Raw genomic sequence first — 72,089 nt, forward strand, 5'->3', positions numbered from 1 at the left:
GCAGTCTGACCACATATAAAGTAAGAATGGCGAGAAGCTCTAAATGAAGATTTACCTTGATCACTATATTCTACTGTAGTAACGCATTGGCTATGGCCCATGTGTATGGAACCAACTTTTCTCACACATAATTCACCCTTAACTGGAAATACTGACATAGTGGGCAGAATTAGTTCAACTTCGGTTTTGACATTCAAAATCATAAGATTAGGCGTAAAATTACCTAATTTATACACTTCATTTTCTAAATCAGTTCCTGTTCTACTGGGGTGACCCTCCTTATTAGGGTGACAGACTTTGAATAAAACTAGATTCAGATTTCCCCATATCCAATGTTGTTGATAAACTGCTGTGTCTGGGTCTATGGAATTTAATAAACTAAACCATGCTCCACAGGAGCCATTGTGTGTGAACGGATGTGGAAAGAAAGGCAGAACTCCTTTGTTATTCTGATAGGGAGGGAGTCGGCCACACACCCAACAATTGGTGGCATTACTAGTCTGATGGGAATGATGTAACATACTAATGAAGGTGTTGTTGCGCAGCGCAAGTCTATAGGACAACTCATGTGGGGGTAATTCACTAAAAGAATGTTCATCAGTTATATTGAAAGCACGTTTAGAAACAGGATAATACATATGCAACAATATACTTGCAGTAACTATTAAAAAACTCAAGGAAAACAAAATTAATAAAGTCACAATACAGTGGCTACGCAGTAATTTACAATAAGCATGTCGTTTCATTATGATTCTGGACTCTACATCATTCAGACCTAAGGGATACATGTCGGGACAGATTCAACCGTTTCACCTTGGAGAGGACTTAAACAATCAAATCGTCCGACAGTTTGGATCTGGACCTGAGTTTCTGCTTATAGAATTCGGTGCTACTGGCCTCAGCCAAAGGTAGCTTTGAGTCAATGGGGGAAGACACACGGGGAGTACTGTTTGTGTCAGGAGGAAGTCCATGAAATTTCTTGATATGGCTGGAATGCACCCAGCCTTTTCTCCCTTCGATCTTCACAGCTGTTCTGGTCGTCAGCAGGACCAACTTAGGAAGCCTCCACCTTGGCTCCAGTTGGGTTTTCCGATCAAAATTCCTGACGAGAACATAATCGCCGGGAATTACATCATGAGGTTTCACCTCGGTGTTGTCGGGAAAAGCTGCGACCACCTGTGAACGACAAGATTGTAGTGCAGACATCAAGGAAGCCAGGTAATCTGTCAGCATATTACAGTCAACATCAGTTATTTTACGGGGTATAGGCGTCCCCCACATATTCGGTGGTCTACCAAAGATCACCTCATAAGGTGATAGCCCTGTTCGAGAGTGTGCTACCATTCTCATGTAAAATAGCGCAACTGGTAAAGCTACTATCCAGTCCACACCTTTTTCCTGACATATTTTAGACAATCTGATTTTTAAAAGTTGATTATGTCGTTCCACGAGACCTGCTGCCTCGGGGTGTCGGACACAGTGGAATTTCCACTGATATCCCAACAAAAGTGAGACATGTTTCATTAATTCGGATGAGAAAGGCTGGCCGTTATCTGAATATACAACACGTGGTAAACCGTACCGTGGGAAGAATTCTCGAACTAGCTGCTTGGCAGTAGTCGGGGCAGTGTAATCTGATACGGGATACGCCTCTGTCCAACGGGAGAGAGCGCAGACAACTACGAGAACATATTTGAATCCTCGACAACGTTCCATCTGAATATAATCCATCTGGAGGACTTCAAAAGGATGGTCAGGAGGCTGAAATCCACCCTGCTCTACGGGAACACTCTTTCCTGGATTAAACTGACAACATATCATACAGGTACAAACTTTTTGTTTAGCTGCTGCTCGTAAATGTTTGTTGAACCAAATGTGCTGAATGCTGTCTAGCATAGCCTTCTCTCCTAAATGTGCTGGACTGTGAACTGTAGCTATAATGGCTTGAACCATGGAATCAGGGAGAAACCATACAGATTTCTCCTTCGTCATCCATCCTTGATCTGTCTGGATCCCTCCTAGTTCAGTCCACTTCTTTATTTCTTCTGCTGTGGCATGTGTCTGTATGTCAATTACGTCAAGTGCGGGATCCTTAATTGTCATACACTGTGTTGGTGTCTGAACTATTGGCTTTGTCATGTCTAATGTGCGATTCTGAGCAGTCTGTTTAGCTGTTCTGTCAGCTAAATCATTGCCTTGAGAAATGGTATCAGTAACCTTCGTGTGTGCTTTACATTTCATAATCGATATAGCAGTGGGTAGATGTATTGCGTCTAACAAAGCATGAATGAGGGGTCCGTGCTGAATGTGGGCACCATGGGAAGTTAAATAACCTCTCTCTCGCCACAGCACGCCGAAGTCGTGTACAACTCCGAATGCATAACGTGAATCAGTGTATACATTAACTTTCTTATTTGTGGCTTGAATACAGGCTTGCGTTAGAGCAATAAGTTCTGCTGCTTGGGCTGACAAAGTATCTATACAATTTGTCTCAATAACTTTAGTGTCTGTTGTGACTGCATACGCGGCCACTAAATCTCCTGTACTTGTTCTCATGCACGATCCGTCTACATACAACGTCAGGTCTGGATCTAACAATGGAACGTCTGTCAAGTCTTGTCTAGGTTTCGTCTTTATTTCAATGATTTCAACACAATCATGAGCTAGTGGGTCTGTTCCAATTACAGGTAATAGTGTAGCAGGATTCAATGTATTACACCGTCGGATCTCTATGTGTGGTTGAAACAATGTCAGTTCATAACCGGTAAGTCTTGCTATGGTCAAGTGTTGTGTTTGTGTTCGGTTCACAAGAACCTCTACTGCATGTGGTACTTGTACTGTCAATGGATGTCCTAACACTATGGCATCGCTTTGTCTGATTGCTAAAGCTGTCGCTGCCACTGATTTCAGGCATGCAGGCAAAGCCTGAGCTACGGGATCTAATGTACTGGAAAAATAAGCACATGGCTTGCGTGATCCTGCTTGATCCTGAGTGAGTACTGACAAGGCAGTACCTTCGCGTTCTGTAACAAAGAGTGTAAAATGTTTGCTATAACATGGTGTTGCTAAAACAGGTGCTTGACATAAAGCTTCCTTTAGGCTTTCAAAAGCTTGTGTATGTTCCTGAGTCCAAGGGAGAACAGTCGATGTGGCCGCCTCCTGTGTGGTTAACTGAATGAGTGGTTTTGCTAGAAATGCGTACTGAGGGATCCACTGCCTACAATATGAAGTGAGGCCTATGAAAGCCCGCACCTCCTTTTGTGTCTGGGGTATTGACATGTTAGCAATTAACTGGATGCGATCTGGTGTAAGCTGCCTTCCCTCCTTGGACAGCGAGTGACCAAGATAAATAACTCGCTGGACACAGAATTGCAGCTTAGAAGGAGACACCTTGTGCCCCTTGTCGGCTAGAAAATGTAAAACTGTCAGAGAAGCTTTTTCACATTCTGGCTCGCTTCTCGCTGTGATCAGCAGATCATCGACATATTGAAGCAGTGCAGTATTGACTGGCATGTGGATACTGTCAAGTTCTCGTTTCAGTGCTTGGCTGTAGATGCTGGGGCTTTCTGTGAATCCTTGGGGAGCGCGTGAGAATTTAAAACTGCGCCCATTTAAACTGAATCCGAACAAGTATTGGCTTTCCGGATCTATTGGGACGCTGAAAAAGGCATTCTTGAGATCGATTACAGTAAAGAATGTTGCTTCGGAATCAACTGCTGTCAACAATGATGATATATCAGGGACCACAGGGAATTGTGGTACAATACACTTGTTTAGTTCACGCAAATCAATAACCAATCGGTACACTGGTGGGGCAGTAGGATCAGTTCGTTTAAGAATCGGAATTATCGGTGAATTACATACATTGGAGTCTGTTTCTACAACTACTCCCTGGGCAATCAGCTCATCAATGATTTTCAGCAAAGCCACTACAGCATCATGCGGTAACTTGTATTGTCGCATTCGTGGTAGTACCACTCCTGCTTTCAGTGTGACTCGATAGGGTGTAATGTTCATGCAGCCAACATCCGTAGGGCCTTGTGCCCATAGATGTACTGGTAAAGTCTGTAGTCGGGGATCCATGTCTCTAGACACATAGTGACCTTTAAAATCACGCAAAAACAACCTTACTCCTTCCGGAGAACAACATATTATGGCTCCTAGTGCTTTCAGAGTTTTAATTCCTAACAGATTTTCTGGGCATGATTTAGTAAGCAATAAATCTGTAGTTCGTGTCAAAGGTCCTATCGTAAGTGGTAGAGGCTGTGATACTTCATTAACAATAGGTTTTCCCGAAAAACCAAGGGAAACATTTTGAGAGCCTGAGAGGGGTGCCCCTGGAACTTCACTACGTTTTATAGTTGTTCGACTCGCCCCTGTATCGAGTAAGAATTTTCTATCTTGACCTAATAATTCACTATGTACATAAGGTCCTTCTTGATCTACAGGAATCTCGATAAGCGGTAAGTCAACTTCCCTCTCTAGGCTTGTTCATGCGTAACGCTGATACTCAGGATATTCATACTGTGCAGTCTGATACATTTGTCGTGTTGTGGTTTGTGTGGCAGTAGCAGGCAACGGTGGTGCAGCTGGCACAAACTGTATGGGTTGCTGTGAGGCTGGCATGGACTGTTGCTGAACTGGCATGGACTGTCCATGCTGCATAGCTCCTTGTTCATTCTGATCTGGTCTAACTAATCGTGGTCTCTCCTTTGCAATGCCTGTAGCTATATTACGTTTCAGGACTGGACAATCGTGTACATAATGGCCTAGTTGTTTACAGTAATTGCAGGTTCCCTTTACAGGAACTGCAGAATCACCAGAATGTGTCACACCCTTTTTGTGACCATCTGCTGGTACTGTCTGAGAAACTAGCATTTTCATTTTTGTATCCTTCATGCGTCTATGCTCGTGTTCTTGTTCATCCCTAATTCTATTGTGATGATACTGTAACATTTGTAGCATTTGCGACGGAGTGTTACTTTGCCAGGTACTCTCGAATTTCAATATTCTATTCTTCACTGGGGGCAATGCATTTTCCACTAATTTTGTCACAAATAGATGTGGATATGAGTCACTACTTGCTTTTATACCACTATTTATACCAAAACATTTTTCAAATCGAGCATAATAATCGCTTGTGTCTTCATCTTGCTTTTGTTTGCAGGCTGTGATTGCACCCCAATCCTCCTTTTTTGTAGTTAATAAACGTGGCAGTACTTGTACTAGTAAACCTGGTAACAGTTTAACTTTATCCCCGAGCCCTGAACCTGCAGTTCGGCCCCTTTCTTCCTCTGCTAATGCTGTCCAGTCTATCTTTTGGTCACCCACTTCCCACTCTTTTTCTTTCAGTTTTTCATAAATGCCAGCAGGCAAAAGCACCTTTAATATCGTCATAATATCAGGAAAGGTGTACTCTCCCATTAGTAACATGTCTTTAATTTCTCGGTGGAAACCCGCTGGGTCTTTATCATGACTAGGTACTACTTTCTTCATTTCTAATAATTCCATTTTTGATATGGGTGTGTAAACAAATACACGGTGAAACTCATTGTCTTCGCCTTTTATTGGGTGCACTTCTCGTAAGGGATTTTGTCTATCCATATAGTACGGCGCTCTTTCTCTGCGGGGCAGCGAGAGAGAATCCGGACTTACAAAAAGGACATACTGCTTACGTGACACTAATATCTCTTTAATTAGCTTGTTACTAGAACCTCCCCATCTGTTTGTGAGTAGTTCCGTTAATATATCAGGTAAAGGACCAGGGTCAGCATGTTGGCTCTTATATAATATGAGGAGTTGCTGAATCATATAGATTCCAGCTAAACGTTGTTCATCTGTACTGAGATTAAAAAACGTGTGTGCTACGGTCTCATCACCGTATTTTTCAGGACTGTCAATCCAGTGAACAGCTGATCTGGCTAATTCTTGCTCATCCATGGAATCGAGGAGGTGGTAACCCCTTCGTTCTCGTAGTATTTTATCTGCGGCTTGAAACGAATGTTCAGGAGACTTCAGATTTATTACAGGCGTCGGATACGTTCTGCTATTATTTGGACATACAGAGTGTATGGGATCAGAAAAACATCTAGTATTTTCACAGGATCTTCCTCTGCCTACATAGGCTATGGTCTCTGACTGTCTTGCGGAATTCCCTGATTCGGACACTTCATCTTGCTCAAACTCGTCTGTTCCCAATCTCTCTTCATGAATACGCTCTATTTCTTTACGGATTTTTCGGCACATGGCATTTATACAATTTTGCTTATCGTGTCTCCCTTCTGATATATTCTGACTCCATCTTGTAAGAATAAGCATTGCATTCGGGTCTACCCCCGGACGGTCTTGATTTCTGATCACACAGTTTATGAGGAAACGTAACAGTTCCCCCTGTATCTCTACTTTCTGGAATTCCATAGCTCTGTTAATACATCCTGGATCTCGTCCTGTTTGAACAAAATGATATATGTTATCTAGATGCGTAATCATCCCTGGTAACCTCGCTAAATACTCTGCGGCTCGCCTGATACGTAATGATGCCAGGACCATTTCATCCTCTTTACCAACCACCGGGTCATATCTACAATTTACAAGGAGTTCTTTAAGCGTACGTTCACTTACGAATTTAGGTGTACGAGAATGCGCTGACTCTTGAAAAACAAGTTTATTTATTCTGGGTGGTGTAAAGGTACTGCTAGCACCTCCCGTGGCCCCATCTGGGGCGTCGGGTGTGAATGGGTTCGTTGAACGTGACACAGCAACTATGGGCGTCGACACCCCTGTAGAATCGACTGCGGAGACAGATGCGGAAACAGATGTGCTTGCCGACGCTTGCGTCGGGACTTGCTGTTGCACGGGTACAGATACCTGATCCTGACGTTGAACCCCTCCGCCAGACGGTCTATGTGGTGTGGCGTTAGCATATTCGGGAGCTGCATCGTCTAGATATGAGGAAAGAAAAACATCTTCTGCGGTTCTGGGATGCCCTTTTTGATGTACCTTAATTGGAAATAATGGGGGTGGCAAGTCTTTTGGCATCTCTGTAACAGCCTTAGGTAGTCCTTCGGCTAGAAGGGGATACATACCATTCATAAGAGCATTTCTTTGTCTATTTACTTGTTCTGATTTCACTCGGATACCTTCCTCAATTAATAGATTTTCTTGAACTTTATTTGAACTTTCTTTACTCCTCTCTTCTTGTCTACGTGCTTTTTCTGTACGTCTATGAGATTCTTTACGCCATAACTCAACAGCGTCTTTCTGTGACTGTCTGACCTTTCTTTTCCATAACTCTTCCTCTACTTTCATGATGCACTCTGCATCCCAGGTTCCCGCTACGGGCCACCTTTGACTTTCCGGCAATCCCTTGGTATAATCTACCCATAGATCAAGAAACAATATGGCATCTAAGCCATGCTTATGGTACATAAAATGCCCTGGAGTGTCCCTAGGAGGAATAGGAACTGCTTCTTCAAGCACCCCTTTTCTGGTAGTAATCTGTCTTAACTTCGAGAAGAGCGGCATATTGACAACTGATCTGATACTTACTCTTGAACTTACTTAATACGAAAAACACAATAATGAACAGTGAACAATGAACAATCATTCATACCACAATATGCAAGACATTTAAACACTTTAAATATTGAACATTAAATATTTTAACAATGACCGACAATGATGACAGTCTGCCTAACTAATCACCACGCTGAATTCTTGACAGTAACTGAATACTTCGGAATACTTGATATACTGCTAAACAGTACATATACACTGCTAAACAGTGCAGACCGGATTTGTGTACCCAAATCCGTCTTGACCGGCACAACCTATGTGCGCGTCAACACGCCTCCCCGGCGATGGTACTCACCGAGTAGCTCCTTGAAACGGAAGGCCTCAGAGAATGGACAGGACTCGATGACTGCGGACAGCGGACCCTCTGGACATCGGGATTTCGAGAAACCTGGTGGGCCTCTGTATACCTCGGATCTTGCTCTCTCAGCTAGGCTCTGGTCGGGATACTTCGCACTTCTCACCGCCTCGTCTGGGTTGATCGCAGCCTCAGTCGCCCCCGCTTGACCGGAGGGAGCTTACAGGAAATCCTGCTGGTACGCGTTTATGGTCCGTCCAGTTGTGGCAGGAGACCGGGCCTGCAACGCACCGCCGGCGCGTGAGATGAGAAAGTGTCCCTATTCGGGCGCCATTCTGTGGTAAATAAAATCTTCTTTACCGGACTGAATTTCATACGGAATCTTAAAATAAAGTAAAATAGCTCAAAATAACAAGAGGCAGAATCCGTGGTATAAGAGGTTTTCTAAATGGGCTTTATTCCATCAAAAATGGCCGACTCGAGTCGCGGCCTTCAGGTTCCGTCACCACGAGGGTTCAGGAAGTGAAGTACAATACTTTATTGACAGACATGCATTTTTATAATAAGTACATTACAATGAAACGAATGTAGAAGGCGTAACATTTGATAAGAAAAGTGACATAACAGGTACGTAATCGAAACTAGGCGTAATAAGGAATAAAAGAAACATGATTGGTTAGGATTATCAGACATAGGTGGATCTATAAGATAATACTTGGCATGGATGCGCGCGCAGCAGCATGACGTGTGAGTGACGTGCAACTAGGGGGTGAAGGGACTTGACATTTAGCTCTACATGTGGAGACGAGAAGTCTGGGGGGTCAAGTCAACCTAATCCCAAATCATATCTAACATCCTATGTTTAAAGAACTATGTTATCCACAAGGAAGGACTCTCGGACAGAATCTAGTCTATACTGACTGTGTGCGTGCACAAACGTCTAAGTGTCTATATGAGATGCGAGGGGCAGAAAACTTTCCATGGCAACAGGGCTATGAATCATTTGCAGGAGGACGGAAAGGCTGAGTCCTTTGCTTGTGAGCTAAAGGAAATGTTTACCTAAATCACTAGACAGGAATGCATCGGCTGGAGAGCAAAATAGATAATTCGAAGGTGAAATACAGCTTCTTGGCCGGCAGGCGAAAACTGGCCGAGGCAGGCACCGTTAGCTGCACAGGGAGTAGGACAAAGTTCATGGATACAGATGCGAGCTCAAGCTGAAGCTGTCAGAGACAGAGAGCAGGGAAAGGCTTTGAGGACAGAATCGGGCCTACTTGCCTGAACTGTAAAAATGTAGTAACTTAGCCATATAAAGTCGGTGGCCTTTCATACTTAGGAATCGAATATCCAGCCCATCGATGGCGGATCTGACAGAGAACATGTCGACGGTAGACACACATATGTTTGCGTCTTAGAAACTGGAACTGGAGGGAACATACATGTACTTGTAACATGCATATAGAACCGTTGGGGTCCAAGATAGGGGACATAACTGATCAGGAAAATCCACATTTCCACAGACTCCTGGATACAAGCGAGATGGCAGCATTGTTCCTACCAAAACTCAGCACTGCGCTCGACACCGTGTCACATGGCACTCTTTTAGAGAGACCAACCAATGTGGGTCTCCAAGGAACAGCTTTATTCCTTTTTAAAGGATCAAACGTTCCTGGTTTCCCATGCCAGCGCCTCATCCACATAACATGTCCTCACCTCAGGTGTTGCCCAAGGCTCAGCCTTAATCCTGGCACTATTCAACATCTATGTCCGCCTACTTGCTGAACTGGTTGAAAGCAGTGGCCTCACCCTGTTCTCCTATGCGGATGATACACAAATCACCTTCTCTTTGACATTCACTCAGGATTATCTCATAATATCCGCCGTGATTAAACCAAATGTCCACCCCATTCATATTGGCAGGTGGACCATGGATTTAGAGGTATGGATACTCCGTTGCCAGTGTGACAGAGTATCTATACTGCCAATATATAAATCAGGCCCATAGTCTGACGACAGAGAAAGGAACGACTCAAGAGAGATTAACTCAAGGAGAACCTCTGGTGGAAAATTCTGATTAAGACCTGGTTTTGTGACATTGCGGGCACCTCTGAATCCTTGCAGATACTCCTTCTGAGCAGAATTGTCACTACTGTCTCTTTTCTAAGCCGAATTCCCCTCTGGTCATAGAGTAAAGCACTAGCAACCAACGAGCTGGCTGATGAGACTTTCTCTATAAGTGAGGCTCCAACAGCAGCACTCAAGATGGAGACAAAGAACCTAAAATCTAAAGTCTGCAGGTTACCATTTGCGTTTGCACTCTGAATGATACAAGAGTCTAAGGTAATCCATCTCCTATCGGATGCTAGCAACAGCATTTTCCAGACTGCACATTATTGAATATCTTTCTCACACCAATTTCAGAAACTTCTTAGTGGCTGCAAATTGGTTTGCTTTTGCAATCCCACTACAATTTACGGATATCTTTGATTCCATAGATAGGTTTTTTTAAGGATTTGGACCCTTCAGAAGACCTGAAAAGAGCTTCTGGACACTATAGTAATTCCTTAGGTTTTTGGTAATGGGCAGATTTCTCATAAGTAATGTTCATTTTTTCATTTTCTAATGAAATAACTATAGCATCAATTAAGATCTGTCGCTGAGGTGCTCAGACTTTATCCGGTGCAATAATCATGACCTATTCTGTTTTTTTGCACAAGAAATGGAACATAACAGGAGGGTTTTGGTGTTACTGCACTTGTATTTTAGAAATTGTGTTTCTGGTTGGCAGAGTATTCACCCTGTCCAAGCAGGAGCCACAATCTTAGTCAGGGTAAATCACTACACAACCTAAATTATCCTGCACTGAACCTCTGGTAAATTGGCACTGCATAGTCAGGCTTAACTTAAGGGACAATGTGTAAAATATTTGTGAAACACTTGAACAGTAAAACTGTGAAAACACCACAAATAGACACCACAACAGTTTATAAAAATAAAGTATGACTTTATAAATAAAACAAAATGAAAATGATAAAAATACAAGTTGTAGGATTTGAGATATGACTTTTGAAGGAATAAATGTCAAACTAGCGCTTAGAAGCAATTAACGCTAAAAAGGGTTAACTGGTTGTGACAGACCGGGACACAGTCGAGAGTTCAGGCCTACTATGAGGGAGCGCAAGCCAGATACAGGGACCCATTTCGGCCCACTAAAGAAAAGTACCTTTGTCGTGTAGTTCCTACAAATGTATATATGATCTGCACATTTAGACAACATAAACTAAGGGATTGGTGTCCAGACTGAATCCAGACAACCCCAAAGGATATGTTAGTCTGTAGACCTGCTAGCTCACAGTGCCACTATGAGCTCCAGAACATTACAGTGAAGCAAATAGTTTCTCGCACCTATCGAACATGACAACCCTGACCCCTCAGGGATCGTGGAAACAGCACTGTACTTTTCGCTCAGTCACTCGTGCTCACTTTGTCTCAGAGAGATACATAGAATAAGCGGTTGTGACGTTTTCAATAAGAATTTATAGAACCAGCCTCATTCTAGTATAAAATATGTGTGCTGCAACAACCATTAGACAGAAACAGATATATACGATTATAAGCACCAACATAGTAAATAAAGGGTATATTTCTACCATGGTGCTAAAACAGTGAATATATGCAGACATATAGGTACGTGGCAGTAAGCATGTGTCCTCTTATGATGCTAACCCTAGCTAAGTGTACCTAGGTGTACCTAGCATGTATGTAGGTGGAAAGCCAAGAATCCTCCTAGGAAAGAGCCAACCCCATTACCTGATGTGAGAGAACAAAGGACCCCATCTTGGCCTCGAGTTGGATACCCCGCGAGGGATGGCAGACCACTGCGTGCTGGCGTGTCAGCGTGCAGGGACTTCAGCGTCGCGTGTCAGCATGAAAGTTTCGCCTTTGGTTTGCCCAGTGAAGATGTGATGCTTATATACCCAAAAGGTACCCTCAGGGGTTCTACCTAGATGTGTCATGGCACTTGAAAGACACAGCCCATGCAATTTCCGTCTTTGAGGGCCAGAGCTTCAATAGGGTGACTCAAATTTTGGTCACCCTGGATATTGAAGCTCTTTACACTAATATACCCCAAGACGATACAATTGAGGTTGTGTCCACTATTCTGGACAATGAAGACCTAAAAGGAGGCAATAAAAGCTTTATAATGTCCTGTGTCAGAATGGTCCTAAAAAATAATATGTTTTTATTTAAAAATGAGCTGTATTTACAAACAAAAGGTACCAGCATGGGAGCCACATGTGCTCCAAGTCTGGCCTGCCTCTACGTTGGAGAATTTGAACGTCGTAACATTTTTTATGAGGTGGCTCCTTTCTTCGAAAACATCACGTGCTGGCACCGCTTTATAGATGACATTATTTTCATCTGGAACGGTGTCAGCTCGGAATTGACGGAGTTCCTTGAATGGTTGAACTTAGGAGACCCCAATTTAAAATTCACAGCCCATCACAGTAATGATAGTGTAGATTTTTTAGATATTAAAATTAAAGTAGTAAATAGTGAGTTGCAGGTAGAACTGTATACAAAACCAACTGATAAAAATACACTGCTACAATATACCAGCAACCATCCCCACTCCCAAAAGGATAATATTCCCTTTGGGGAATTTTTAAGACTGCGGAGAAACTGCACCAGTATCGCAGACTTCTACTATCATGCAGATAAAATGAAAACAAAATTACAGGCCAGAGGCTACCCAAAAAAATTGATAAAAAATTCATTAAAAAGAGCGAGGTTTTATGACAGAGAAAGTTTACTAAATTTAAAGAAAGAGAAGAAGGAAAATATATCAACAGAGAGAGTTGTTTTTGTAACTCAATTCTCAAACAAGAGTAATCAAATCAAAAATATAATCAATAGGAATTGGAAGATTTTAAATTACGGTACAGAGGTTAAGTTAAATAAACCGCTTTTCTCATACAGACGCAATAAGACTATCAGAAACGCATTAGTTAGAACATATCCAACAGAATTAGAAAAACAGAATACGCTAGGAGGTGAGAGAGCAACTGGTAATCACAAATGTGGATCGTGTGCAGTTTGCACACAATGCCTAGAAGGGAAAAACATCACTTTTGCAGGTAAAAATCTTAGCAGTACTACATTAAACAATTGCCGTAGCAAAAATGTAGTATACCTCCTAACCTGCCCATGTGGGCTTGGTTATGTTGGCGAAATGAGTAGAGAACTCCGCACACGCCTAGCTGAACACAAGTCGGCAATAAGAACCCATAAGGAAAATGCCCCATTAGTTGACCATTTCACCAAGATGAACCACAAATGTGATGAATTCCAGTGGTTCATATTGGAAAAAATTACGATCAACAGAAGAGGAGGAAACTTAGAATGCAGGAGAAAAAAGAGAGAACAATGGTATATATGTTATTTGAATACCATTGACAGAGGTTTAAACTCAAGAGAGGATTGGATGAGGTTTATGCTCCCCAAATAGTATAGTATGCTCTCACCTTATCTGTACAAGATATAAGGTATAGATTGCAGTTGGGACCAGATAAACAACCTGGAATAAATAAACGAAGGTAGTCGGGAGTGTAACGCTACGTTTGAGAAAACAGTCACTATGGATCGACTTTGTGTGTTTCTCCCCACACAAAAGTATTCTAAAATTAAGGACACACTTACAAACAACTCGGATCATAGAGGATACATAAATGTATAGATAATGCCATTTATAATCTTAATAAGAATCCAAGGGACACAAGAAAATGGATTTAAAAGCTACCATTATGGCAAGAAAAGCACTCACAAGAATTAATATCTTTTAATGCATTTCCATCAAAGAAAAATATAAAAAGATTTAAAAAAATAAACATGAAAAATACTGAGTGCCGACCCCAATCTTACAAGTAATTCAATCATGGTAGTCAGTAGAGAGAACATACAGGTAGTACCAATAAAGCTTTCTCTTCCTTTGACCAAAAAAAACGGAGGAGAAAAAGCAAGCAGCAAACAAACCCGATCACGTGACTCTCTAAACCAATCCTGAAGCAGATTTCAGTCTGAAGATCGTTCCACTAATCATGAGCTGAGGTTTAAACCAATAAGAAAGTAGGAGACAACAGATAAATAGGAAATCGGGTAAGAAAAGATCGATTTAGCTCCGATCCAGATTCTGACAGGACGGCTATTATACAGCGAGAAATCAGGTGAGAAACTTGAATTCATATAGACAACGGTTAGAAAAGCTATCAGATACCAGTAGTACTGACTAACTCAGATGGTATCCCCTTTTTTCTATGTCCATTAGACTCGCCTATGTAGGAAGAGGTTTTTAAACAATCGGCAGCGCAAGAACTCGGAAAATTACCACAGAGCGTGCTCCGATGCTTAAACAAACATTACGACTACAAGACAGCGTATATTCAGGTGAGACAATGAGGGCTTGTTAAAACGATAGTAGCAACAAACTACCAGTACGATAAGTACGGAAAAACCTAGACAAAAATTCTTTATCTCATTCTTTCCAGATATACTGACGCAGAAAGAAACATTTTAAAATACCGCGCAGTACAGAAAATTGACAGACAGAAACAAAAGAAAAAAATGATTTCTTTTAAAACAGGAAAACTCGACTTCATCACGAGAAGGTAATTGAGATAGTTAAATGGCAAGGAAAGACATATGCCAATAACGAAGTGAACTAGAAAGATAAATTAGGCTCTATAAACAGTCCTAATTTTCCTCTTTCCCCTCTTCCAACTTAGAAAGGATAAAATATATCATACTAAACCACGAAGAAGTTGAAAGAAGTGGGTAAATAGAACTTCAAAACGAATTAGGGGCCAGGAAAAGATCGCCAATCCCAAAGGTGAGAGGAGATCCACATCCAAAACTTATTGATCAACATAGCAGCGGCTATTGTAGTATATACGTTTATACCAAGGCCAGGAAATAGGATGTTAATATACAGGGAATCCGGCTGCCATATTAAGAACATAGAGGGAAAACTATTAGATACTTTAAACAAAATGTGGGTTAAGAATTATAAAATATATCCTTTCCATAGACCCAACATAGAAAGATGAAGAATAGCTAAGCAAAAGTACAAAGCGGATAATCGCTATACTTAATTAAATACGACCATCAATGTATGGCAAAAATTAGTATAAGCGAGAACAGTAATTGTATCTATTTGTTCTAGGAAAATTCCTGAAGTGTGAGACAAAAGTATGTGGTCTTGATAAAGATGGGATTATCAGTCTGAAACCATCGAAACGCGTCGACGCTGTGGATAGCGCAATCAGAGAACAAATACAGATTACGTATATACAAGATTTGTCAACGTATAATGTACTGTATTTCCAAAAATTTAATCTGATGTGCACTCGTAAAGAGAAGTTTCTGAATCTTACAAATTGTGTTTTTGTCTCAACGTTATGCTGGTCATAATGGTGTTATAAAGATTTTTTTTATATAATTTCATTTTTGTTTATGTGAATGTATTGAAACTGTATTGTATTTTAGGAGGTTTTTAATAATCTTGATGTTTTGTTTAATAAATTTGTATGATTTACAAGGATGAATATACTTGTTTTAAAAAAATAAAGAAAAATTCAATTCCCAAAGATAAACTTTTTTCTGACGTAATACTTAATGCTCTGTTAACTAGCAAAATCAAGGGAACATTTCCTTTTATCTGGGTGAAGTACCCTATTTCCCTTGGTTATTAAGGGGTCCCTCTCAATCTTTCTAACATTAACTGTACAACCTGTTGGTTGGAGAGGCCGTTTGGCTAAGAACTGTTACAATTGCTACACTGTATTAAATAAAATTACAGGTAGCATTTAATACTAAATATGGACAAATTAAAAACATTTGGCTTTTCGGAGGACCAATTTAACAAACTTATAAGCCAAAATCCCCGAAGTAGCAATTCCAAAAATTATAATAACACGAGCCATGAACAACTGGTCAAAATATTAAATTTAAAAAAGAAATTAATCCGAACTGAACTCCATGCAGAGTTCCTAATAGAATACCTAAAGGCAGGAGTTATACCAATAGGACTCCAAGTGAGAAACGAACCTGGCCTTTTTATAGAAAATCCAAAATTCATTGAAACCTGGACACATATTGCCAATCGGTGTAGCCGGGATTGGCTCATATTAATCATAGAAACGGCACAAGAATTAATAGAAATAGAGAAACATGAAATAGAAGGACTGGAGACACAATTAAAGCAAAATACAGCTTTAGAGGAAGCCAAAAAGAGGTTAGAGGAACTTGAAATAGAAACTCAAAGCTATAGGGAATATTTAATAAATAAAAAAACAAAAAAACTTAGAAAAGATATAGAGAGATTCAGCACGGAAGGAGTATATCCATACACCAACAAAGATTATTTTGACAGTAAGAGAGATTCGAAATGGGACAGACCACAGGGACAGAGACCAATTTACTCAAGAGGAGGAACCAAACGGATTACTTTCTCAGAAACAACAGGGTCCAGCAGTGAGGAAGAAGAAGTAGTACCACAGGGCAATAGAGGGGCGCCACAGTTTGAACGGGATAATTTTTTAGGGAGACGTCAAAACCAGGGACGAAGGGGTTACAGGGGATACAACAGACAGGAACCTCAGAGGAACCATCCACCTCAGAGTGGAGGTCAGGATTACCTCACAACGAGAAGCAGGCAATATTGGAGGTAGAGGAACTTCCTATAGTCAACTTATCCCAGAGACTTTTGAGTGAAGATGAGCAGAATGTATTACGAAGAGGCTTCAGTTTCTCACCAAGCACAAAACAAGATATGTTTGAGTTAGAGAGTGATCTCAAGAGTTTCTTTCGAAAAATAAGGTTAAATAAGTTCTTTGAAAATAAAACATTCACACCCCCACCCAATGTATCGGGTCTAAAACCAAAATCAACTTTTGTACCAAATCTAGCACAGATCGATAAAAATGTGGAAATCTTTGAAAAGGTAGTGGAAATGGAAATCAAAAGTATCAACAACATAGGACAGAATAGATATAACAACAATATGCCCATAAACCAAAGAAAAGCCTTGAAAGACCTACAAAACTGCAAGGAAATAACAATAAAACCGGCAGATAAGGGAGGGGGAGTTGTAATTTTTAACTCAACTGATTATGACAAAAAAATGCGAGAACTACTTAATGTCAAAGAACACTACCATCAGATAAAGTTCACACAAATTGAAACTCTAAAAAAAGATGTAGAAATTCTCCTCAAGAGAGGAAAAGAAGAAGGATGGATCTGCGAAAATGAGTTCAAATTTTTAATGAACTCACATCCGGTCATTCCAGCAATTTATGGATTGCCAAAAATCCACAAAAACGTCTCTGACCCACCAATGCGGCCAATAGTAAGTAGTATAGGCTCAGTTCTGGAACCTTTAAGCAAATACGTAGACGTTTTTTTAAGACCTATAGTACAAAAACAGAGGTCTTACTTGAAAGACACAGCCCATGCAATTTCCGTCTTTGAGGGCCAGAGCTTCAATAGGGTGACTCAAATTTTGGTCACCCTGGATATTGAAGCTCTTTACACTAATATACCCCAAGACGATACAATTGAGGTTGTGTCCACTATTCTGGACAATGAAGACCTAAAAGGAGGCAATAAAAGCTTTATAATGTCCTGTGTCAGAATGGTCCTAAAAAATAATATGTTTTTATTTAAAAATGAGCTGTATTTACAAACAAAAGGTACCAGCATGGGAGCCACATGTGCTCCAAGTCTGGCCTGCCTCTACGTTGGAGAATTTGAACGTCGTAACATTTTTTATGAGGTGGCTCCTTTCTTCGAAAACATCACGTGCTGGCACCGCTTTATAGATGACATTATTTTCATCTGGAACGGTGTCAGCTCGGAATTGACGGAGTTCCTTGAATGGTTGAACTTAGGAGACCCCAATTTAAAATTCACAGCCCATCACAGTAATGATAGTGTAGATTTTTTAGATATTAAAATTAAAGTAGTAAATAGTGAGTTGCAGGTAGAACTGTATACAAAACCAACTGATAAAAATACACTGCTACAATATACCAGCAACCATCCCCACTCCCAAAAGGATAATATTCCCTTTGGGGAATTTTTAAGACTGCGGAGAAACTGCACCAGTATCGCAGACTTCTACTATCATGCAGATAAAATGAAAACAAAATTACAGGCCAGAGGCTACCCAAAAAAATTGATAAAAAATTATTTAAAAAGAGCGAGGTTTTATGACAGAGAAAGTTTACTAAATTTAAAGAAAGAGAAGAAGGAAAATATATCAACAGAGAGAGTTGTTTTTGTAACTCAATTCTCAAACAAGAGTAATCAAATCAAAAATATAATCAATAGGAATTGGAAGATTTTAAATTACGGTACAGAGGTTAAGTTAAATAAACCGCTTTTCTCATACAGACGCAATAAGACTATCAGAAACGCATTAGTTAGAACATATCCAACAGAATTAGAAAAACAGAATACGCTAGGAGGTGAGAGAGCAACTGGTAATCACAAATGTGGATCGTGTGCAGTTTGCACACAATGCCTAGAAGGGAAAAACATCACTTTTGCAGGTAAAAATCTTAGCAGTACTACATTAAACAATTGCCGTAGCAAAAATGTAGTATACCTCCTAACCTGCCCATGTGGGCTTGGTTATGTTGGCGAAACGAGTAGAGAACTCCGCACACGCCTAGCTGAACACAAGTCGGCAATAAGAACCCATAAGGAAAATGCCCCATTAGTTGACCATTTCACCAAGATGAACCACAAATGTGATGAATTCCAGTGGTTCATATTGGAAAAAATTACGATCAACAGAAGAGGAGGAAACTTAGAATGCAGGAGAAAAAAGAGAGAACAATGGTATATATGTTATTTGAATACCATTGACAGAGGTTTAAACTCAAGAGAGGATTGGATGAGGTTTATGCTCCCCAAATAGTATAGTATGCTCTCACCTTATCTGTACAAGATATAAGGTATAGATTGCAGTTGGGACCAGATAAACAACCTGGAATAAATAAACGAAGGTAGTCGGGAGTGTAACGCTACGTTTGAGAAAACAGTCACTATGGATCGACTTTGTGTGTTTCTCCCCACACAAAAGTATTCTAAAATTAAGGACACACTTACAAACAACTCGGATCATAGAGGATACATAAATGTATAGATAATGCCATTTATAATCTTAATAAGAATCCAAGGGACACAAGAAAATGGATTTAAAAGCTACCATTATGGCAAGAAAAGCACTCACAAGAATTAATATCTTTTAATGCATTTCCATCAAAGAAAAATATAAAAAGATTTAAAAAAATAAACATGAAAAATACTGAGTGCCGACCCCAATCTTACAAGTAATCAATCATGGTAGTCAGTAGAGAGAACATACAGGTAGTACCAATAAAGCTTTCTCTTCCTTTGACCAAAAAAAACGGAGGAGAAAAAGCAAGCAGCAAACAAACCCGATCACGTGACTCTCTAAACCAATCCTGAAGCAGATTTCAGTCTGAAGATCGTTCCACTAATCATGAGCTGAGGTTTAAACCAATAAGAAAGTAGGAGACAACAGATAAATAGGAAATCGGGTAAGAAAAGATCGATTTAGCTCCGATCCAGATTCTGACAGGACGGCTATTATACAGCGAGAAATCAGGTGAGAAACTTGAATTCATATAGACAACGGTTAGAAAAGCTATCAGATACCAGTAGTACTGACTAACTCAGATGGTATCCCCTTTTTTCTATGTCCATTAGACTCGCCTATGTAGGAAGAGGTTTTTAAACAATCGGCAGCGCAAGAACTCGGAAAATTACCACAGAGCGTGCTCCGATGCTTAAACAAACATTACGACTACAAGACAGCGTATATTCAGGTGAGACAATGAGGGCTTGTTAAAACGATAGTAGCAACAAACTACCAGTACGATAAGTACGGAAAAACCTAGACAAAAATTCTTTATCTCATTCTTTCCAGATATACTGACGCAGAAAGAAACGTTTTAAAATACCGCGCAGTACAGAAAATTGACAGACAGAAACAAAAGAAAAAAACGATTTCTTTTAAAACAGGAAAACTCGACTTCATCACGAGAAGGTAATTGAGATAGTTAAATGGCAAGGAAAGACATATGCCAATAACGAAGTGAACTAGAAAGATAAATTAGGCTCTATAAACAGTCCTAATTTTCCTCTTTCCCCTCTTCCAACTTAGAAAGGATAAAATATATCATACTAAACCACGAAGAAGTTGAAAGAAGTGGGTAAATAGAACTTCAAAACGAATAAGGGGCCAGGAAAAGATCGCCAATCCCAAAGGTGAGAGGAGATCCACATCCAAAACTTATTGATCAACATAGCAGCGGCTATTGTAGTATATACGTTTATACCAAGGCCAGGAAATAGGATGTTAATATACAGGGAATCCGGCTGCCATATTAAGAACATAGAGGGAAAACTATTAGATACTTTAAACAAAATGTGGGTTAAGAATTATAAAATATATCCTTTCCATAGACCCAACATAGAAAGATGAAGAATAGCTAAGCAAAAGTACAAAGCGGATAATCGCTATACTTAATTAAATACGACCATCAATGTATGGCAAAAATTAGTATAAGCGAGAACAGTAATTGTATCTATTTGTTCTAGGAAAATTCCTGAAGTGTGAGACAAAAGTATGTGGTCTTGATAAAGATGGGATTATCAGTCTGAAACCATCGAAACGCGTCGACGCTGTGGATAGCGCAATCAGAGAACAAATACAGATTACGTATATACAAGATTTGTCAACGTATAATGTACTGTATTTCCAAAAATTTAATCTGATGTGCACTCGTAAAGAGAAGTTTCTGAATCTTACAAATTGTGTTTTTGTCTCAACGTTATGCTGGTCATAATGGTGTTATAAAGATTTTTTTTATATAATTTCATTTTTGTTTATGTGAATGTATTGAAACTGTATTGTATTTTAGGAGGTTTTTAATAATCTTGATGTTTTGTTTAATAAATTTGTATGATTTACAAGGATGAATATACTTGTTTTAAAAAAATAAAGAAAAATTCAATTCCCAAAGATAAACTTTTTTCTGACGTAATACTTAATGCTCTGTTAACTAGCAAAATCAAGGGAACATTTCCTTTTATCTGGGTGAAGTACCCTATTTCCCTTGGTTATTAAGGGGTCCCTCTCAATCTTTCTAACATTAACTGTACAACCTGTTGGTTGGAGAGGCCGTTTGGCTAAGAACTGTTACAATTGCTACACTGTATTAAATAAAATTACAGGTAGCATTTAATACTAAATATGGACAAATTAAAAACATTTGGCTTTTCGGAGGACCAATTTAACAAACTTATAAGCCAAAATCCCCGAAGTAGCAATTCCAAAAATTATAATAACACGAGCCATGAACAACTGGTCAAAATATTAAATTTAAAAAAGAAATTAATCCGAACTGAACTCCATGCAGAGTTCCTAATAGAATACCTAAAGGCAGGAGTTATACCAATAGGACTCCAAGTGAGAAACGAACCTGGCCTTTTTATAGAAAATCCAAAATTCATTGAAACCTGGACACATATTGCCAATCGGTGTAGCCGGGATTGGCTCATATTAATCATAGAAACGGCACAAGAATTAATAGAAATAGAGAAACATGAAATAGAAGGACTGGAGACACAATTAAAGCAAAATACAGCTTTAGAGGAAGCCAAAAAGAGGTTAGAGGAACTTGAAATAGAAACTCAAAGCTATAGGGAATATTTAATAAATAAAAAAACAAAAAAACTTAGAAAAGATATAGAGAGATTCAGCACGGAAGGAGTATATCCATACACCAACAAAGATTATTTTGACAGTAAGAGAGATTCGAAATGGGACAGACCACAGGGACAGAGACCAATTTACTCAAGAGGAGGAACCAAACGGATTACTTTCTCAGAAACAACAGGGTCCAGCAGTGAGGAAGAAGAAGTAGTACCACAGGGCAATAGAGGGGCGCCACAGTTTGAACGGGATAATTTTTTAGGGAGACGTCAAAACCAGGGACGAAGGGGTTACAGGGGATACAACAGACAGGAACCTCAGAGGAACCATCCACCTCAGAGTGGAGGTCAGGATTACCTCACAACGAGAAGCAGGCAATATTGGAGGTAGAGGAACTTCCTATAGTCAACTTATCCCAGAGACTTTTGAGTGAAGATGAGCAGAATGTATTACGAAGAGGCTTCAGTTTCTCACCAAGCACAAAACAAGATATGTTTGAGTTAGAGAGTGATCTCAAGAGTTTCTTTCGAAAAATAAGGTTAAATAAGTTCTTTGAAAATAAAACATTCACACCCCCACCCAATGTATCGGGTCTAAAACCAAAATCAACTTTTGTACCAAATCTAGCACAGATCGATAAAAATGTGGAAATCTTTGAAAAGGTAGTGGAAATGGAAATCAAAAGTATCAACAACATAGGACAGAATAGATATAACAACAATATGCCCATAAACCAAAGAAAAGCCTTGAAAGACCTACAAAACTGCAAGGAAATAACAATAAAACCGGCAGATAAGGGAGGGGGAGTTGTAATTTTTAACTCATCTGATTATGACAAAAAAATGCGAGAACTACTTAATGTCAAAGAACACTACCATCAGATAAAGTTCACACAAATTGAAACTCTAAAAAAAGATGTAGAAATTCTCCTCAAGAGAGGAAAAGAAGAAGGATGGATCTGCGAAAATGAGTTCAAATTTTTAATGAACTCACATCCGGTCATTCCAGCAATTTATGGATTGCCAAAAATCCACAAAAACGTCTCTGACCCACCAATGCGGCCAATAGTAAGTAGTATAGGCTCAGTTCTGGAACCTTTAAGCAAATACGTAGACGTTTTTTTAAGACCTATAGTACAAAAACAGAGGTCTTACTTGAAAGACACAGCCCATGCAATTTCCGTCTTTGAGGGCCAGAGCTTCAATAGGGTGACTCAAATTTTGGTCACCCTGGATATTGAAGCTCTTTACACTAATATACCCCAAGACGATACAATTGAGGTTGTGTCCACTATTCTGGACAATGAAGACCTAAAAGGAGGCAATAAAAGCTTTATAATGTCCTGTGTCAGAATGGTCCTAAAAAATAATATGTTTTTATTTAAAAATGAGCTGTATTTACAAACAAAAGGTACCAGCATGGGAGCCACATGTGCTCCAAGTCTGGCCTGCCTCTACGTTGGAGAATTTGAACGTCGTAACATTTTTTATGAGGTGGCTCCTTTCTTCGAAAACATCACGTGCTGGCACCGCTTTATAGATGACATTATTTTCATCTGGAACGGTGTCAGCTCGGAATTGATGGAGTTCCTTGAATGGTTGAACTTAGGAGACCCCAATTTAAAATTCACAGCCCATCACAGTAATGATAGTGTAGATTTTTTAGATATTAAAATTAAAGTAGTAAATAGTGAGTTGCAGGTAGAACTGTATACAAAACCAACTGATAAAAATACACTGCTACAATATACCAGCAACCATCCCCACTCCCAAAAGGATAATATTCCCTTTGGGGAATTTTTAAGACTGCGGAGAAACTGCACCAGTATCGCAGACTTCTACTATCATGCAGATAAAATGAAAACAAAATTACAGGCCAGAGGCTACCCAAAAAAATTGATAAAAAATTATTTAAAAAGAGCGAGGTTTTATGACAGAGAAAGTTTACTAAATTTAAAGAAAGAGAAGAAGGAAAATATATCAACAGAGAGAGTTGTTTTTGTAACTCAATTCTCAAACAAGAGTAATCAAATCAAAAATATAATCAATAGGAATTGGAAGATTTTAAATTACGGTACAGAGGTTAAGTTAAATAAACCGCTTTTCTCATACAGACGCAATAAGACTATCAGAAACGCATTAGTTAGAACATATCCAACAGAATTAGAAAAACAGAATACGCTAGGAGGTGAGAGAGCAACTGGTAATCACAAATGTGGATCGTGTGCAGTTTGCACACAATGCCTAGAAGGGAAAAACATCACTTTTGCAGGTAAAAATCTTAGCAGTACTACATTAAACAATTGCCGTAGCAAAAATGTAGTATACCTCCTAACCTGCCCATGTGGGCTTGGTTATGTTGGCGAAACGAGTAGAGAACTCCGCACACGCCTAGCTGAACACAAGTCGGCAATAAGAACCCATAAGGAAAATGCCCCATTAGTTGACCATTTCACCAAGATGAACCACAAATGTGATGAATTCCAGTGGTTCATATTGGAAAAAATTACGATCAACAGAAGAGGAGGAAACTTAGAATGCAGGAGAAAAAAGAGAGAACAATGGTATATATGTTATTTGAATACCATTGACAGAGGTTTAAACTCAAGAGAGGATTGGATGAGGTTTATGCTCCCCAAATAGTATAGTATGCTCTCACCTTATCTGTACAAGATATAAGGTATAGATTGCAGTTGGGACCAGATAAACAACCTGGAATAAATAAACGAAGGTAGTCGGGAGTGTAACGCTACGTTTGAGAAAACAGTCACTATGGATCGACTTTGTGTGTTTCTCCCCACACAAAAGTATTCTAAAATTAAGGACACACTTACAAACAACTCGGATCATAGAGGATACATAAATGTATAGATAATGCCATTTATAATCTTAATAAGAATCCAAGGGACACAAGAAAATGGATTTAAAAGCTACCATTATGGCAAGAAAAGCACTCACAAGAATTAATATCTTTTAATGCATTTCCATCAAAGAAAAATATAAAAAGATTTAAAAAAATAAACATGAAAAATACTGAGTGCCGACCCCAATCTTACAAGTAATTCAATCATGGTAGTCAGTAGAGAGAACATACAGGTAGTACCAATAAAGCTTTCTCTTCCTTTGACCAAAAAAAACGGAGGAGAAAAAGCAAGCAGCAAACAAACCCGATCACGTGACTCTCTAAACCAATCCTGAAGCAGATTTCAGTCTGAAGATCGTTCCACTAATCATGAGCTGAGGTTTAAACCAATAAGAAAGTAGGAGACAACAGATAAATAGGAAATCGGGTAAGAAAAGATCGATTTAGCTCCGATCCAGATTCTGACAGGACGGCTATTATACAGCGAGAAATCAGGTGAGAAACTTGAATTCATATAGACAACGGTTAGAAAAGCTATCAGATACCAGTAGTACTGACTAACTCAGATGGTATCCCCTTTTTTCTATGTCCATTAGACTCGCCTATGTAGGAAGAGGTTTTTAAACAATCGGCAGCGCAAGAACTCGGAAAATTACCACAGAGCGTGCTCCGATGCTTAAACAAACATTACGACTACAAGACAGCGTATATTCAGGTGAGACAATGAGGGCTTGTTAAAACGATAGTAGCAACAAACTACCAGTACGATAAGTACGGAAAAACCTAGACAAAAATTCTTTATCTCATTCTTTCCAGATATACTGACGCAGAAAGAAACATTTTAAAATACCGCGCAGTACAGAAAATTGACAGACAGAAACAAAAGAAAAAAACGATTTCTTTTAAAACAGGAAAACTCGACTTCATCACGAGAAGGTAATTGAGATAGTTAAATGGCAAGGAAAGACATATGCCAATAACGAAGTGAACTAGAAAGATAAATTAGGCTCTATAAACAGTCCTAATTTTCCTCTTTCCCCTCTTCCAACTTAGAAAGGATAAAATATATCATACTAAACCACGAAGAAGTTGAAAGAAGTGGGTAAATAGAACTTCAAAACGAATAAGGGGCCAGGAAAAGATCGCCAATCCCAAAGGTGAGAGGAGATCCACATCCAAAACTTATTGTTCAACATAGCAGCGGCTATTGTAGTATATACGTTTATACCAAGGCCAGGAAATAGGATGTTAATATACAGGGAATCCGGCTGCCATATTAAGAACATAGAGGGAAAACTATTAGATACTTTAAACAAAATGTGGGTTAAGAATTATAAAATATATCCTTTCCATAGACCCAACATAGAAAGATGAAGAATAGCTAAGCAAAAGTACAAAGCGGATAATCGCTATACTTAATTAAATACGACCATCAATGTATGGCAAAAATTAGTATAAGCGAGAACAGTAATTGTATCTATTTGTTCTAGGAAAATTCCTGAAGTGTGAGACAAAAGTATGTGGTCTTGATAAAGATGGGATTATCAGTCTGAAACCATCGAAACGCGTCGACGCTGTGGATAGCGCAATCAGAGAACAAATACAGATTACGTATATACAAGATTTGTCAACGTATAATGTACTGTATTTCCAAAAATTTAATCTGATGTGCACTCGTAAAGAGAAGTTTCTGAATCTTACAAATTGTGTTTTTGTCTCAACGTTATGCTGGTCATAATGGTGTTATAAAGATTTTTTTTATATAATTTCATTTTTGTTTATGTGAATGTATTGAAACTGTATTGTATTTTAGGAGGTTTTTAATAATCTTGATGTTTTGTTTAATAAATTTGTATGATTTACAAGGATGAATATACTTGTTTTAAAAAAATAAAGAAAAATTCAATTCCCAAAGATAAACTTTTTTCTGACGTAATACTTAGTGCTCTGTTAACTAGCAAAATCAAGGGAACATTTCCTTTTATCTGGGTGAAGTACCCTATTTCCCTTGGTTATTAAGGGGTCCCTCTCAATCTTTCTAACATTAACTGTGGGCATGTCGGCCAGGGATGATGATAACTGTGACTTTTGTACAGTTCTTATGCAGAAGATGGTAATCCTGCTGTGATACTAAGAATCCTCATGCATGATAAATGAGGCTAGGTTTCTGAGAAAACCACACAACATTTATTTGGCACCTAACTAGGAAAAAGGTCAGCGCCAGAACCGTTATGTAGAGTAAAGTAGGACAAATGTAGGTAAAAGGTTGTGCAACTACCTAGGCCTATATTGGTGTACATTGGGGTTCATAACACCTTGATCATAAGTTCGCATTTTTAGAGGTGGGGTGCAGCTGAGCGATGCTTTGGTGATCCCAATGCATAGCAGTGATGCGACGAGGGCCATGAGCAAAGCGTCGGTCATGGAGTGCGGTGGGTCCTAGTGAGATGGGGCTGCTCTGGTGTGATGCACCGATCCGATTTCTGGGATAGCAGACGATACATCGATAACACTGGAGCAAACCTCTAGGTCCACATTCAAACGTCCTTATCTAGGTTGGCACCTCTTGGTAGGACAGACACACAAGCATTCGCAGATGAGCCCAAGGGTTGCAAAGGGAGAGTTATAAGGCCTTTGTGTCCCTGAGACTTAGGCAACAGAAGGCAAACCGGCAAGCCGTTGTAGTCACTCTGGGTTCAAATGATGTATGTCCAGTCCTTCTCACCCAGGCAGAGAGAGAGCAGCAGCAGGGCAAATCGTGCAGCAAGAGTTCAACAAACAGCCTATCCAGCAGAGTGGTAGTCCTTTAGCAGCACAGCAGTTCCTCTTCTTCCTGGCATAGTGGTCATAGGCCTGGAAGTGTACTACTTTGGTAGGGTCAGAGACCCAGTACTCATTCCTAAATGTGCCTTTGAAGGGGGGTTGACTTCAAAGAAGGGTCTTTAAAGTCAATGCAATTCTTTCTTCCCAGTCCGGGCTCCAGACTATCAGTTGGGGGTAATCAGTGCTTTGTGAGGGATCAGGACACTACCTCTTGAAGTGTAAGTGTCAACCTTTTCCGCCCTTCCTACCCAGGAAGAGCCCTCAGGAGTCAGACAAATGTAGATGGGTACTCAGATGCACCTAGCCTTCCTGTATTTGTGGCTGTCTAGAGGGAATGCACAAACGGTTGTTTTCACCCACCCCAGATATGTATTGGAGGCAGGCTGCAAGGCACACCGAGCTAAGAGTGGAGCACTTTCTAAAAGTGCCATTCCTAAAATCGTAAATTTAAATCCAACCTCACCAGTAAAGAGAATTTATCATTATCATTCCAAATATGTAAAACATAATGCAACTGTTACCCTATGAGAGGAGTATGCCTCCCAGTAGAGAAAACAAATTCAGTGGTTTATCACTACCAGAAAATGTAAAACATAAGAGGACATGTCCCACCTTTTATTTACATAGCACCTTGCCCTTGGAGCTACCTAGGGTCTACCTTAGGGGCAACTTAGGTGTAATAAAAGGGGGGTTTATGGCTTGGCAAGTCACTGTAATTGTCAAGTCGGATTGGCAGTTATCTGCACACGCTGGCCCTGCAATGGCAGGCCTGAGACATGATTAAGGAGCTACTTATATGGTTGGCAACATCAGTGCTGCAAGCTTACTAGTAGAATTTAATTTACAGCACACATGCAGTGCACTTTACTAGAGACTTATAAGTAAATTAAACATGCCAATTGGGTATGAACCAATATTACCATGCTTAGGGGAGAGAGCACAAGTACTTTAGCACTGTTTAGCTGTCCTAAAGTCAGCAAAACCAAGGTCAGAAAAATGGAGAGAGGCAGTGTTATAAATGGGGGGTTCTAGTTGGCAGAGGTAGGTACCTTTGTCCAAATAGGGGTCCTTGCTTCTAGTCAAGGTAAGGGGGATGTACACTTTAGATAACCCCTGCTCACCCCCTTGCTAGCTTGGCACCAGCAGACAGACTTATCCCAAAGGCAATGTGTAAAGTATTTGTACCAACACTCACAGTAACTTAGTGAAAACACCACAAATGGACACCACACCAGTTTAGAAAAATAAAATATCTTTATCTAAACTTAACAAGACCAAAACAACAAAAATCCAACATACACATTTAAAATATGACTTTCAAAAGGTTTCAAGAACTTGACCCATAGAAAACTATGGATGCGTGACTTTTACACACAGCCGCAGAGTGAAGAACTGTCGAAAACAAAGAGATGCGTCAGTTCCTGAGACCTTGTTTAGGTGGTGCAACAGGTCGGTTGCACGCAGGAGAAGTGATACGTCAAATCTGGTCTGTAGGGGGAAGTGATGCTTCGATTCTTCATGACGGTTCTGGTCCACAGGTGAGGTGTCGGAAAGAATTGCTGCACAGGTGCGATGCATGGAAATCCGGGATGCGGCGGTAATCGATGCGGCGGCTGCGAGTGGCACAGCGTCGATTTAATTTTGCCACGAGGTCTCGAGGCATCGACTCTTGCAGCAGCGACAGATGCTGCGTCAGTTTTCGTAGTGGCACGGCAATGCGTGGAAATTCTTCTCGCGCCATGGAGATGCATCAGAAAAACAGCCGCAAGACGAGCGATGTGTCGTTTTTGTAGTTCTTCAAGTTCCTTCTCCCTTCCAGCTCCCAAACAGCAGCAACAACCTCCAGAGGTCCAATACTAGCACAGGCACCTCCTGGCAGGTCAGAACTCACGGCAGCAGAGTTCAGGGGAGCTGGGGGTGAAGTCTTTGTGTCCCTGAGACGTCAGAACCAGAGGCTAGCACACACAGGCCCTTGGAGATCTCCTTCAAGAAGGGGACACAGCACACAACAAAGTCCTTCTCCTTTTCTTGGCAGAAACAGCAACTGCAGGTCAACGCCCCACAGCACACAGCAAAGGGCCAGTACTTCCCCTCAGTCTCTCCAGCTCTTCTCCTTGGCCAAGGGTCCTCTTGATCCCAGGGATGATCTAAAAGTCTGGGATCTGGGCCCCTCTTTTTATACAGTAAATCTTTTTGGGGCATATCAGCAACAACCGGTGATAATTATTGCTAAGCGCACTTAGCGCTAGGATAATTATCGCCGGCTAACGTGGATTTTTATCGCTGAGATAGCGTGCTATGAGCAACGCTTATCTCAAAAGTGATAAAAATCCTAGCGCTATCTGCCTAACGTGAGATTATTGCTGGAAACCCAGCGATAATCTCACGAAATGTGGCGTTAGCTTGTTGATAGGGCCTCACAAACTTAGACATGATATCCACCTTCCAAAGGATATCATGGCTAAGTCAGTCCTGAACCAGGCATAAGGAAAGTAGCGATAACAGGGGTTATCGCTACTTTTCTTGCCGCTATGCTTCATAGCGTGGGGCTTGATGATAGGAGAAATGTCGCTTAGCAACATTTCTCCTGTCATGTCAGGTCAGGAAAGCCCACTTTGCATCTCATTAGAGATGCAAAGCTGGGCATTAGGAATGTGTGCGCTAATGCAAGGCTTCACACGTTAGCATGACCTTGCTAATTAGGTGATAAAATTATCGCCGCTTTTCGGCTGAAAACGGCCGCAAAAGCGGCGATAATTTTCTATCGCCTCATTGTAGATATGCTCCTTTGTTCTCCCCTGGCCCAGGGCTATGAGCCAAGTCCAAACCAGTTCTGGGGGGACACTTTGCAAGTGCACAACAACCTCCATTGTCAGTGTGAGCCCAGGCTCCAGACACACCACAGAGGGGGCAGAGCCCTCATTGTGGAAGGCAGGCACAGTCCTATTCAGGTGCAGGTGCTACTCCTCCCACCACTCCAAATGCAGACAATGCCTATTCAGCTGAATACTGACTCATCTAGACCCTCTGGAGCCACTGCACATCCCCAGCCCCTGTCACTCCAAAGCAAAACAGTCAATACACCTCCTAGCAGAGGTACACTGGATGGCAAAGCAAGAAAAAAACTACTTTCTAAAAGTGCTATTTTCAAACACAGAATGCAAAAATCACCCTCACTAAAAGATGCATTTTAACATTCAGGCATACTAAACTTTATTTTCCCATCTGGTTCCCATGGGCAGTTATGCTTATAAGATGTTATAAGCAACCTCCCCATTCTATCCTATGGGAACAGTTAGCCTTACAATAGTGAAAAACAAAATTGGCAGTTTTCACTATCAGGACATGCCACACACATCAGGGCAAGTCCTACCTTTCACATACACTGCACCCTGCCCACAGGGGTACCTTTGGCCTATCTTAGGGGTGACTAACATATAAGAAAAGGGAAGGTTAGGGCCTGGCAAGTGGGTACACTTACTAGGTTGACATGGCAGTTTACAAACTGCCCTGGCAGGCCTGAGTTACCTTTTCAGAGCTACTCATGTTGGTGGCATAATTAGTGCTGCAGGCCCACTAGTAGCATTTGATATACAGGCCCTGGCACACTCAGTGCAATTTACCAGGGGCTTATCAGTAAATCAAATATGCCAATCATGGATAACCAATCATAATAACAATTTACAGAGGGAGCACTTGCACTTTGACACTGATCAGCAGTGGCAAAGTGCCCAAAGCATCTAAGGCAGCCAAAACTAAACCCAGCACAGCATCAAAAATACAGGAGGTAGAGGCAAAAAGTCAGGGGAAACCACACCACGTATGCCAGGTCTAACAGGCTGGCAAAAAGTTTTGGAACACCACCCTAAGGCTGCCAGGTCTAACATGGGCATTTGCTGGTTTACTCTGTGGACTTTAAGCATAGATACTGCATCACAACTGCCATACAAACCATAACTTGCACACCAAATACAATTCTTAGGACCTCCCAAAATATATGCTTATGAATAATGAGACTTAAAAGCAAAGGATGTTAAATAACAACACAAAGCATTAGTGATAATATACTCATAGTCACCTCATTGATACGTTATGTCACCTGTAACATTGTTTGTGTCATTTGCAATTGTATCTGTCACATGAAGGTTAAGGTCATGGGAATTGCATCAGTGACATCAGCAACAATGTAATTTGAGATGTCAACAGTGATGTCATCAAAGATATCATTTATTGTCATCAGTGATGTAATATGTGAGGTAATAAGCAGCACTTGGACAAGGTGCAAATTATAGTTAGTTCATGGAATCATTACAGGCAAATTTCTGTGTTTTTTAGTATTTAAATGTTAGGTTTTAGCTCATGTTATCACCTAACTATAATGTTTCATAAACCAATTCAGTGAATCTGTAGTGTTTTTAACATAAGCTAAGATCTTATTCAATAACTAACACTATGTCACTTTAACGTTGTTTTTTTTCAACGAATTTCCGTGTTTTTTAATCATCTTCATTTAACACCTCCACAGCATATGGCCTTTAGTCACAAGCAGTGGTGGGTGTGCAACCCACTGCAGACTCCCGCTCTGTGCTTAGATTGCTATCACTACCGTGCTCTGTCCCCTCCCTCATGCCTTCTGTGGTCACATTACTGCACCTGTCCTGTTACACCCCCGCTCTCATTCAAAATGTGCATGACCCTGGCCCTCCCTGGTCTGTGGTGCTATCACTGCCTCTCTGCAGCCATTAGCCTCTATTGCTGCCCCTTCCCCATGTTCTCCGTGCGTGCACCCCTACCTCCTCCTTCCATGATCCATTTTGCTGCCACTTGGCTGTGGCTGCTACTGCCCTTTATTGTTGCCCACCACCCTGGCCCTCATTCTCATGTGCATGAACTTTGATGTTCCTGAGTTTCCACAACAAGGAGCCAGCTTTCCTCAGGCCCTTGGAGACAGGTTACTTCGGGACACAGCACACAGCAAAGTCCTTTAGCCTCTCCTTAGTTAAATCAGCAAACTTCAGGCCAGCCCCAGACCACATAGCAAGGGTCAGTCCTTCTCTTCTTTCTCTTAAACTGTTCTTCCTTGGCAGAGGTTCCTCTTGACCACAAAGTAGTTTCAATCCTTTTCAGTCTTGAGCAGTCCATAGTTCAGGGGTTTCAGCTCTCATAGTTATACCCCTAAATGTCTTTAAAGTCTTTGTGTTCAGGGGGCACTGACCCCTGTCCAAACCAGTTCTGGGTGTCTTCCAGCCAGTGGCACCTTCTTCCTTTGATAGTGGGGGTCTGGTTCCTCAGACACTCAGCAGGCAGGAGGTGGAGCCATTCTTTTATGGCAGCAGCCCAGGCATCCTCACATCCAGGGGGCTACTCTTCCTCCCTGAACTCTAGATGCAGGTCAGCATGTTGCTGTCTCACCTACTCCTCCCCTGGGTCAAGACACTTCCCAGATCCTATGACTTTCAAATCCAGACAGTCAATTCACAACCAGGCAGAGACACAAAGAATTGTTAGAACAAAAAAACCAACCACTTCTAAAAGCGTGGTTTCTAAACGCACAATGCAAAAACGGCCTTCACAAAAATATGTGTTATTAAATTGTGACTTCAGGCACACTAAACTTTATCTCTCCATCTTAAGCCTATGGGAAGATAGGCTGGAAACATATTACACAGCCTTCCCCATTCTGTCCTTTGGGCAAAATGGCATTGCAACAGTGAAAAACAAAATGGAGAGTATTTCACTGTTGGGACATGGTACACACCTCAGTACAGGTCCTACCTTTCACAGACACTGCACTCTGCCAGGGGGTACCTTGGACCTACCATAGGGGTGTCTGATGTGCATGGAAAAGGAAAGGTAAGGCCTGGCAAGTGGGTGCACTTGTGAGGACAACATGGCAGTTAGCAAACTGCGCGCTGGCACTGCAGTGGCAGGCCTGAGTTCTCTCTTTAGGGCTACTTGTGTGGGTGGCACAATTAGTGCTGCAGGCCCACGAGTAGCAGTTGCATTACCAGCCCTGGCACGCATAGTGCACTTTACTAGGGTCTTTACTGGTAAGGCAAACACACCAATTATGGACAACCAATTACTATAACACTTTATACAGGGAGCACTTGCACTTTGACACTGATCAGCAGTGGCAAAGAAAGTGCCCAAAGCATCGAAGTTGGCAACACCATGTCAGAAAAAAGGGTCTAGGGGGAAGGCAAAAAGTTTAGGGAACTTTAGCCAAAAAGGGCCAAGTCCAACAATCATGTGTATATGTTGTGAGTTTTTATATGAGGCCAGTAACAATGGTCAGTACGAGATACAAAATAGTTGCTGGTTTATAGGTGTCTCAACAAAGGAACTTATTGGAAATGTTTGGTAAATTGTGGAAGTTTGACAAAACGCTGACACCAATTACAATTCTGCCAGAAATATAAGCCAGGGAGGGATACCACTCCGCCCGATCACAGCTGGCACAAGGATCTCACACTAATTCATCCTGGGTGTGGAAATCTACTGGAGATGGTGATTGCCGTGATTTAGCTTTACATGGTTTAAGAAAATGCCAAAATCAAAAGGCTGGTAGGCTCTGTGTAGGTACAGGGCAAAGTAATAGCTCCTTCTAATCCTGTTTTTTAGCTATATATTGTCTAGGGAATGACACAATAGTACGTAATCAGAAATAATGGTATCAGATTTTCCCAAAAAGGATGCTACTTCTCATCAGCACTTAGTGGATGCTTCAGCATAGAGGTGCTTCTTAGTAGTGCAAGACGGGCTTACCCAGAGCTCGTGGAGTCTTTTATGTTTACTGTTTGTGAGAGTTTTTGGACTGCTGTGGAGAGTCTTGATTTTTTTGGGGCAGGTGTGCTAAGAATTTTTTATCTCCGACTGTCCTGTTCTATGCAAAATTACAAACAATTTCAGAAAGTTGGTGCTTGTGACAATCCTTTACAATCTTGCTTGGGCCAGCTTGGATCAGCCCTTACAATGGTGACTAATGCATCTGTGGGCTTTCTTCAGCACCATGTGGCGCTACCTCTCCTCCTAATTTCCCTGGTTCTATCACCTGGTGAGAAAAAGGGTTGAATCGCCTCTCAGTTAAAGATTTTTAGATTTTCCATCCCGGACTCCTAAAGGGATTAAAGCATAAACAGTAACAAGAACCCTTAAAACATTGTATTAAGTAATGTACATTGTCATAACTATTATCATATCCACCATAAACACAACCCATGTGGGTTTTCAAAATGCACTGCAGAGGTGGCTATCAGTGAGTACTGCTGCTCACTTGTTTCCCTTAACCCTCACCTTTCTGGAGACTGGTTCATCGGTACCAGACCAAACTGGTGTCATACGTTGTAGGCACTAGATAAAAAGGATGGTAAGTTTATCTAATCATATAGCATGTATTTTTAGTGATGTTGCAACTGTTTAGTCAACATACCCATAGTCCTCTAGATTGTTAATCATACTATTCCATGTATTCTACTGTAAAATAATCATATATATATCTACACACACAGAAACACATAGATAGATAGATAGATAGATAGATAGATAGATAGATAGATAGATAGATAGATAGATAGATAGATAGATAGATAGATAGATAGATAGATAGATAGATAGATAGATAGATAGATAGATAGATAGATAGATAGATAGATAGATAGATAGATAGATAGATAGATATGACCTCCTCTTGGATACCATTGAATGCATGGACTAATATGGAGTTCTTAATGTTATGGTATATCAACTATCAACATGTAGGATAGTGAACCATGCTAGTCACATATGCATCTGCGGCAATCTGCTCTCACATGGGGGATTTGGAGGGCAGCCAACCACAGGAAGGTCTTCCCCCTGCTAATTAGGGGAAGTGGAGCAGTGGGCTGACAGTTCAGGGTTTCAGCTTTTTTTGGGCTTCTTTTGTAGTCCAAGGGTATTATATGCAGCCATTTTAAGGTACCAGCCTCAATTTTGTCTTGGTGGCACAGTGGCTGATTTCTGGTAGTTAGGTATTTTGCAAATTGCGAAGTTGTGAGGGAGTTTCTTAGTGGCGTGGAGCTTAGACGTTAGGCACTTACTGTGTGAATATGGCAGTGCAGTTGTCCAAAGAAGGTGGGCCAGGTGATGAGACTTCTGGAAGAGGCTGGGTGCCTTGATTTATTGGCAGTAGGAGCCCCGCAGACTAGCAGTCACCCCGTCAGGAAGGCAGCAGTGGTTGCAGCCGTGGTGTTCACCTGTTCACCACTGTGCCAGACCCCCGACATCACAGTGCAGCAGGTGAGCAGAAGGGGCCACTCCTGCACAAGCAGAGTGGCCACAACGTCTGGTGGTGTGGCCTGTGTTTCCAATTGCGGGCCGATGTGGCTTTTGTTGGTGCACAAGGAGGCACAGGTTCCTGACAGAGCAGTGCACATCCTCTGCAAGACCTCTCCAGCCCCAGGAGAGATTTCACTGTTGTGTACAGGATCAGGGACGTCACTGACATGCGTGTGGCTTCTAAAAAGGGGAGGGTGAAGGGGGAAACATCATGGAAAGGTAGGGGAGAGGATATGGCCCACATACGCATGACAAGGGAGGAGAGGAGTAGGGGGAAGAGGATGAGGATGTGGATGAGGGCCAACATGGCGAGGCTCAGGACAAGACAGAGGAAGTAATGAGCACATTGATTTCCAGGATATTTATAGGCCACTGGTAGAGGAGGCTCATCAGGATACTGCAGGGGGAGGCCATTGGACCAAGGGGCTGGGCCAACATGGGATGCAGGAAGGGAGTTGGAATCCCATTGATTGGGTAGCGATACATGTCTGGAGAGAGTCCCAGCAGGGGCCAAGGCACAGTGGGCAGACTGAGAGAGGGAGGGGAGGTACTGCCGGGAGGGGTTAGATGGTTTGGGAGGTTCCCAGCTAGGTTACCAAGAGGGGAAGCAGGAGGCTATAGGTCACAAATGAGATGGGCGCCCACCCCTCCCATGTCCGCAGCCACGTTAGAATGTAGCGAAGATGACAACAATGAGCAGCTGATGGGGCTGCAAGACCCCGCTAGACTGAGAGATGGTCATCAGTCTGTTAGCGCTGGTGGGAGGCCTCCTCTGAAGGTTTACAGAAGGTCAGGGCAGGTTGGTGTAACGCCAGGGGTTTATCTGTGCCACGACCAGAAGAGGAGATTAGTCACTCAGTTGAGCAGAGGGTAGTTTTGGCCAAGGCATGAATAATATATGGCTGTTTGCATGGGTTCGTGGTATCTATGGCATTGCAGTTTAGGAGTTTTAACAGCACGCCAGAACTTTGTTCTTCTTTTTTACAGGTCGGCACTGCAATCATGGGGGGGTGACTCAATAGAGCTTTGTGTGGCTCATTGGACCCGAGGGGAAGAGAAGGTGCGGACCCAGATGGCTAGCTGGACAGTGACTGGGACACCAAGATCAACACCCCAAGAAGATCTAATGTGGCCTCGGTGGTGTGCCACGCAGGAGGTTTATGTACAACCGCCAAGAAAGAAACACACAGGATGGTTCATTCTGCATCGGTAGAGTGGTGGGGATGACAAAGTACCACCCCTTTGCCTTAGTTAGTTTACGAAGCCTCAAGGCAGGCGGACGGACTTAAGAAAGGGTGGGCGTGCAAGGATGCCCTTAGGGTGGTTGGAGTGTTGGCCGGGGAGCGGTCCATGCTTGATTATAAAGAAGACTGCATGGAGGACGGGAAACTGCAGGATGAGAACAAAGTACAAGTTGAGGAATCAATTTGGTGGAAGGAAAGTAACCAATATACCGCAAGTATTTTTCAGGATACAAGTGTGCAACAGCAACAAAGAGAAAGAGGAGGTGGCAGACATCCAGAATCCAGAATGGATGGATGAGCGGAGGGACCCGGAGCAGCACCAACCTTGGTGGCAGGTAAGGCACTGGGAAGTGGGTATACCTCACATATGATATCTGTGGAAGCTGAGGGGAAGGAGCCTCATTAAAGTGGGAAGGCCCGCATAAGGAAGGGTCTATACGGAAGGGGCACTGGTGTGGGTTCAGAGGACCACTCCATGGGCTAAAAACTTTCTTTACTGGGCAAAGGGGACAACCAACAATAAGTGATGGATAAAGGGGTCGTAGCAAAGGAAATCACTTGATCTGCCAGAGAATCATAAAAAATGGCATGGGTTCGGCATCTTGGGGGAGACACTGAGGGATTCAGTAACAAAGTCAGTAAAACTGGGGAAACTGGGAAGCAAAGAAGTTAAAATTAAAAGTTACTTTATATGGGGACATCAAACCCATTAGGGGCTCACCTCATGCTGGCTACAAAAGAGGGGATCTTGGAAGGTAGAGTACATGGAAATTCTGAAATTACTTGATAGGGAGCTTAGGTCCAAAGAAGACTCAAAAGAGGAGAAGCTGGAATTATCCAAACGGCCGAAGGTGCCGGTTGCTATGGAGAACTGTACGGTGGCATCTCTCATATATGCAAGTGTTTACTGTGGGTTGTACCCAGAGAGGCCTTTCACCCTATTCAAATACATTGATGTCTATGGAAGGCCCAACTAAATTACGGAGGTTACACTTGGGCACAACATGACGAGGAATATTGGGCCTGCATGCCAGTAGACCCAGATGCACAATGGGGTGACCTTGACACAGATTTGTAGCAACACACGATGGGCCCATCTAAATGTGGTAAAACGATCTTTACTGCTAGTGGGTTACTAATCATATACTGCTCCCTTCAAGGGCGCCCCACGCAGGGTGGAGTGGGAATGTCAGGAAGGGGACAGGGTAGTCAGCTGGGAATTTAATGGGACTACAACAAAGTACTCTGCACAAGGGAATTTTGTAAGTCTAAGCACAAATGTTCCAAATGTACATGCAGGCATCACTTGGTCAATTGCTTTGGGGCAGGAGGGTCAGTTAGTTACTCAACAGGGCATAGACAGCAGCAGGGGGCCACTGAAGGCATCAGTATGTGGCTGCTGGAGGCCAGGAGAATGGGCATGCAACAAGCTACAGAGCAGGGAGGGGCCTGGGGAAAGGCCTATTTCACCTATTAAGATGAATAGATTGGAATTTTGATTTTGCCCTTACCATCAGAAGGAAGATGCTAGGCTACTGTTAGAAGGATTTATGTGGGGATTCAAGCCAGGTTACAAAGGGCCGAGAGAACAAAGTTTGGGCGGCAAACCTAAAGTCAGCCAGTGAACACAGACACGTAGTGTGGTTCAAGTTGCTCTAAGTGATCAAAGAGGGCAGGATGGCAGCCCTTCCCAGGACTATTGAAGTAATCTAATAGTAATCCCAAGGGCCACACTTACCAGTGGCCCGCAATATCGAATCAATAATAAGCAGTTGGCAACGAAGAAGGTTCAAGCGTTTATTGGCCACAACAGAACTCTACATAGAGGAGCCCCATCGAACCTCACCCAGAAGGTGTGCCGACGAAGACTGCTGGCTCCTTGACAGAACAACACTTATATACATTACAGATTCGGCATACAAAGCATTGCAAGTGGAAAAGTACCAGTTAGCCCTAGAGCTCCTAAATGAGCTCATACCATCTGCCCGTATAAGGTTACTATCTTGTTCAAAGAAGGTCGGCCGGGTGACTCCCTTTCGTCTCGGGCACAGAGGAATTTAGCTCCGTACTCCCTTTCGCAGATGTGACCTTGAGCCTCGGCCGTAAATACAATTCACCCTGTCTTTTAGGCTGATACAAGCTAAATCATACAGATAGTGTTTACAGAGAGTCACGTGACCTAGGCCTAGTCAGTCGCGATCCAATATGGCTGAACTATGGCTTTTCGGCCCTTTCTATCATGCCGGGTACTATAAAGAATAAGCCATCTTAGGAAGCGGTTCTATGTACATTGAGGGAGACACAACCCTAGATACGTTATGCTAACTTCATATATTGGCCTGAATCCCACAGAACCGCCCTTTTTAGCATAATGTAGCTATTCATGGAGCTATTCTTCGAAAATTCCCTCGTCTATTTGCATTATGTCTTGTATCTCCTTCTGGACTAGTTGAGCATTCATATTACTAGGATTTGCTTTAGGTGTAGGTAAGGCAAGGCGGACTTGGGTGGCACAATAGGAACAACAAGCGGGCCCACATTGGATGCAGATACAACAAGTGAAAAGAAAACCTCCTATTCCTAAAAGGCACATGAAGATCTTCCAACCCCAAGTGGTAAGGAGACCCCAAAACCAGCCTGAAACAGACCAGGTTCCGGTCTCTGTGTGAATCTCGGATGCCAACCGATGTAACTTCTGTATGGCCAGATGGACTGAGGGGGCGGATTTAGGTATATATACACAGCAGGAGCTGCCAATCACTCTACATGCTCCCCCGCGGTCAGCTAGAATGACATCCAAAACAAGACGGTTCTGAAGCGTCACAAGTTGGGTCGCTTGGAGCATGACTGTGATATTGGTCAGTATACCAGCAGTGGTATTTATTACTCCTTCTACCACTCGGGACAGTCTCCTAATTTCTTTACTGGTCACAATGGGTCCCCATATAGGCAGAACTCCCTTTATTATATCGACAAAATGTTGGGCAGGGGTATCAGTCTGGTCAGTGGCATCTCCGTCAGTTTTTACTGAGTTTAAGCTTCACCGATTTAGTGAATGAGACCGGTGATAATCAGAAGGTGCTATATAAACAGGAGGATATAAGAAAGACAAATAGAATTTACCTGCCCATCCTCTTGGAAGCCAAGTGTAAGCATTTTCTCCACATACAAAATATACATTCGGGGGGTGAGTATAGGCGGGCTGCTAAACGTGCGTAGGCTATAGCTATAGTTACATCTACTGTAACCAACAACTAAATGGCCAGTACCATGTATGCAAAAGGAGGACGTGCTGTTCAGCACAGGGACCGGGATGACTTTGTCATTTGACACATTTCGCTCCTGGAAATATCTAAAATATTCGGTAAAGTTGAAGGACACAAAATCCGATACCTCATCCCTTAACCAGGTGTCATTCTCATGTTCCATATATACATTCATGCAAGCGGTAGGATCCAGAGTACCGTCTGTACCTTCAGCATTTGGGGTGAATCCCTGATGTCTTTCTATATAGGCCAGAATTAAATCATAGTCTTTCTCTGAAAATCGGTGGCCATCAACAGCATAATGTTCATACATCATTGACAATAATCTGAACCATGCTTCACAACTGCCTAAATATGACAATGGCATTGAAATGAACAGATCATGCTTGTGCATCACTGAAGGGAGGAGCCCACATACCCAGCAGTTTGTAGTATTCATTGAACTGTGGGTATGGTGCAACATTTCAATGAAGGCATTGTTTACATAGGTCTGGCAGTGCCTTTCTTTATGCGGGGCAAAAGTCTGGAAATGGTGCTCCTCGGGGACGGGAGTGGTAGCTATCAGGGTATGTACAGGATAACGGAATTCTAAATAAATGAACATTCCTAAACATAGTATTAATGAAACAATTATTATGACAATAAAAACAATCTTAGCACGCAAGCTCCAAGTAGAAAACATTGGCAAATGTGGATGCAAAGGGCGGTGTACTATGGGACGATCCTCTTCAGGGACAAAACGGCCAAAAGGGTACATTCTCACTAAAAGTCCAGTTATAAGCTCGGGAAAACAGAAAATCTACAAGCAGTCCAACCTGCCGGAGGGTGCTTCTTTCCTGTGTCCATTATAGAGCCTCACAGGCAGACTCCTATTGTTCCAGGTAATTTCAAAGGAAGGAAAACTCCACCTGGGCCCCACCAGTCTACCAATGTCTCTCTCTTCTTTCTGAACAGAGCAATATCAAAAAGTTCCAAGCTCTCAACGGGTTCAGTCCAGTGTTTTTACTTATTCCCAGAGGCTATCCAGATCTCTCGCTCTCATTCTCTAGCCTGAGCCTGGGATCTTTGCTTTTGGTTGGGGCCGCAGGTTATAGCGAACATGACCCGGTGTTTCAGGATTAATGAAAAGAACAGGCACAGTGGGGTCAGGTAAAGGATTGGGTGCGTGACTTCTATTGTCACCCGTTATGGCCCCAGATGCCTGATTACCTTTTACAGATGTCGCCGAACTTACGACACCCTTCTCTCGCCCATCCGTTTCTTCTCGGGCGTCCGAGGAAGGTGACTCTCCGGCTGACCTGCCACTTTCGGGTCTCAACACCTCAATTTGGTCCCACTGGTCATCCGGCAAGGGAAGAGGAACCTTTTTGAGGTAGGACACATGAATCCAATGCGTTTCCCTTCGACCTTCACAGCCGTCCTTGTGGCCAGAAGCACCTGGAAAGGCTTGGTCCAGCGTGGGTCTAGACTCGATTTCCGTTGGTAGTTCCGAACCAGAACCCACTGTCCAGGCTCCACACCGTGTCCGGGACCCTCCGGCAGAGGCTGCAGCACTGCTGTTATCTGTTGATGAATAGAACGAAGATCTTTAGTTAGTGCATAAAGGTAGTCTGCCAACATAGGGTACTCGATGTCACTAAGGGATTTTGGTCGAGGCACGCCCCATACATTGGCGGGCCTACCAAATATCACCTCATATGGCGATATTCCGCTACGGGAGTGAGGAGTGGTCCTTACAGATAGTAAAGATAGAGGTAAGAGATCGGGCCACTTTAGACCTGTGGTGTCCTGCAACTTGGCCAGCTTTAATTTAAGGATTCCATTATATTTTTCCACTAATCCTGCTGATTGGGGATGGCGAGCCGCATGGAACTTCTGCTGTATCGCCAGGCACTTGCAAACATGTTTAACCAAATCTGCATTGAAATGTGTCCCATTGTCACTCCAAATCACCCGGGGTACCCCATAGCGGGGAAATAATTCTTTTACCAAGGCCTTCGCAGTGGCTAAGGCAGTATTCTCCTTGGTAGGGTACGCCTCCACCCACTTGCTAAACGTACAGACCACCACCAAAACATACTTAAGATTATTAACCCGTTCAAACTGAATGAAGTCCATTTGTAGTACCTCAAAAGGCAAGGTGGGTGGCGCGAAGCTACCAGTCAAAACAGGGATGCTACCCCCCGGATTATGCTGTAGACAAATCATGCAATTCTGAACTAGATGCTTCGCAGCCCTGTGAATGTTGGTATTATACCACACAGGATCCAGGATTGCGCAAATGCCTTGAATTCCCACATGTGCCGGACCGTGTGCCATGGACACAACTGCAGTCACAAAGGCGTTCGGTAGCAGCCACCTACATCTTTCAGACAGATCAACCCAACATCCATTGTCATCCAGCTTCCCTATCTGCTCCTGCCAGTATTGTAGTTCTTCAGGGGTCGCTTCTGATTGCAAGTCTCTTACGCTGTCTATAGTGTTACTGAATGCCTCCGCTTCTATCATCCCAGTATGAGAACTTGCTACAAACATGGAGGTGGTATTAGATTGGGCAGTCTCCTTAGCGATTCTGTCTGCAAAGGAATTACCCTTACCCACATCATCAACTATAGCTTTGTGCGCACTGCACTTAACAACTGCTATGGCTTGGGGCAGGGTCAGGGCGGCTAACAATCTCAACACCAATTGACCATTCTGTATCTTTTGTCCATGGGATGTAAGGAAACCTCTCTCCGCCCATAATCTTCCAAAGCTATGTGCCACGCCGAAGGCGTACTGGCTATCGGTGTAGACATTTATCCTCAACCCTTCACCCAATTCAGAAGCCCTTAGTAGTGCGACTAACTCGGCAGCCTGGGCTGATCGATAAGGTACCTTAGCCGTCTCAACTACTGTTTGCTACGTGGTTATTGCATTAGCGGCAGTCGTAGTGCCATTGGGTAGCCGAAAACATGAGCCATCAACATACAATTCCCCTTGAGGGTCAGATAAAGGAATGTCTGTCAAATCTATCCGCCCCTTCGTTTCCTCTTCTGTCCGAAATATGCAATCATGTATATCTTGACTATGATCCTCCGGAGAAAGGGGTAGTAGCGTAGCAGGGTTCAAGGTGACGCAACGTTTTATAGTAATGTGTGGTGCAAACAGGGTCAATTCGTACCCCGTAAGACGCGCACTAGTTAAGTGCTGAGTCTGTGTCCTGTTCAATAATACGTCCACAGCGTGGGGCACCATCACTGTCAGGTCCGTATTCAGGACGAGCCCTTCCAATTGTCGGATCGCCACAGCAACCGCAGCCGTGGCTCTCAGACAACTAGGAAGTGCCCTGGCGACATTATCCAATACCGCCGAAAAGTATGCACAAGGTCTTTGCTTACCGCCAAATCCTTGAGTTAACACTGAAAGCGAGCAACCATCCACCTCATGCACATAGAGTACAAAAGGCATCCGGTAATCAGGGGTGCCAAGCACAGGAGCAGAGCAGAGAGCAGATTTCAGAGCAACAAATGCATTCTGACATTCAGCTGTCCAAGGTAAAGGTTCATGCACTTCTTTAGTCGTTAAAAGCAAGAAAGGTTTAGTCAATAGGGAATAGTTAGGGATCCATTGACGACAGTAAGAAGTTATACCAAGCAAAGCGCGGACATCACGTTGGGTGCAAGGAACAGGCATGTTAGATATGGTTAGAATACGATCAGGGGTTAGCCGTCGTCCCTCCTTCGACAGGAGATGACCGAGATAGGTCACCTCCAGTCGACAATATTGAAATTTAGACAACGACACTTTGTTACCATGGTCTGCCAGGTGCTGTAGCAAAGCAGACGTCGCCAGTCGGCAACCCTGCTCAGTATCAGAGGCCACGAGAAGATCATCCACATACTGCACCAAAACATTACCGGGGGGCAATGTTAATGTGTCCAACAAGGTTTTAAGCGCTAGGCTATAGATACTAGGACTCTCTGTATAGCCCTGTGGGGCGCGACAAAATCTGAAGCTGTGAACCCCTAAGGAGAATCCGAAAAGATAACGGCTATCTTGATGTATGGGAATACTGAAAAAGGCATTTTTCAAATCTATAACAGAGAAAAATTTAGGCGTCGGGGGTATCATAGTCAGGATAGTAGTGATGTCAGGCACTACAGGATATTGGGGTACAACAATTTTGTTGATTTCTCGCAGGTCGATCACAAAACGATAAGTATCAGCATAATCAGGACTCTGATCTATCGGGGCCCGTTGAAGAATAGGAAGAATAGGGCTGTTGCATGTGTTAGAAGCCGTCTCTTCCACCACCCCCGTGCGGATCAAATCGTGAACAATGGACAGTTATGCCCGCTCCCCTGCGGGGGCAATCTTATACTGCGGAACTCTGGGTAATCGAGCATTTTGTTTCAGAGTGATCGAAATGGGTGGTATGTTTAACAACCCTACATCAGTATCTCCAGTAGCCCAGAGACTCTGTGGAATCTTGGCAAGCTCGGGGGGCAAAGGGTCCATCTTAGAGAAACATTGTGCAGAGGGAGGTAAGGGTTTCCTAATCGTTAAGTAAACACCATCAGGAGAGCAATAAATGCGGGCATACAGCCTCTTCAGTATGTCCATACCCAAAAGATTCTCCCCACATTGCGAGGTCAGTAGGAACGGTGAGTCATTTGAAATCGGCCCCAAGTTAAGAGAAAGAGGTTGGGAGACGGGGCTTACCACTAGAGTTCCGGAGAAACCGACAGACACATTATTCTGGCCAGACAGAGCAGCCCCAGGGACGAGGGCGTGTAAAACGGAACTATTCATAGCCCCTGTGTCAACTAGAAACTTACCTGATGCATCCATTAGACGAGCATGTACATAAGGTCCGTTTTGGTCGATCGGAATTGACACACGTCCCTCACTCTGTCCTCGGCTTCCCTATGCCTCACCGTAACCTGCCGAGTCATTACTTACACATCCTTCATTATAGTACTGTTTTCCTTGACCATGATCAAAACAATTCTGGCTAGCCTCACCTTGCTCAACTCCGTCTTGTCTCGTATATCCACCTCGGCGACCACCTCCTCGGCCTCTTCCTTGACCTCTCGAAACCCCGTTCTGCGCCTGCAGCAGCGGACACTGTGCTCGCCAGTGCCCTTCCTGCTTACAGAAGGCACACTGGTTTATTCCTAAATCAGTTCGTCCCCCACCCTGTCTGGGCCCCGCCCCCCACGGGTGAAATTCTGTGTTCCCCTACCCCTACCGCGTCCCCTCTCAACTTGCTGTAACAAAACCCTGGTTGTCAAGTCCTTTGACCTCTTTTCCGTCTTCTCCTTACTCTCATTCTCCCGGTGCTCATAGTATTGGGCCATGCTCAGAATGGTCGAGGGGGTTGACACAGTCCAGGTACTCTCCGCAGCCTGAAGTCGGGCCGATATCTCAGGCAACAGATTAGTTACAAATCTGTTGACAAACAAACGTATGCCACCCTCCTTGGACAGGTCTTGCCCACTGAAATCAATAAAAACTCCCTCGAACCTCGTGAAGAAGTCGGACACATTCTCGTCTTTCTTCTGCTTACATGCAGTCAATTTGTCCCAATCCACCCTCCTGGGGGAATTAGGGAATGCATATAGGTTATTATTTTATCCGGTAAAGCCAATATCTCACTCCTAGGCTTATCTCCTGGCTTACGATCCCTATCCCAGTCTCTCAATTGTTCCCATGTTCCTCCGAACTCCGCCACATGATCCTGGTCATGTACCTGCCGCCATATATCCACTGGTAACAACAGAGCAAAGAATAGCTCAATGTCAGCCAGTGTCATCACCGCCGAGGAGGCGGCTTCTGTCAGTTCCTTATAATATGCGGTAGGGTTCTTCCTGGGGCCGGGCAACTGAGTTTTCAAAGAAAGTACCTCACTCCGTTTCCAGGGGGTATATACCCATTGTTCCTGAAAACGGGCGGCCACCCTTGGGCGGGTGACCGCTCCTTGTGCATCTATTATCTCGGTTACTTCGGGGTGATAGATAGGGTGCACCTCACGCATCGGGAATTGCTGTACCCCTACAGAGCTAGCTGTGGATAGGCGCATTCTGTAATTGACTAAAGTGTTCACGTTCCCATACACCGCTTCTGGACTCAACTGAGACCTATGCGCCTGGGTGCAAATGTCATATAGGATGGCTGGGGCTCTATCCCCTCTATAGGCTTGTTCCCATAATGAGATAAGGCGTTGGGCCATATGGGCCAGCGCGTGTTGCTGCATTACTGGTTCATAATCTCGCATGGTGTTCCATATGTCGGTCAGGGTATAGATGGGTTGCCGCATCCACTGGGATGCCTGGACTGCAATGGCCTCCTTCTCCTCGGTTCCTAAGGCTGATCGAGTGAACAACTTCCTACCATCTAATGAACCGGTCGGATGTACTGGAGTTGAAACAGCTGCAAAAGGAGTTGCACTCGCGGAGGAAGAGGTCAGGGCGGAAGGGGAATACATGGCCCCCGGTGACAGCTGTGTTGTTTCAGCTGTCGAGGCCGACAGCAAATTGGGCCATAGGGCCATACTGTCCGAGACGGAAGAGGACAGCCGGGAATGATCAAGGACTGGCGCAAGGGAGGGGGGCTGAGGCGCTGACGCGACTGATGTTGCTAGAGAAGCAACGGGCGCCGGCGCGGGGTCAACAGCCTGTGCCCTGGCCGATACGACAGCAGCTGTCACCTCCGGATACAACCGCTGTGGGACATACGGGGGTGGCGGTCGCATGTCCAGCAGGTCCTCTATCTCATCTTCTGCATTGGGTCGGGCCACATAACTTTTGTCAACTTTTAACCTAAATTCCCGATTCATACAATCGATTCCTTTCTCTACCCTTGCTCGGTCGTAGGCTACAGCCTTCTGAGTTACGGTCTGCCCTGCCTTGGCTCTCGCCAACGTGTCTCCCCTCATTCGTCTTTGCTTGGCCTCTTTCTGCCAGGCGTTTAAGGCATCAAACATAGACTGTCTGCTGCGCCTGGAGAATAGTTGCTCCTGTAAGAAGGCAACTTTCTTTTCGTCAAAGGAAACAGTCTTCGGCCACTGCAACTCTTCATTACCTTTGGTATACTTGTGCCACAGGGTGTTGAACAATATGGGGGCAATTCCATGCTTCACGTACATGAAATGACTAGGACTGCCCTCCGGAGGGGCAGGCTGACTCTCGGCCAACCGAGAGTCGCTGGTCCGACAACAACAACCAAAACAATTCAATTTGCTGAAACATGACATGTTGGTTAGTTAGACAAACGCAAATACCACATAACAAACTTTACACCACAAATAACATGTATGTCGACATAACTTTCTGCAGTTCACCCTACCAACATTTGATGCATCCAAACAAACGAACGGAGCCCGTCGACTCCCGCTCGTGGAGAATTATTCAAAAAAGGATCAACAAGATCACGACAAGCCGTTCTGGCAGAATACGGTCAGACAGGGGTGACCACGGACTGGACTACGGACCATCCCACGACCTTCCTGGTTCACCACTGAGACTATTCTGATGTAGACCAAGCCGTACTTCAGATGTGTCTCATGGCTACTCAGTTAGGGCCACAGGCGTTTCCGAGTGCAATCCGGCCGCGTATTACTCACAGGTAACAACTAGGCATCTGATCAGTATCTCGAAATATCACAACAGATCCGCGGAGTCTCTACAGTCAGTCCCTACCGGACCACCCTGCAAGACCTCCGTAATTCTCCTGGGGTACTCACGACCCCTCAAATCCAATACAGTTAATTTGCTCCAAGTGCACCGCCCAACAGCTCGTGCTTCAAACCAATGCACCGCTCAACAGCGCACGTTTCAAACAAACAAACTACTCACCGGGTGCACCCAGGTACGAATGTTCGTTCTTCGCTGCCAACTTCTTACCATCAATACGGTCAGCTCCCGGGTCCAGCCCGTAGGACCCCGGTGAAGGGTCACTAGCAGCAGAGGGTGCCCCGAGCGGGAGCGCGGAGCGGACGTAGACTCCCCTCCGCCCACCCGGCCAAGACGCCCCCGATCCTCTCACCCGTTTACGGGGAGGGAGAAGACCCTGTCACGGGGTCCCTTCGTGGTCGCCAACTGAAGTAATCTAATAGTAATCCCAAGGGCCACACTTACCAGTGGCCCGCAATATCGAATCAACAATAAGCAGTTGGCAACGAAGAAGGTTCAAGCGTTTATTGGCCACAACAGAACTCTACATAGAGGAGCCCCATCGAACCTCACCCAGAAGGTGTGCCGACGAAGACTGCTGGCTCCTTGACAGAACAACACTTATATACATTACAGATTCGGCATACAAAGCATTGCAAGTGGAAAAGTACCAGTTAGCCCTAGAGCTCCTAAATGAGCTCATACCATCTGCCCGTATAAGGTTACTATCTTGTTCAAAGAAGGTCGGCCGGGTGACTCCCTTTCGTCTCGGGCACAGAGGAATTTAGCTCCGTACTCCCTTTCGCAGATGTGACCTTGAGCCTCGGCCGTAAATACAATTCACCCTGTCTTTTAGGCTGGTACAAGCTAAATCATACAGATAGTGTTTACAGAGAGTCACGTGACCTAGGCCTAGTCAGTCGCGATCCAATATGGCTGAACTATGGCTTTTCGGCCCTTTCTATCATGCCGGGTACTATAAAGAATAAGCCATCTTAGGAAGCGGTTCTATGTACATTGAGGGAGACACAACCCTAGATACGTTATGCTAACTTCATATATTGGCCTGAATCCCACACTATCCCATAGAACACCTAATAGTGTCTCCGATTGGGGTAGTTTCTAGAAAAGAGTTGGGTCAGTTTTGGTTACTTCAACACCTCTCTTGCCCAGAGGGACAGTCAGTCAATGATTTCATACCTGCAGAACATATTTCAGTGACATACTCATCGGTGGATGTCGCACTAGCTTTGGTTGAGAAAGTAGGACAAGGGGCACTTATGGCTAAGAGTGACATTAAGTCGGCTTTCTGTTTGTTGCCGGTATACCCTGCCAACTTTTAACTGCTGAGCATACAATTTGAAGGCAGATGGTATGCACTCCCAGCAGGTTCCTCTATCCAATCCCTCTTTGAGTGATTGGATGACTTCTTCTTTGTGGAAACACCCGGTACCATGCACTACCAGCGCATGCTGGCAAGTTTCATGGAGCTCATGGGTGACCTATGTGTGCCCTTGGCAACTGACAGTAGGACCTAGCACGCTCTTGTATTTTCTGGGTTAAGATTGATTCATGGACTATGGAAGCTTGGTTGCCGAAAGAGAAGAATTGTACCATACTGGGGCTTCTGGATGCTATGTTGGGGAAAGCAATAGGCAAGGTTAAGAAGGTGCAGGTCCAGTTTGGACACCTGGACTTTGTGTGTTTGGAAGTGAGAGCAGGTAGGACATTTTGTAGGAGGTTTGGCTTGTCACTCTGGGGCTGCCATTACCATACCATCATATCAGGCTGTCAGCAGGTGTCAAAGAAGATCTGCAGATATGGCGTGCCTTTCTAAAATCCTTAAATGTTTTAAATGTTATTCCTATAGCTGCATTGACAGACATGGAGTGAGATGCTCAGATCTTTTCAAACATGGCAAGGGGTTCTCGGCTTTATTGGCAGGGGGACTGGCTGTGCCAAAGAGAGGCCACCAGAGTGGGAGTGTGGTGGCTGCAGCATTTCATTTGTAGCGTTTTTCCCTTTAGTAGTGTCTGTGGCACTATGGGGAGAGAAGTTGTCCCACAAGAGAGTTCTCTTTCCAGTTAACGTGTCAGTTGTACAAGTGGTGAACAGGCAGACAGCCAGGGAAACACAGATATGGAAGTTGTTGAGTGTTTTTGTCCCACAATGCATGCTTCTTGATATAATTTTTAAAGCCAGGCATGGACAATGACATTGACAATGCTTTGTCTCAATCACGGTTTGAGAGGTTCCATGGGCTGGCCACGGAGCGGGACAGAGTCAGTACTCGGATGCTGCAGGACCTTTGGTCAGTAGAAGAGGATGCTTCAGCTGGTAGCAGATTATCTAGCCGCCTCTATAAGGATGGCTTATGCCTAGACTTGGTCTAATTTATAGCGAGTTGGGCCAAAAAGAGGTTGGAGAAATTGGATGGGACAGAGAATGTAGTTCAATTTATCATGTCTCTCATACACAGAGGACAGTTGAGGGTGACTATTTCTGGCAAGTTAGAATTGCCTCCATGTGAAAGCTGTTATGGGGTATGCCCTCTCAGCAGGTGAGCTCAGGAGGAGGATCTTGGAAGGATGAGCCAGGGAGCTGGTCGGTGTGGGCCCAGATGGAGACCCTTGACTTTAGACAGCTTCAGTAATGTGCTTAAGGTCCTTCCAAAAGTCTGCAGGAATACATGAGAAATGGTGCTGTTCTCAGCCCTTATGCCATGGTTCTTTTTTCCTGCCTTTAGTGTTTCAGAGTTTTTGGGGGGCCAGGGGGAGAAGGGGAATTCTCTGTGAAGAGATAGGTCGGTCTGAGGAAGGTTTGCAAATTTGGCTGCTAAAATCCAAAATAAATCAAAGATGTGCAGGCAGGAGCATCTTTCTTCAAGAATATCCTGTAGCCAGTTTATATCTGGTTTGCTAGGAATCTGCTCTGAAACCTAGGATAGTAGTGGAGGGAGACAAACATTTTCAGCATGAGGATGGTAGGCCAGTCACGCCTTTCCAATATATGCCTTAATGCATAAGGCGCTGTCTGTTATTGGTTTGGATGCTCAGGGTTTTGGAACTCACTCTTTTAGGATAGGTGTGGCTACAGAAGCGGGTAGACAGGGTTGGGGTCAGGGGAGCCTAATGAATCTGAGTAGATAGACATCCAATTGTTTCCAAAAGTATGTTAGAGAAGGGGAGGGGTGCTCATGAATGGGATGCAGGTTGTCAACTTTTCTTTCTGTTTCAGGTTCGGTTCCCAGGCCTCAGGTAGCAAGTTTTAAGATATGGATTGTGGGGCACTACTTTGTTAAGTGGGCAGAGCGGCACGCGAGGTCCAGCAACCGCGGGGTGAATTTAGAGATTAATGCCGCTATGTTTTCCATTAGTTGGTATGAGAAAGGGTTGATGAGACAGGGGGAGCTTCTTCCATTTTTAAATAGACTGCTGATAGGGTTCAGTGTTCTGATATTCTCCTGAAATATTGGGGGAGAACAACTTGGTGCTTCAGAAGGGATTAGCACTGATAAAATGCATGAAGGCAGACCTAAGAGAGATTTAGAGGTTGTAGCATGGCTGCCATGTGCTTTGGACTGACTTGTGCCAAGAAGGGTTTGGTGTGAGGTAGTCAAACCAGGGGGCATATACAGGGCTAGGAGGAAGCTGAAAAAAAATATATATTTTCTGGAGGGACCTTGGTGTGGGCAGGGTGGGGTGCATTTGTCCTTCATGGGCATGGAACTTTACTTGTTACAGTTGAAGCTGGTGTTGGCTTAGGTGCTTAATATCAGGTAGGCAGGTCTATCCTAACCTAGCAGAATGGCTGGAGTGTTGGTGGGGCAGAAAAAGGTGGGGTGCTGTTGGCCCCACTCCTTTTTCTGATTAGCGGTTGGCAGATAAGTTGCCATGGTTTACCGAAGTTTATTGTTGTCAGCAGCAGTTCAGGCTGAAAGGGAACAGGTAGACAAGTTTACTCCTGGATGAGCCAGGAGATTAATAGAAGTAGGAAAGAGGGAAGGGATTTAAGAGGTCTCATTTACAGTTCATCAGCCCTGAATTAAGATGTTAGGAAGGGGGAAGGGATATTTTAGAGGTGGGGGTAGCTTAACATAGGTGATTAACTTTCTATAGTGAGGTTGGAGTTTTGTAAAGTGAAGGCCAAGATTGTTTTCTGTGATGTGCACCTGTTTGAATAAAGTGCCCTTTTTCACACAAACCTGGTGTCAGTGGTCCGCGCTGCTCCCCTCTTCCCCAATGAAGGAAACGTGACGTCAACTTGAATCAGGCAACCATGCGAGGCACCAAATGGCTGAATAGCAATAACTAAAATGGCTCATCACTGCTGAAGGAGGGAGGGAGAGTAAAGCAATTTGTCGTATCTCACACAACTAGAGTAGAGAGACTTTGTAGAGGTAACCTTCATGTATATGGAAGATCACATGTTTGCATAACAGTAAAACCTCTGTTCACCCATTTTCAATGCATGTGGTGGTGATGTGTACGTTATGTTTAGCGTATATAGGTAACATCCGTTCTCTATAAATGATGGTTCAAAATTAGCAGTTAAGAATATTATCACATCTTGCTATGCTAAAGGATAGTAATGCAGATTTTTTTAAGAGTCGAGTGACTGTGTAGAGAGACCATCTGGTCACTACCATGGCCAGTCACCCGTTCACTGTCATTAATTACCCTGAGTTATACTCATGACTCGACTCAAGGTCATATTCCAGAACCCGTGATTGGAAACAACTTTACATGCTTTCCAACCGTATTCACAATGTCAGTAGCCTGCTAGCGACGCTCTGGTTTCCTATTGACACGCTGTTACGAAGGGCACCAGGGTTAAAAAGAAATGCCTCACTAATCGCTGGAGGCCATGTCAACACTTTCACGGTGCGGAAATGGGTACTAGCTCATCACTGTGTCTCTGTACATCAATGTTATGACATGGTGATGTATATTCAGTTTAGCTTATTTACCAGGAAAAAAACACCCAATAAAGAGCAGGAAAAAAAGATAAACACAGAAGGCTTTTGGTGTCTACACTCAGGGGCCAGGGCAATGTGTTTACTCCTAATATTCAGGAACTTTGGCTTGTATTTTCCCCAAGATGCCATGACTCTCTGCTACATAACACATTATATATACTTGCGCAATATCGTATTTAAGGTTATTTTAATGTAACTAGGATAATTAGGAGGAGTCTAAAATATTAGTTCACAAAGATGCAAATTACCAAGCCCCAGTACTGGAAATGTACATTTCTCACTCAGAGGCCCATCAACTGCTTTTGCCCAGGCTAGGAGGAGTTGCAACTCTTATGGAGCACAGCTAGAGCCTAACACCTGCCCATCATGGGTAACTGAGATACACCAGGGACGCAATTCAGAAGTTGCCAAGAGGTTGAAGCAAGACATGAAAGATTTTTTTCTTTTTTTTTTTACATATTCTCAAGTTCATGATGCCTGTAGGACATTCATGCTCTGTGACAGTGATATGCAAATCTGTCTTTGTTTAAGTGCAATTATTTTACAGAGCGCTATCTAATGGAATTTCTTCACACATAATACTGTGTAGTGCTACCCCTTAAAAACATTCTTTCAATCTTTGAATAACAAAAGATTGAGCGGCATATTTAACGAATAAACAAATAATCATGCAGCACAGCAAGTCACCTTGCTGAGCTGTGTTATAGTGGAAGGGAAGGAATGTGCCGTACTTAACAATATACAGAGCATTCCAGTCATTTCGTAGCACTCGCACACATTGTGCTGCATAGCGGCAATGCAGGCACCCTTGCACCACGGTGCAAGGGTGCCTGTGTTGTAAGTAGAATTGTTTTTGTGCAAGAAGGAACACCTTCCTGAACAAAAAGAATCCCCTGAGGGATTTTTCTCTGTGCAGCACACATAGAAAGAGGAAGTTACGAGGAGAAAAAAGATATGTCTCCTCATTATGCCTCAACTGGGGAGAAGTAGCATTTGAACGCATATCCAGGTCTACCAGTAATGGTAAGTCTCGAAATGCACCAAAATCAATGGGTGGATGCATAGGAATACTCATGCTCCACCCATGGAACGTCTCCCTGGGGCAGAAGAACGCAACGCAGGAATTTGCACTGGATTGTGCTACTCTATATTTAGCAAGCCATGCAGGGCCACTCAAGGTGGTCTTTTGTGGTTTGATAAATCACACTTAAGCGTTGAAGCGCTCTGGCACCCTGTTGTGTGGCACAAGGGAGATGCAACTCTTTCATAAATATCCCCGAGTTAAAAGCAAAAAGATTTTAAAAGTACACTTTGCAGTTTGTGTGGAGCTGCTTGAGGTGGCCACATTACACATCCAACTATTTTGCATTTTTGATCTGCAGGAAACACACAAGGATCACATATCCATCTTACATAATACACATGTGTAAATTACAATTTGCACCATATGACCTGAAGCATCTACATTAACCCGAAGTGCTTTTTTTTATGATGCTTCAAATTTGTGATCAGATATAGAACACATCTGTCTCCAGCGAGCACATCAACCATCAGAGTTACCTTATTAATATTATACCATAGAACATAGACGCAGGATACTCATACATTTCTAGACAAGTGCGTTAACCCCAATTTATTCAGCAGACAGGTCATTATCATGCTCACTGGCAATATGTTGAACAGGCTCCTAATGCACATTCTGCTGCAGTACTCCACTGTCTTACCATGCATAAAAATCTGAAAGCTGCTGAAACAAAATAAAAATAAAAACCTGATTGAAAGACTTTGAGTCGGCATCTGGTGGGCTTAAGGGGATAAGAAAAGGAGAAGTATGACCAATATCACTAGTGGACCAGGATGACTAGGGATTCCAGGAGACCAGGAGTACGAGGAGTAACAGACTCAGGACCAAGAGGGCAAGCAGGGCTAGGAGGACCAGATGCAGAAGGATCAAAATAATCTGGGCTAGGGGTGCCGGGAGGAGAAGAACACAAGTGCACTGGGGCAATTTGAACAAGGAAGGCCAGGTGGGTTGGATCCAGGTAGGCCAGTGCCAGGAAGAACAAGAACAGAAGGACCAATACTAGGGGAGCCATGACTACAGGGATCAGCAACATCAGCATATGCCTCAGGAAGATTAGGAATAGCATTCCCATTGGCAGAAAAACAGAAGGAGCAAAGAAGAGCCAGACCTGGGTGACCAAGAAGAGTTCCAGGGTCAGGAGGACTGAAAATAGGATGAGAACATGGAGAATCAAGAACATGAGGTTCGAGTGCAGAGGCACTAGGACAACAAGGGCCAAGATGACCAGGGCCAAGAGGACCCTGACCTGGAGAACCAAAAAGACCAGGACAAAGAGGACAAAGAAAAAATGGACACCACAAAATTAAAGACCACAGCAATGAAGATACAGGTTCAGTAGTCTGCCCATAAAGAGCAATAACAGGGCAGGAAGGACCAGAGCCAAGAAGACTAATAGGACCAAGACCAAGAAGGCCTGAAGGACAAAGGCAGGGATGATTTGAAATAGGAGGTAAAGCAGAAGAAGGAAAACTTAGACCAATAGGGCCAGGACTAGTGAAATTAAGAGGGCAACACGAAGAGGACCACTAACAGGAAAGCAAGGACTACTAGGGAAATCAGCACACGGAAGGTCGGGTGTATGAGTACTAGGTGGACAAAAAATAGAAGGAACAGGACCAAAAGGGTGGGACTACAGGTGCCATGAACCTAGGGGCCACTCAAGTGAAGTGTAGGATCAGAACATTTGGGACGAATAAAAACAGAAGGGGCAAGAAGATAAGATGCAAGACCAGTCATAGGAGCTCCAGGTATACATCAGGAGGTCTGAAAATTGGGCAAGGACCAGAAGGTTCACAACCATATGGATTAGGATCTGGAGGACCAGTAGCAAGAGGATCAAAAGAATCATGGCTAAGAGGATCAACCCCAGGGTACCAGAGAGACAAGTACTAATAAAATCTGGGGGCGAGGGATCAGCATTATGAGGGCCAAGAGAAATAGGACCAAGGGGGAAGATCCAGGAGGACCTGGGTGTAGGACCAGAAGAACTACATTTAAGGGAGAGACCTGGAGAAAGACTAAAATGAGAAGGAGAAAGAACAAAATGACCAAGAAACCCAGGACTTAGAGGATCAGGATTAGGGACAGGGCAAAATGTAGGATTAGGACCAGAAGTGCTAGGACTGAAGAGGAGAACGACCAGGAGGCAGAACAGTCACCTGAGGAGGAGGATCTGCAACAGAAGAAAAGAGAGCCAGTTTGAAGAGGAGGCCCAGTGGAACCAGGGACTGCAAGAACAGGACCAGGGTGAAGGGAATCAGAACCTTAAGGAATAGAACTAGTATGCAGGGGAGGACCAGGAATATGAGAATGGCCAGGAAAACAGAGACAAGAAGGACTATTATAGAGAAAGAACTTGGATGAGCGCTTTGTCGAAGAGTGGCCCAAGGATCAAGGTGTAGAAGAGGAAGCGGACCAGAAGGTGGACCAATAGCAAGAGGAGGAGGATGACTGGACCAGAAGATGGGTTGGGACCACGATAATGTGGACAAGAATTATGGTGAAGAAGAGGGGGAAATGGACCAATGGGGAGCAGAAGAATCAGGAGGAGGAGGACCAAACGTTAGAGAACCACTTCAAGTAGGAGGTAGAGGCCACATTCTTCTTCTTCTTCTTCTTCTTCTTCTTCTTATTATTATTATTATTATTATTATTATTATTATTATTATTATTATTATCATTCTGATTATAGTTTAGACTTGTAGAGCACGTAGCTGCCCTAGAATTTCCCAGGGCTAAGGGACAGGTTTGCAGACCGAGTCTAACAGAGGATTAGAAGTGCTGCAAAAACAGGCAGGTTTTTATTGATTTCCAGAATTCTAGTTCCTTGCCCAGAGTCCGACATTCCCTCAGTAGGGATTTCCAGAGTTTGGGAGCAAGGTGAGAGAAGGATCTTCTCCCTCCACCTCACTTTCTTGATGGATGTTGATTTTAGAAGTCTTTCTCTGCTCGATCCCAGGTTTCTATTTGGGACATATGGAGATATCAAATTTCTGATTTTCCTGGGACCCGTGCTGTGTAGAGCTCTGTTCATTATAATCAATACCTTAAACTTGATTCTGGCCTCCATCGCGAACCAATGTAGCCCTTTAAGGTGCTTTTTGGTGGATTCCCGAGCTGGGGCTTGTACAATAGACTGGCTGCCGCATTCTGGACCACCTGGAGTCTATTGGTCACATATTTCGGCGCACCCAGAAATTGCGAGTTTCCATAATCCAGGCGTGATGTGACCAGGGAGTGGACTACAGTCTTCCAAAGCTGTGTTGGGATACGATCTTTATTTTTTTGTAATTTTTTCTTTTTTTTTTTTTTTTTTTTTCTTTTCTGAAGACTTCTAAGTAGTCCAAAACATGTACCAGCGACTTTCTTAGCTTGGGTCATCATTGAGAGGTCCTTTTCTAGACAGAAGCCTAAATTCTTAATGTGGTCCTTAGGCGTAGGTGGGCTACCTAGACAGTCTGGCCAGCATATGGATGGCCTAGGGACTGTCCTATTTCTGAGCATCATTAGCTCTGTCCTGTCCCTTTTAGCTTTAAGCAGCTTTTCATCATCCATTCCATGACTTTTTCCATGCAGGGTGATAACCTATCGGACTCCCTTTGGTTTTAGGGTCTAAAGAGATCACCTGCTGCGTGTCATCGGCATAGGTCATCATCGAGATATCAAAGCCGAGGGCAATCTGGAACAGTGGCTCCATGTACACATTAAACAGCGTGGGCCTAAGCGAGGAGCCCTGTGGCACCCTACACTTTAATGACATTATTTTCAACAGAGTGGTGTTTTCCTGGACTTAGAATGTTCTTCCCTCTAGGAACGGGGTGAGCCCTTGTAACATAGTGCCTCGTACCACGATAGTCAAAAGTCTGCTTCGCAAGGTGCTGTGGTCCACCGTGTCGAAGGCCGCACTCAGGTCCAGGAGGAGTTTCCCTGATTCAATGTCGTTCTAAGTTCATCCACCACTGTCAAGAGAGCGGACTCGGTGCTATGTTGTGCATGAAATCCCATCTGGGTGGAATGGAGACCGTGATTTGTTTCAAGGAACTCAGCCAGAAATGTATTGACGTGTGTTTCCAAGAGCTTGCCTACAAACGGCAGCAATGATATGGGGCGGTAGTTCCCTAGTTGTGATGGGTCTGCATTGTTTTTCTTTAGCAGGCGTTGTATTATAGCATGTTTCCTGGCTACAGGGACCACGCCCGTCTCCAGAAACTGGTTCCTGATCTTGATTGGCGAAGGAAGACATGCATAACGACTTTCCTGTAGTTACCGGGGTCACAACTCATAAATGAATCTTAGTTTATCTCCTTTGCCACAGACCATTAGAAACCACCACACCTTTTTCAAATTATTTCAAGCATATCTTAACTCATCTATCTTGAGCGTAGCCTGTATGTGACTAATAAAGTAAATCACAAGAACTTCATTATCGCATTTTCCTTGATGCCAGTTTATTTGGGGGCAGAGCTTTTAAAAACAAATGTGACTGACTTTGGTTACCTACGATACTCAGGATACCCCATCATTGACACTATACCTCATGACTCCACCGCCTTTCTGACCCCATCCCCTTTCTGTTGAAGCCAAATTAAGTGATCTGACAGCAAGCTTCGTCCATAACCAGAACTGCCAAACCCTATGCTAATTAATGTTGAAGGACTAATTTTAAAAGGCAAAATGGTTATTTATTTCTCCATAATATAGACATTAGTTTTGTTTTAGGTAATAGCATATAAGGGGATGGACGTTGCTGCTAAGGGGACTCCTAGCCCCATATTTCCACAGCGCTTGAGTGGTGCAATGTGCTACAAGGGGGAGGAGAGTAACCCCCATCACCCAATATAAAGCTCATGGGCCAAGGCCTAGCCCATCCTCGACCGTCATAGTCCGGAAGAGGCTGGGCTTGGCCACCACTCTTATTTTTTAATTTCAAGCAAGTATGGTACCTATGCACTCAATACTGCTTTTGTAAAGAGTACCCTTGGTCACTGTTTGACTTAACAACTAAACCTTTTTATAAATTAGAATCTTGTTTCTTAAACTGATTTTTAAATTGATCAGAGCTACTTGGGTGTATTACAGATTTTATATTATTTCCTTTTTGTTATTATCTTTAAAAATTGATTTTGTATGCAGGTTACTGTGGTGATAGTCTGGATGATCTATAATTAGACATGGAAGAACGATTGCCACCAAGAGGTCCTTTTAGACGTATTCTTTGTTGTTCTAAACTGATTTTATAGTGTCTAATGTATCAGAAACTACCTAGTTGGGGAATATTGAGAGTAGTCGAAGGAGTCAGAATGGGCAAGCGATAAGCTTCTGAGGCACCCCTAGGCAGAGGGGAAACCCCAGAATGTAATGAAAAATGCAGGGGATAATTGTACTATGACAGAGATCAATGACTCAATTGAAGAGGTTGAGACAGTATTGGGTGGCAAGCGGAAAATGGGCTGTCCACAAACCTCTAAAATAACATACTTTTATCCAAAACATTGAGGCTCTCGATGATTAAAAACTAGACTTACATCTGTCTTGGAACCTCTAGTGAGGAACAGGGACTTTCTCACACCACCTACCTGAGACTTATAATCTAATGCCTTCTAATCTTATTCCAGTTGCCGGCCCCACACCTATAGAGAAAGCATGTTTGACAGGTCCAGACAAGAAGAGTGAAGGGGAAGTGGCCCTGGCAGTAATTTGCTCTAGTAGATATTTGTTTTGGCCACCTCTGAGACATCTAGAGCTAATGAAGCTTATCCTCTAGCACACAGCTCTATTACACATGCCCCTCCACCCACAGAGAGACCTCTCCCTCTAAGTGGATCGTCGGTACCTACCAACATGTTACTTAACAATCACAGTGATGCAGTGGTGACGGAGCTGACCTTGAAAACTGATATATTAACAAAAGATGCTGCAGTTTTAAAAGGGCTAGTGAAAACTCTGCTGACTCAGTTTGAAGGACAAGGGGAGAGATCGAATAGTAAGACTTGGGTGGTGCATCCCAAGTTAACTGAACCTCTCTACACTCACACTGATAAGCCTTGTTCTCAAGCGGCACAGCCACCGTCATTCCCTCATAGATTGCTGCTTACCCTCATATGTCCTGCTCTAGTTACACCAACAATGACCGATGTGCCAGATTGAGTAACTAAAATAGTGTCAATAGGATATATAGAGACGCCACGATACAAAGAGGACCTGTTGAGTTAGATGGCCCTAGAGGCCGCAGGGTGTACCACAGTAACTATTTCCCCAAGACATTCAATAGCAAGAAACTGTAAAGAGATCCTCACCAAAAGTTCTAATGGAGAAAACATTGCATGTATGCAAGAAGGTTCTACCCCCCCTTTCACACAGTTTCATCATCATCAAATAAACTTTATTCGGTTTCACATAATAAAACCATAAAAGTTGCAAGAAATCCAAATTACATTCAAGAACATGATTCCATAAAATAACAAACCCGGTAAAATATGATAAGAACACATTGCACAACCTCCCTAGCAGTAAAGTGCACAATGCAAAGTCAAGCAGTTTCCCCCTTAAAATTAATACTGCCCTACCAGGGTATTCAGATCCTCATAGACATTTATCTCCTCGCTGGATCCTCAATCAAATAGCTAATTATCCAAACAAGCCCTAGTTTTCACAGTGGATTTTAGGTAGCCAACAATAAAAAAATATACAATCCGCCTTCAACAGTTGAAGATACAGGAGAGCTGGACGAGCCTGATTAAAATTCATCCTCTTTAAAATAGGGACTAAAACGTACCTTCGAGGTACTGCAAAGAATTTACAGAAGCATAAAATGTAGCAGAACCTGTGGAGACTGTCCGTCGCAGCCACAGGGTGCTAACAATTAATTAACCTCTACTGCACCCTCTTGACTGGCAAGCAGGAGGTGAAAAAGATCCAGGCGAAACTTGCTCAATAAAAAACGCTCATAGGTGGAAAAAGACCCCAGGAGATAAGGCTCGGTAGATGGAGTTGTTTTGAGCATTAAAAATATGCGGGCACTCGGTTTCCGCAATTCCCTTTCCAGTTTCCTTAAACTAATGAAGGATTCCCTAATTATCTTAACGTCCTTTTTTACAATAGTTTGGGGATTGGGGTATAAATCAGCACGCCCTAACTCTTCAAAGCTATTTTTGATATATTTAAGCCACAGTATTCGGGAGAGCAGTTGGCCTAACGGTTAGGGTGCTCGACCTCAGATCGGGGGGAGCTGGGTTCGAGTCTCGGTAATGATGCTAAACATCCTGTGATTCTGGGCAAATCACTTATTCTCCCCGTGCGTAACAAAAAATGAATGTATGTCCTCATGTAATGTAACTGGTGCTATGTAAAGCGCTCTGATACCTGATTGGATTTGGGTCAAGTTCGCGCTATATAAAATCTGCAAAAAAACAAAAATGGACATGCACTCTTTTAAAATCAGGTGGCTAAGTGTTAACTCTTTATACATCCAACACTTTAGCCAAAATACAAGGGGGCGCAGTGCCAGAATGTCGCTTAAATAGGGCACCCCCAGTTACTCGTGGACCACCAGGTTAGACAGACCACGAGGAACACACAAGAGGCTCTTCAAAAAGGTGTTCTCAGCCACCTGTAGTGAGTCTGCGGCTGTATGCCCCCAAATTTGGCTTCCGTAACTGGCAATAGCTACACTTTTTGCTGGGTAAACTTTCAGCATAGCTGCAATTGGTCTCCTACCTAATTTAGAAGCAAAGTTGAAAATGGCCGCATTCACCCGGACCAGATCCCCCTTTTTCTTATGGATTAATGGCCCCCATTTTATTTGATTGTCCTATAAGACCCCTAGGTAAGAAAAAACGTCAGTGCGGGGGACTTTGGCGGGGCCTTCTCTAAATTGAAAACTTCGTTTAGTACGAGTCCCTACCTTCATTATGTAGGATTTCGAGTTATCAATTGATAAGTCTCGTTCCAACATGAAGTTTGCAAAGGCATCTAACAGAGATTGCAGACCTCTAGCAGTCCTAGAAAAAAGATCATCATCTGCATATAGTAGGACGGGGAGACCACGTCGCCCTACATAAGGATAATCTACCCTGTGACTCTTAAAGCTCTATCAAGGTCATTGATATAAAGATTAAACAAAAATGGAGCTAAACAAAAAATACAGCCTTGCCGTACACCCCTCTTTATATCAAAGTCCCGTGAAACACGGAGGTCCTGGGAGAATCTGACATTGGCCTTGGCTGCCCTATGAAGGTCCTCGAGGAAGTTGTCAATATTACTCTCAACCCCCATACCCCTCATGGACAGCCACAGTTTGACCCTATTCACGCAATCAAATGCGCAAGACAAGTCCATGAAGGCTAGGTAGACAGTACCAGGATGCTCAACCGTATATTTGCTTAATAACATGGTTAAGTTAAGGCATTGGGCCACAATTGACCGACCAGGGCAAAATCCAAACTGGACATCAGAAATGATCTTGTGCTCCTCCGCCCAAGTGGACAGTCTTTCTAATAGAGCGGGGCCCACGACCTTAACCACTGAGTCAAGAAGTGAGATCAGCCTATAGCAATAAGTGCTATTACGATCACCCTTCTGGAAGACGGGTACTACAGTTGAGGTGGCCCAAGAATCATGGCAACAGTTCCTGGCTGCTGCGTTAAACACAGCCACAAGGACCGGCACCCAGAAAAGTGGATCAGACTTAAAAAGATCCGGAGGGATGCCATCTGGTCCTGGAGCTTTATTGCAGCTTAGCCCGGCAATGCCAACCTCAACCTCTCCCTGTTCACAAATCACTGCGGGGCGTCCATGTCGCGGCCTGTCTGACAGATATTTTCCATTGGGCTTTCAAATATAGATTTAAAATGGAGCACCCAGTCCTCCTTAGTAATGTGCGAACCTAGTTCACCCCCTACTTCATGCTCGAAGTCTGTTGACAATGCTCCAAAACCTGGAGCTATTCCTTAGGGTACTCGACTCAATCAACTCCCTCCAAGCCTCCTCCTTCAAAACACACTTCCGTTTGGCCAATGTTATTTTGTACTCTTTGCGACAAACTCTAACCAGGGATTGATTTCTCGGATTAACTTTCAAGGCTTCATTCAGCTTTCTCACCGCCTGAGAGCATGATGAATCAAACCATCGGGGGGAAGAAATAGCTACTCTGTGAGCCGGTGCACTTAAGAGCTCACCGACTTTAGTAGAAATAATATTATATGCACGGATAACCTCTCCCGGAGAGGTACCTGGAATGGTACACAGTGCTAGTTCGATAGCACAGGATTCTCTTACTTCACAATAAAAATCATTTGGAGAGATCTGGGACCATTTGAGCCGCCGTTTACCATCTGTTGGTCTTAGCGTACCCTTGTTTACCACACTTCTATTATGCAATAGAGGGAACCACGAGTTGGACACAGAGCGTGTTATGGTCACTATAGGCACTTTCCAGGATAGTGAAACCACAAAATAAAGCTTGTAAGGAAGATGAAATTAAGATATAATCTATAAAAGACCCACTGGCTCTCCCTTTAAAGGAGGGGATAGGAGCTATACTATGCGGGTCAGATAAGGACATCAGGGACATCAAATCAAATTCCTTTGATAGATTGTTCAATAGTTCCCCCTGAGTAAGGTGTTCAAAATGGATCCCCCTCATCCGAGGGCAGCCTAAGTCAGCAGTACATGTTGTCCTTGGGTCTCCACATGGGTGGATAAAAAAGTCACCCAGGACCAAAGGGTTTTGTAGATTAGAACTACAAGACTGCCTTATAAATGAACCTAGTACGGTAATATTACAAACACCTGGGGGGCATGCCGCGGAATTATAAAAATGTATAAGACCCAAACTGTTAGACCCCCTTTTTAATATCAGAGCCTTTAGACCTGGGCTTGATGACGACAAAACCTGTATCTGGCAGTCAACCACCAGAGATATATAAGTAACTAGGCCACCCTTAGATCTACCACCCACCGATGGAGAGGCTGGCACGAAGAATGCCGTATAGCCCTCCAAAAACAAGTCGCAATCCACCAACCACGTTTCTTGCAAACAGATCACACTAAATTGATTCACAAATTGCAACCAGATTGGATCATGGAACGTATTGGCCAGGCCTGTGATGTTCCACGATAAGATAATATTATCAGATACACAAGGGCCCCCCTTGTCTTGCACTAGATAATGCTGCTTTATAGGGTCAGACTCAGTAGCAGACAATGTGGGGCTCCTAAGTCAATCACACTCCTCCAACCCTGCTAATGGAGAAAATCTATTAATTAACTCCAAAGTGGGAGGGGCGATATACTGGCGACAGTGCGGATGTACTGAGTGGGCTGAGGGTGTGGGCAATTGTGCATATGCAGGCGGAAATCTTTGTGACCAACCATCTAGGGGGGCTTCCATGTTAATGTTCCTGTGGGTATACTCTGGTGTGTCAGGTTTATAAAAAAAGCCCAGAGGTAAGGCCCTAACAAACTATCCGGAGCTAGGAAAAGCGGGGTGTGTGTCCCTAAAAAGGATCCTTCCAGCAAGATGTGGTCTATCAAAATTAATAATAACACAATCATCCGTGCGAATTTTACAAGAGCTGCCTAACCAACTAACTCTACGCACCATGATGATATTTTTTGCCACCCATGAACCCAGTGCAGTATTATATGATAGCCAGTGGAGTACTTTGTTCTTTAACTGCCCAAAATCTTCTTTAGTTCCCCGAGGGAGAGGTGGAACATTCCCCAAAACTACTACATAAGGGGTAGATTCAGGCAGTAAATCAATAACTGGTAAACTCTGTGGCTGAACCTCTCTATTCCCCAGCATCCGGCTCCCTGGAGAATGGCTATCATCCGTACCCCGTGCCTGTACAGGCATATCCCTACTCTTACTTGGGCCTTTACTCGTTGATACAAGCCCCCCCATGCTAGACACTGCATCTGTGGTTGGATTTGTGGCTGTTCCCTGTTATTATTCAGAAAATGTGTCAGCAAAGAAGAGTCTCTGAGTACTCTCGCCCAAACTAGCCCTTGGCCTTCCTGTTAAGGGAAGTAGGTCAGTATAGTTCTGGGCTGCTAAGTTTTTCTCAATCAGAGTCAGCCTCTCAAGGATAGGTCCCAGTTTTAGGTCCAGCAGACTAGTCATCACCGCCTGGAAGGCGTCCAAAGCCACCAGAGGATCCATGGTGGGGGATACTGAAGCAGGTGACAAAGGTTTAGGAACCAAGTTGGGTTTAGATTTCTTCGCTTTACCCCCAATAGTTTGAGATTTCCTTTTTTTGCCAGCACCTAGCCCCGAAATCCCCTTAGTGACCAGATGTACGTCTTCCCTTCTAGTGGCTGAAAGTAGTTCCATTGGCTTACTGGTTGAAATAACGGCATTCCCTTGTGAATGATTGGGTTCATTGCCCCCCCTTATTGCTTATTGTAATAACAGGTGAAAGAGGCCTTGGCGTGTGCTTAGAAGGGGCTATTAACAAACTAGTTGCCCCAGCACTGGCCTGCGAGCCATCAAGAATCCCAGAACTACTGGATAGGCTCAAAAGTTCTTCGTCTGCATCTGTCCGAGACACGTGGGTATATGCTAGTGGTGGGTGAGAGATACTAGTTGGTGACCTTGAAAGACGCCTGTTAACCTACTCGATCTCCTTGTCTATCACTGCTGCTGCCCGCTGCAAAAAAGAATCCATGGTAGATAATGAGGCAGTGGTACCAGTCTTTGCCCTCGCCCTGGCCGATGCTGTTCATGACTCGACAAACCAAAAGGTGAATGCAGGGAACTGCAGTCCCAAATAAAGATGGCAAAAGTACAGCCCTGGGGGCTAGAGAAGAACAAACACTCCAATCACTCCAGTCACAACCGCATTCAGTATTAAAAGGGTGTTAAAAAGGTCAATTCAACCATTAGCCAAGGCCGGTCAACAACAAGAGACGATCCTACCTTCTTTGCCGCTGAAAGTATCACAAGGGAGGGCAAGCACTAGAGAGGGGCACAGCTCCTTGGAAGGCTTTGATCTCTGTGGTTGCTGTGGTATATTTCGCGCAGGGATCCCGGGTGTGGAACCAAGAGGGAGGGCCCAGCCTCGTCCAGCCCCGGACGGGCTTCGCGTCCGTACGCTCGGAATCCTGGGAGATGCAGTCCCTGGCTGCTGCTTGCAAGAGTCCTGTGGGCACACAAAGCGGGAAATAGCGCTTGACACAATTTTAATGAACAAACAAATAAAGGTTTACATATGAATGGGGAACAAAGGGCCTTGTTATGATGTTGGGCGGAAAGCCATCCGATAGCTCATCGGAGGCTTTCTGCCCAAAATCAGAGGTTTCCATCTGACTGCCGTATTATGATACTGGTGGTCGGAGGGAAACCCGTGGGGGAATACCACTTCAGAGGGGTTCATGGAGCCCGTTGGGGTTGCAGTTGAAAAGGTAATCCACAAATGGAAACGGGGCCTGCCTTGGCTCAGCCATTGGGATTATAATTTTGCTTTCTGCCTGCCCCTTCTTGTCGGTCCACCCTTAATGCAAAGGCAGATGGAAAGTGACTTTGGGGACCACTAGCAGGGCCCTCTTTCCCGCTGGCCCTCAGCTCTGAGGCCTGTGGTGCCCCCTTCAACATCCCTGCACCACACGGTGCAGGGATGTTTAAACTCTGTCAACACGGTGGTCAGATTGTAATCTGGGTAGCTTCCGCTACGATACTGCGTGTCTGACCGGCAGCTTAATTGTCCCCATAGAGTGTACACGATTAATGTCCTGAAACTAAGATGCAATAATAGGGAGGATAGGCATTAATTCAAAAACTAAGATTATCCATTAGATCAGAAACTAACACCAATGTTTGTCAGTAGTGGACTGGGATATTGTTAAAGCAGAACGCATGCCCATTGGAAATGGATGTTATGATAATGTTTCCCTTTTTTTCAGAACAAATACATAGTTGATGGCCTTTTTTCTATGGACTTAAGATCTAGTCCACTCTTAAGTTCACTAATAAGGTTCATATTGAATAGATCAACTATGGCCCAGATCATATATCGGGGAAACCAGCAATATTACCTAATCCACCGACTACCAATTCTGGTAAGCCTTGAGGCAATAGACTGACTTGTTTGAGCTCAGCCATCTATTCTTTCAACAGGCAACTCATTGTACAATTTTTGTAAACTCTTGAACAGTGGTCCATGTTGTAGAATCTGGGGGGTCAATGCTAAGCACTCCAGGGTGTGATGACAACAAACATTCCCTGGATAATAAAAGGGAAAAAGGGCCAGATTCCGTATCCTTCAGTTTGAAAGATGCACGGTTGGAGTCCATGCATTTGATTTCTTGGAACGTAGCAGGACTAAGGCATAAATTGATGGACCCAGACTGGCAAGAATATATTGAGGAGTTCCATCTCTGTTTGTTTCAGGAAAGCCGGTTAATGGAACCACCACATAAGTCAGCCAACAAAACATTTCATGTTAATGCAGTTGCCTCGTTGAGTTGTATATTATCAGGAGGGTTAGTCCTATGGATAAAAATTTCCCTCAATGTCTCAATTGATGTTTTGAGCATAGACTCACTGGATATTCTAAGAGTACGATTACAACCACAAAATGGAACTCAATACATGTTCAATTTTTACGCTAGGACAAGGAAGAGCAAAATGGAGTCCCCGGTTATGGAATCACTGGATAATGTTCAAGGTACCTTAAGCTCTAAAGCCACAATTATTACAGGTAAATATTTTAATTGCAAGTATGAGCCAATAGCTGGCCTAGATTTGATCCTAGAAGAAGAGGATTTGGCAAGAGGCATTCCTCCCTTAGATGCTAGTCCTTTAGTACCATGCACTGTAGCTACCACACAATTAGCCCAATTAGCATTAGAACATCGGCTGAAAACTTGTAATGGTAGGACAGAATCTGACTAGCTCATTTCCATTTGAAAGAGGTAATGCTCAGTCGAATATCGACTATGTATTGATTAGTGCAGCCATTTCGGACAGACTAATCAATTTTAAAATAGATACCAGTAAAGTTAGTGATCTTTTCCCTCGATGCTTAGTGATGACATGGATTGTCTTTGAGACACAGACATCCGAAACGGATTGAAAATCAATCCAACCAACCATCGGAAATAACCATAGGTCAGTTGAATGTCTGTTAATAGCGACTAACCCAGATACTATGGCTAAGATACGCAATGTATTTTTGTCAGGATCCTTAGGAGGATACCTGCAAACCACACAATACTGGCCCGTGTGTCCACTTGGAAACCAAGGAAAAGGTGGCAAAAGATTACCCAGAGTAACGATTGGAGATTGAGCTGTCAGAGCTGGAATCTCAACATGTCTGCCAGCTCAGCCTTCCCTGCAGCGCACTAGTTGTTCCCCCCTCAATTGTGAATAGAACGTGGAGCGCACGTTAACTAACGACAGCGTACTTCACCTGAGGAAATTCATGAAGCAGCAGGCTTTTCCAAGCTCTCCATCTCGTCAGCTTAGTCAGGGTAGGAGCCTCTTGGGTTTCGTCATAATGTAGTTCCTTCAGTATAACTCCTGTATGAGATGGATCATTTCTTGAGTAGTGTCTCATTTCTGAGCCATTTCATTTGAGAGTCTATCATCTCTATTTGTGAGTCTGTACGCTGTGCTTTTGAACTCAAGAGTTTGTTAGTGTCTCCTATTCAGAGCTTTCGCGCCTCGTGGTAGTGTCTAAATTAAAGAAAACATAAATAAGAAGAAACTGAAGAAACAACCATTCAAGTACAAGGGAAAAGAAAGGAAATACTTACCTGAGTGAACAGTTGCTCCTAGTCTTCCTTGAACAGATTCTTGACACACAAGCACTTTCTCTGGAAGGAAAATAATTTTTTAACATATAATTGCAAAATGTGTATTCCCTGGAAATATATCATTGACAAATATATAACTGATACAATGAGTAATGAGAGCATGGCAAGAGAAGAATTCACAATAATACAGCATAGAAAGAGGAGCAATAGCCTTATGTAGTCTGGGTATGTTTTCTAAAATAAATAGAAAGTAATAATAGAGCAGCAATTGAACAGAATAGAGGAGGTTATACATGATTTGGAATTTTTCTCTACCAGTTTCCTACACCACAAGGAAGGTTAACACTGTAGAGCACACTAACAGAAGAAAGAAACAATCTTCTGAAGAGGAAACCATTGTCTTGCGCTGTCTTTTCTTACCCACATCCCCTTTCCGCCCTTGAAACGACTTGAGCTTGATATTACTAACTATAGAGCTTGGGTGTTCTTGGAGGGGCATTGGGAAAGGTCAGCATTATGCTCCTGTGTAAGTCTGTCAACTATCGACATCCTGTTAATTTTATGGCATTCTATCTCCAGTTATTGATTATTCACCTTCAGATATTCCAATAACAGATATCCATTGTCCTTAGTTGTGGATTTAAAATAATATCTAATGAAAATGTCCCACCAAAATGTAGAACAAGGAACTTCCAAGTGATCCTCTTTTAATCTAGTCGTGGGCAGTAAACTCCGCTCCACCACAGAGTTTCCTGTAGTTTTGCCCACTCTGCTTGGAGCGCGGAGTTCGGCAAAAACTCAACCAACCGCCATGTGGCGGAGTTTACCGCCAAGTAGCAGTCTGGAGCTGAAGGAGGAGGCTGTCAGCAGCCATGTGTGGATACCTGCCAAGATGCAGTGGCAGAATTTTGGTGATGTCGGTGAGCCTCATGGTACGTTTAGAAACAGGAATCTTGAAAAATGTAAGTTTCTGGGAAAGAGCTGAGAAGTGATTTGTAGCTGTGCCCCCCACTGTGCGCATTGCTGGCACTGTCCCATGCTTAATTGGATACTGGTGCACAGAGCTGGAACTGGAGCTAGAGCTTAAGTACACACTTAAGAGCACATTTAATGAAACTGGCGAAATAAACTGCATAAATTGAATAAATGGACTAATTTACTTTTTGCCCCCAGTTGTGAGCTATAACTGGACCTCTTGAGCTCGGTCGAGGGCGAAGGCTGTAGACTCTGCGGCTGCCTTTCTTTCTGCTACTGTCCTTAAGGTCATATTTTTTCTGGGCCCAATTGCTGAAAGGGGAGACAGCAATGGGGGGCGACTGAGCCAGCATAAGGATTTTAATTAAAACAAATGATAATCCCAAAGAAGTTAACAACTCGGGCTAGAAACTGGGTATTTTCATGGCTTACATTTTCCAAAAACAATACTGTAGGGTTGTTGTTGAACTAACACTCAGAAGATATATGTACTTAATATTGTATGCATACTGTATTGTTAGCAACTCTGTAAATATTGAACTTTAAATATCACATGCCTTTCATGTTTGTGTGAAGAGTTCCACCATCCTCTTGGATTCTGTCGGTGTTAAGAAAGAAATGGAAGGGAGATTGATCAATGCAAAAGGGGCAGAGAGAGAGAGAGTGGTGGAGGGACAGAGAGAGTGGTGGAGGGACAGAGAGAGTGGTGGAGGGACAGAGAGAGTGGTGGAGGGACAGAGAGAGTGCTGTGGAACATTATGATCCTTCATCAGGTGCATGATGCAGAGAAGGAAAGAGAGACAGCTCTTCCCATGCACAGGATGCCTGGCCTCCAGGGGCAAAGCCCATGCTTACCACAGTCTAATTCAAGCAGTTTCCTGGTTCTTTTTTACTGTTTCCAGAGATGAAATGACCTTGTGGGACGGATCTTCTTGGCTGCATGTGTGTTTACACAAAATAAAACAGTCAGTGAGGCCAGGATCTTAGGTTGGGGATGGGGAAGCGTGATATACCTCTAAAATTGCTGTTGTTGACATGTTGTAGTGTGTAACTGGGCACAGATATATAGAAAGTTGTAAGGAAAACTAAAAGTGAAAGTCAGCAGGCGGTGAAAAAACTGACACAAATCCCAAAATGCAAAATGTAAAATGCAAAGAAGAAAAAACAAACTTTGTATTAGCCATAAGATCTCTGATGTGTCGACAAACATTTCAAAACATCTGACATCCAAAGCTTTGCTGTTTTCGATTATCAGGACACTTGACCAACACAGGACTATCATTGGGTACCTGCGGCGTCACATGTCTGGTCGAGCCGGGCAGAGACAGATGACCTAAGCACCCCTACTGCGAGAACGAAAGTGTTAAATGTTTCGCGACCCACTCTGATACATGGAACAGGCAACAGGCAGGTCTGTGGTCTGCACTTGACTGGACTTAACGTAACCTGACTATCCATAGTCCAGACAGCTGCATAATTACAGTAGGGGACGACCACGTTAGGGTCAGTTACTGCTTCCAGGTTACTTTACTTTCAACTTGTTTTGGAGGATTGGAAAGCACGTACAAGAATGGCATGAGTATTGAATGGCTGAAAAGTACAGATTGTCATTTCAGAGTTTATGAGCTCATCAAGGTAATGTGCAAGAGTGATGCCCTCTCGGTGTTGGCTGTAGCTAGAGTACGTAGAGAAAGCCTGAGATAGTGCAGGCTGCAAGTGCATTTAGCCTGGTGCCCTGCGGTCCATCATGTCTGCTCTGGGGAGGCCGGGATCTGGCAGCAAGGAGGCCAGGCTCTGCTATGGATATCACGGTGTGGAGCCATTAGGCATCCAAGTCTAGGCCAGGGGGCAAGAGCCTCTTCAATCAGCATAGTCAACGCCAGCTACTACCACCAGCAGCACCCACAGGGAATGAGTATTGGCTGATGAGATCCGGTCGAGCCCGGGGTCAGCAGGTGAGGAGGAGGGAGGCGACCAGAGTGTGGTGGATGCTGGGTGTGTGGTTCACGGATATGGTAGAGGTCAGACGTGACTGATGGCTGTATAGGAAGTAGCATTAAGTACGACACAATTCTTTGCTCCCCACCATTAAAACATGTCTCGTCAGCAGTACCGATATGCCACAACCAATGCTACAGTCCCTGGGTCATCTTACAAACTTGGAAGGTTATAAGCGTGTATGGCAGACTGGAATTCTACTGCTCACGGATCTCCATGGAATCGCATGGAGTTTTTAGGTAACTTCGTGGAATTCGGCAAGGTAAAAAAACATGAGTTCCTCCCACCCCTAGTCTAATCCTTGGTACACAAAGTATTGTTGAATGGCTAAAAAGTTATTACTTATGGGTTTAAAGACTAAGGGCTAGACGTACGATAGTTTTTTGCAGTCACAAACAGGAAATCGGCCCGTTTAAGACCACAAAATAGGTCTGGACCATGTGCAAATCCTATTTTG

This window comes from Triturus cristatus, chromosome 1_2 (genome assembly GCF_964204655.1).
Source record: "Triturus cristatus chromosome 1_2, aTriCri1.1, whole genome shotgun sequence".
Taxonomy (NCBI): Eukaryota; Metazoa; Chordata; class Amphibia; order Caudata; family Salamandridae; genus Triturus; species Triturus cristatus.